We start from the raw sequence: 72,089 nt of genomic DNA, 5'->3' as shown, positions 1-72,089 counted from the left end.
CTTGTATCCTTTGAGAAGTCATCCACCCCTGCTAACTATCATACTGACAACTTACCCCTAAGAGTTAACCCAGTAGTGAAGGACTTGGTAACCCACATAGACAATAATCTAGCCTTTGACCATCATGTGTCTACAGTGGTGAGGAAATCATTCTATGCTATGCAACTTAGAAACAAAGTTATGGCATCTAAGTCCAAGGAAGTTATTGTTCCACTGTATTCAGCATGCATCAGACCTATCAATAAGTACAATGCCTCTTTTGGCATCTACCTAACCAGGCATATCCAACAACTGGAACATCCAGAGAGGTTCCTTACTCAAAGAATACAGGGTGCAAGTAACATGTCCTATGCAGACCTCCATAAAGATGTATCCCTGTATTCTCTCTCTCTCCTACAGGCTGTTGAGGGGAGATGTATGCCTGGCATTCAAGGCATTGTCAGACCCCACTCTGATGGTTTGCCTGCATATCCACAAAACTAGCATTTAAGAAAAATATCTAGGTAATTGATACATTGGATTTACTATGTATTCAAAAATTACACTACTATCATTCTGTTTTATGTTCACTTATGTGTTGGTTGTACTCTTGACTATTTTGTATGCGTGGTCAGTTTTTGACCTCAAGGTGAAACTGAAATTGGTCAGAAGTATTCTGTGCTCTACCCAAGTAAGTAAGTAAGAAAACCAACAGAGAAACAAATAAGCAAATAAATAAATAATCCTGCTAAGCAAACAAACAGAGAAACAAACAAACAAATAATCCTGCTAATTAATCTGAAATTCGCTCACAGTTTTTTGCTGCAGAGGAGAGTGAAATTCCTTAAAATTAGTCTATGTATATTACCACACTAATAGTTTAAAGTCAGTAACAATATTAGGAGAGTATATGATAGGAAATTTGCTCTTTGCTTGGATGCTCTGCATTACTGGTTCTACAATGTTTTTCATAATTAAGCCCTATTGAATATAAGGGCATTTTTGCAATTGCTCCTTTTTGCTCTAACAGAAGACAGATTACACTGGGAAAGCAAACTTTATCCTGTACAATGGCATATAGTTGTCTAACTGAATAACTTTTAGTGAATAATGATTAGGCAAGGCCAGTAAAATGATATCAGTGGCCTTCTGTAGGATTTATAATTTAACCAGAGATTTTGTAACCTCAGAATTAGTTATAACAAGTAAGAATCATGGAAGTAAAAGGAAAATATTAGCTTTCATTTGGAAACTCGAACCAAAGACCTTCAGCATAAAATGCTACACAACTGCTGCCAGGCCAACATGAGCCTCTAGACATGTAGGTGTTGAGTTTTCCCTTATCCTCACTTAGTGATTAATGTCAAATTGCAAAGACATGCACATGCAGACACACATACCAATACAGAATAAGTCACCTGATTAGGCAATGTTAGAATCATAAATGTGAAAGGAAAATATGAGCTCCTGTTTTAGGAAACCAAACTAAAACTGCAAGCAAACTATTGCTGGACATTGTTATTACTGGACCAACATGAGCCTCTAGACAGGTGTTGAGTTTTTCCCTTTCAGCCTGGAAACCTCTGGCATGGTAGTTAAGGTCAAATTACAAAAATCACACACACACACACACACACACACACACACACACACACACACACACACATGCGCACACGCGTACACACGCACGCGCACACACACGTGCACACACACACACACACACACACACACACACACACACACACACACTCACATAGACACACGCGCACATGCGCACACACGTACACACACATGTGCACACGCATGCACACATGCACACACACACACACACACACACACACACACACACACACACACACACATATACACACACACACACACACACACACACAGAAGTCCTCTGCCTAGGAAATGCTAGAATCATTGAGTTGCAATGAAACCATTAGCACTTATGTGGGAGTCTGTCCCAAGACCCTCATCATATTATGCTGGCATTGGTACTGCTTTACCAACAACAGCACCTGGACAGGCAGGTGCTGACTTTTCCCTTCAGAGCTTTTTGCTTTCATCTGGGAAGCCCCAAGAGTCTCTTGCCAGTCCAGTGGCACTGAGGCCAGAATGGAATGCTGAAGATCTTGAATTCAGATCCCAAATTAGAGCTAATATTTTACTTTAACTTCTGTTTTTGTATCGGTGCCTAAGCAGAGGGCTTCCCTGTATTAGTGAGAGAATGCAGGGGGAAAGGTACTCTGAAACAATATTAATTTTAAAGAAATCATCTGTGAGCATCAAACCATCACTGAGGCTCATATAATCATTGATTGTACTGATTTCTATTTTGTTCCCTTATGAAGGCCTGTGGTTAATTTTTGCCTTTGAATTTTCACTGAGATTTCAGGATTTTTTAGACGGCTTATTCACAGCAGTATTTTGTTGTCTGAATGAATATGTTACTGTTACCACTCTTCATGCTACATAAGTGCTCTGCTCATCTGTGAGGAAATATTAGGTACAGAACGCATACATAAATGTAATTAAGTATTGTGCAGTGCACCCACGTCTGTGGAATACACATTGATAGTATAGAAGGCAATGAGCTACAGAAATGAACTTTGTAATCTCTTTATCTATTGTTGGCGTAGCTTGAACACTGCTGGGTCCACAGCACACTCGACAAAATCTTCTGACATTTGTTACAACTGTGGTGTCACCTGAATGCAGATTATAATATTCCCAGTAGTCTTTTCTTGGCTTACTATTCATTGAGCCTAGAAAAGAAAGCTGTGAATAAGGCATGTTGATAATTCTTGAAATCTGAGTGGCAAATTTTGTCTAAAATCACTGAAAACAATCTAATAACAGAGATTGTAATTGGATAGCAGACAATCTAATACATCAAACCCATCTTAACGTTGTTGTCATCTATATAGCACCACCTTCCTCTATCAGATATCCTTAGTACCACCTTCCTCTATTAGATATCCTTAGTACCACCTTCCTCTATCGGATATCCTTAGTACCACCTTCCTCTATCGGATATCCTTAGTACCACCTTCCTCTATCAGATATCCTTAGTACCACCTTCCTCTATCAGATATCCTTAGTACCGCCTTCCTCTATCAGATATCCTTAGTACCACCTTCCTCTATCAAATATCCTTAGTACCACCTTCCTCTATCGGATATCCTTAGTGCCACCTTCCTCTATCGGATATCCTTAGTGCCACCTTCCTCTATCGGATATCCTTAGTACCACCTTCCTCTATCGGATATCCTTAGTACCACCTTCCTCTATCAGATATCCTTAGTACCACCTTCCTCTATCAGATATCCTTAGTAGCACCTTCCTCTATCAGATATCCTTAGTACCACCTTCCTCTATCAAATATCCTTAGTACCACCTTCCTCTATCGGATATCCTTAGTGCCACCTTCCTCTATCGGATATCCTTAGTGCCACCTTCCTCTATCGGATATCCTTAGTACCACCTTCCTCTATCGGATATCCTTAGTTCCACCTTCCTCTATCAGATATCCTTAGTACCACCTTCCTCTATCAGATATCCTTAGTAGCACCTTCCTCTATCAGATATCCTTAGTAGCACCTTCCTCTATCAGCACTAAAAATACACTCCAAAACAAATCTTCTCTAATGGCTGGCCTAACAATTCAATTATGGGTGACCTTAATTATAATTGCTTCAGCTCAAAAAGAACACAACTAAATAAATTATTGATACAATAAAACAGCTAGTAAGGGAACCTAGCACATTCAATGTTCATAAAGAAAATCACTCTGTATTAGGCCTCATCATTACAAAATTAGAAAACTGTTGTATCACTATTAACATATTACCCAATTGTCTTAGTAGTCACTGCACGGTAATAGTCTGCAGGCCCTTTAGGACAATAAAACTCCACCCCCCATATGATTACTGTTTGGACATTCCCAAAACAAAAATTAAGTATACTTGATCAAGATCTGAGCAATCCGGATTGGTCATCTATTAACTACATGCAAGACCCAATAAGCAGTGTATATATTTTTTTATAAAAATCCTTGGCACAATCTAGAATACTCAATTCCCTATTAAAAGTAAGAGACGCAGCAGACATAAATGCTTCTGGACTACAAACAAAGTCAGGACTCTGATTAAACAGAGGGACAGGGCCTTGGCAACTGGAAAGACAACATACCAAATGATGAACTGCACCAGACCTAGCAATAGTTAAATAAGGTTTTGTGGTTATCTTTCACCTGGGTGAACAGTCATATTTCATAGCTGGCTTTGGTTAATTTCATTCACTTTACCAAGAGTGTTTTGGCTTCTTGATGATTTTTGCATACAATGAGTTTTTTTGTTTGTTTTATTATGTAGCTTGTTTATATTAGAGTTCCACCATAGGGTTATGTTGTTGAATTTGTCATTGTATTTATTTCTGAGTGGGACAGATATGTTTATACAGGTATTTACACTTGCACAGAATTTTCAAGAAATAATTCTGCATAGCCAATGGGCTCATCAAGATGTTGGGGCTTTCGAATTTAGGCAGGTCATCACTCAGTTTTACTAAATTGGCCTTCACATAGACTCTGAATACAGAAGTATTAGAGGATGTTTAGGGCCACAGCATTACATTGACGAGACTTTCCACTGCAATTTATTATATCTGTTTACCTTAGAAGGGCAATGTTTGTACTGTGATTGGGTATGAAACCATGCTGTGAGGGAGAGATGAGGATATGAGACGTAATATATGTAGTAAGTTGTACTACGATTGGGTCTGAAGCCATGCTGTGAGGGAGAGATGAGGGTATGGGAAGTGATATATGTAGTAAGAACTGAATGAATGCATCTTTCCAAGATTTGTGATAAGGGTGAGAGGATGGTGATTGATCTATGGTATGTGGGCTAGGTTGATGAGCAGGCTTTATGGAGTTATATTATATAGGATTTTTTCCCCATAAGGTAGGGACATATTTTTCTCTGAGCAGTTTAATAGAATCAGTACAGGATATGCAATAATAGCTGCAGAGAATTTGAGGAATTCATATAGAATTGGTCGGAGCAGTGGTTGTTGTCTTAAGGGAGTGTAGGGGGGTTTCAATTATAGATGTTGACAATGGAATTAGTGTAAAGGTCTTTTGTAGCTTCATTGATTGGAGTGGGATGCCTGGATTTGTAATTGTTTTGTTTTATTTTGTTTTGTAGGCGGGAAGTTGCTCCATTTTTTAAATGTGAGTTGCACTAAGAAACTATGTTTTGTGGAATTATTGGTTGGGGATGGGCTGTATTGGGTTGATTTTTCCAGGATCTAGCAGTGTATTTATGAATTTCCAGAAGTTTTTTGGATTGTCAAATGATGAATTTTAGGTGTACCTATAGTAAGCTTTTTTTGCCTTGTTTTATGCAATTTTTGCTATGGTACCTTAACTGCCTATATTATTGCAGAGATATTTGATACTTGATTTATAGCCATGACTTCCAGATTTTATATCTTAATTGCATGAGTTGCTTTTTTTTTTAACTAAGGACTGATTTGTTTTTATTTCCTTTTCTTTTTAATGGTGCTTGCTCTGCTTGAGTATTTAGAAATGTTCATAGGTTCATAGGTAGGTACTAGGCTATAGGCCCAAGGGCCTAAGTAAGCCTAGCCAGCAAGGTTCCCTGGCTTACGCCACCCAAGAAAGTTAATTTCCTGTGCCCCTGTCAAGCAGAGCCACAAAAGTGATCCCCGGGGTGTATTTCCTATTTCCCATCCACTCATCAAGATTTTTCTTGTAGAGTGCTAATGAGGAACTTTGCTTGACCTAGATAGGTAGCTTGTTTCAGAGTATAAGAAGTCTCTGGGACAGGAATCTAACCCTCCAGCATGTCCTTTTTATTTTGGTGACAAGGTTTAGGTCCCTAGTGTGTGTATCTCAGAGGGATTGGGATTTCTTTAGGTGTAGCATGTCCAACAGATCTGGGTTTAACATAGCTTTATATGTTAGGCAGAGATCTCTTCAGAGTAGGTGATATGCTACAGAGTAAAGCTGGAGTTTTTGAGATGGTCAGTGTAGGGCATCTGTTTGAGGCCAGTAATCCTCTTTGTGAGGTACTTCTGTTGCCTTTCCAGCTGCTGCAGATGTCTTGTGAGGTACATTCCAAAAGGGGTGTTGTACTCTATAATGGGTCTAATGAGTGCCGAGTAGAGGGGAACAATGACGTCTTTTTTCCTGGATGAGAACCCTTTTGTGATGAGGTGTGCCACATAGAAGGATTTCCAGACTACTGTGGTGATGTGATTATCAAAGGAGAGACTACTGTCCACCTGGGCCCCAAGGTCTCTTATCACACATTCAGCATTAAGTAGACTGCTGTTTATGTGGAAGTTCATGGGTACAGAGTTTTTACCAAAGGGGATGGCAATGCACTTTTTGGCATTGAGCTTGAGGCCATGCCTCTGACATCAGGCATCTGTCTCAGTGAGGCCCTTCTGTAGGATGTCCACATCATTTGGGGACTCGACTATGGATCCTAGTTTGCAGTCATCTGCAAACTTTGTTAGCCAGAGGAATTCTGTATTAGCCTGTACTTCAGAGAAGTAGATACCAAACAGGAGAGGTCCCAGGACTGACACCTGTAGTTCTCCACTTGTAACTGGTTTAAAGTCAGATTTGGAGTCTGGAACTTTTACAGTGTGGGTTCTGTCAGTGAGCCAGTTGGTAACCCATCTTGTGATGTAGGGATTTATGCCTGGTTTAGTAAGTTTAGCTATAATTCCAGAATGGGGGATGGTGTCGAAAGCCTTGGTGAGGTCAAAATAGGTTGTGTGAACCACCTTACCCTCGTCTAAGGCTTTGGTGACTGACTCAATGAAGTCGATCAGGTTCAGAAGGCATGATCTGCCTTTCACAAACCCGAACTGGGTGGGGTCCAGAGTTTGGAGGTTACCAATGTCTTTGTTTATGAGTTCCATGATGATACATTCCATGGCCTTGGAGACCAGGCTCATCAGGCTAATAGGGCGATAGTTCCCAGGATCAGTGGTGGCTCCCCCTTTGTGGAGCGGGATAACTGGTACAGTGCACCATTCAGTGGGCAGAAAGCCTGATGTGAGACTATGATTGAACATGGTGCTTAGGTGGGGAGCCAGTTCGTTCTGAAGTTCATGTAAAATGCAGCCTGGGATGTTGTCCGGTCCCATGGATGCTGTGTTTTTGGTTTTTGAGAGTGCAGCTTTTACCTGCATAGATATGATTGCAGGGACTCTGCATTCTTCCTGTATAGATATGGGCACTTTAGGGGGTGAGAGGGGGGTAATGTTAGCACTGAATCTATCTGCCAGGATGTTGGCAATATCAGTTGGTTCTGTAATTTTCATGCCGTTGTGCTGTATCTCAGAGCAGATCTGGGTGTTGCCATTGAGATTCTTGACATAGCTATAGAATGCTTTGTGGTTGCCCTTAGAATCAGTGGTGATTTTGTTTTCATAGCTAGCTTTGGAGGATCTTATAAGGGATCTCAGCTTCTTACTGAGGCTGACCAGAGAGCTCCTCCACTCATGAGATTTTACTCTCTTTTGCAACAGTTTCTTCCTTCTGTTGCAGAGTTTGTTTATGGCAGGGAACCACAAGATTAGCTTCCTTTTTTTTGGAGGATAGCTTCTTGGCTCTGTTTGGGATAGCACGATCCATGCACTCGTGTAAGTGCTTATAGAGCACATTTGCGTAGGATTCAGCAGTCGTAACTGCGTTGTCCATTTTCATGGGTGTCGTGAAGTTCATCACTTCTGTCTTAAGAAGCATGAAGTTGGCTTTGGAGAATTCCTTCATGGTGGGTGAGGGTGGGATGCAGATATCTAGGGTGATTATTTTATGGTCGGGTCTGACCAACGAGGAGTTGACTTCAGGTGTGGAACATCAGTCACTCATGCTGGTACTGACTAGGTCTAGGATATTGTTGCCCCTGGTGGGGGTGTGGATAAGTTGATCCAGGGCATTGGAATTTATGAATTCCAGAAAACGTTGAGCAAAGTAGTTGGTAGATATGTAGCTTTCCCAGTTAATGGTGGGGTAGTTGAAATCTCCCATTATTTGGGTGTTTGGTTGAACCCTAATATTTTCCATTATATCAAGAAAAGAGGAGTGGGAATCCTGGGTCATGGTGGGGGGATCTGTAGCAAGCTACAATTTGGATTGAAGTTTTGCCCAGAGTTAGTTGCACTGGGATAACCTCAGCTGCATTATGCTGAGCAACTAGCTTGGAGGTGTGGATATCCTTAATGAATATGGACACACCTCCACCTTTGGTGTTCTGGTCCAGGTTAGATGGCTGAAAAGTGTGGTATGAGTAATAGCCTGGTAATGCAGGGGTGCTCTCTAGAGCCTTGAACCAGGTCTCAGTCACTGCACGGATATCGATGTTCTCCATTTTAAGGAGTGCCTTGAGTGAGTGCATTTTGAGATTCTATCATTGAGTAGCATTACCCTCAGTTTTTGCTTGCCTGTTCCTGTTACTGTGGTGAATTTGTCATTTGAACCTTGCCTAAAAAAGGCCATATATGGGTGGCAAGACCCTTAGCCAGTATTCAGAATCCCAGGGGGTGACAAGCGCAGGACACTAATGGGAAAGCATTGTGGTCTGTTGACCATGTCAATGTTATATTAAATGCATCTACTGCTTTGTCAAGGAGAAGAGTTTTAAATGGAGCCCTGCTGATCTAAAGCAGGCTGGATGTAAAAGTTTCTTTTATTGAAGTTACTGAGGTTTCTGGTCATGTTATAGTGATAAACCTTATAGGGCTATTGGGGTGTCTGATTATATAGCATAGTTGGTGATCACTTAGGCTATCAGTAGGGTGCCACTTGTGGCTACATTATTTGGGGTAGATGTTAGAATCCAGTCTAGGGTGGACTCTTTAGATGTGGCTTTGTTAATTCTAGTTGTAGTTTTTATCAACTGAGAGAAGTTATTTAGCTGAATTGAATTTGTTGGGGTTTCTAAGGCTATCTTTTGCCAGTCTATGTAAATGTCTTCTAGGAAGATGGTTTCCAGTCTTATGTTAGCTGAGATACAGGAGAAGATCTCTTCCAGGATGGTAATGTTGTTACCACTTGGTACTTATAGACCTGTGATGACTAGAGATTTGCGAATATTCCATTTGAAAAGTGAGATGAAAAGTAGAACATTGTTGAAAATAGGTAGAGAACAGAATGTAAAGAATGGAAGTTGAAGTGGGTAAAATATGGATATAAAGATTGCAGTGTCATGCTGATCATGAGGGGGTTGAGTGGCATGTTGACCATGTAGGGATAAAGTGACATGGTGATTATGAGCGATAGGTTGGTAGGTTATTGAGTAAAAGACATTTAACTTCCTACCCATCTTGTCCACTATCATATCAGTGTGGGTTTTACAGGGCTGGTTGAGGTCTAGGATAACAGATACTTCTACTGTGCTACTAAAGTGATGTGTATCTGGAGTTATTAAACTCAAACACTTACATTTCAGTTATTTTCAGCAGGTTCCAGATAACACCAAATCTGTTTTTTTTGTTGTTGTTATGTTTAAGGCAGTTAATTGTGGACCATCTGCAGGAGTGTGAGCTGTGGATGTACTGCTTTGTGAAGGACCATCTCATGGATGTAAAGAGTAATCAATGACGGATGTATGTCATACCTCTCAACCTGTAATCATAAAAAATCTGCACAAAGGCACATGAAAAATAGGTAAAAATCTGTATGCTGATTAACATAAAATGTGCATACATAATTATGTAACCCCACCCAGTTAGGTGGAATTATGGGATACCAACTTTTAAACGCAAATTGAAGAACAGACAAAATATTTCACACAAAACAAACAGAACAATAGTGTTTTATTTAAATTAATATTTGAACTTGTATCAAGCTTCGAACTTGTGCAAACTGCAAAACTAAAATACAATTTTATTTAATAACAATAAAATTAACTGCTTCTGCCTTTTACAGCTAGAAAATAAATGAGCTGGATTTAATCAGAGGAAATCAGCAGATCGGTAGATTTACAGACTAAGTGCTTTGTTTTGGCAAATGCAATCAGGTCTTTCAAAGCAGAGAAGTGTAGCAATTAATTGAATTCAAATAATTGCAATGATATATGGATTTATCTAACACTAGGAGTGCATTCAATATAATTTCTACAAAGATCATCATTATGAAACAATATTTTCTATGGAAAGTAATTAAGCAATCTATTGCAGAACTATCCATACAAAACATTACCTTTGAAACACTTATATTTAGGCTACTGTACTAACACTGCCTTTGGGTGTTTCTTTTTAAATTATCATCTACAAATAAAGTGCCTCTTGCCCTTGAAGAATACGTTGCCTATGTTACATTAAAAAATGATAAGCTAGTAATATTGCAACAGGGAATGGCTGGCAAACTGATAACAGGTTGATAGTTACTAGGTATCTTCACCAAAGATGACATTGTCAGGACTGCAGCATCTACCCCCTTTGAAAATATAACACAATACAATACCAGCAAACCATCTACATAATGTGGGAGTAGAACCCACAGCCTTCTGCATCAAAATCAAGTACGCTACCTGTTATGTTACTAACACCACAAACTGATCTGGTATAAGCAGCACTAAACTTCTCTCCCCCTGAAGAACTATTCAGCACAAGAACTCTGGAAAAGCCATTTTATTGTGTGGGGACAAAGGCCCAAAACCAGGGACACATTTTAAACATTGCTTGTATAATCTTAGAAAGTTGCTAGAATAAAATGTTTTGTGTTACCATGCATTTCCTGAAAGATAGGAAGACTGAAACTTAGATGGCTATCATTATTTAGTAAATTTAGTTCTCACCAGTTTGCCAGAAAACCACAAATTTTAAGAGGAACAGACCAAAAATATGAGCCAAACATTCCAGACATTCTATGAACATTTGGACAGTTGAGAACTATGGACATAACACCTTTAATCACAAGTGGTGGTTTGGGTAGAAAATTTAGGCTCTTGCTCCTTGTAATTAAAGTACAGGGTTTGAATCTGAGTAACCCTACCCACCAGTTATACCTAACTGGAGCATGTTACACATACCTCCTCTCAAGGAAGTAAATCAGCATCATTGCCTGCCTCTGCAGCGAGCAATAAAAATAACACATACTGGTACCAGGAATTAAGCAAAACACTGCCATAGTCTTTTCTTTTCGAGTGGTAAAAGTTAAAAATTAAGTAACAATGAATGGCTTGGCTTGGTCTGTCTGCCTCATGAAGCTGACATCATAGCATTCTGCACATGATGGCATCAGGAACACACACAGAAAAAAATATTAAAGGGGCCACTCAGGAATTCGTGGCACCACGATATTTTGCCTTCAGAACCAGTATTTACTGAGGAATTCGCTACGGTTGAGAGGTATGATATAAGTGGTTTGTGATGTCATTTAGAAGTGTGCTGTTTATGATGTCATTTATAAATACAGACAGCAGTATGGCTTCAATAACTTCAAAATAAAGATGCTCTTTTTTAGTTTGAATACCTCTTGCTTTAATCACAAGTGTCTTAAATGACAAGTAATTGCTGGACTGGCATAAAGTATTAGGCCTGAAGCCGGGATGATCAGTTTCTTAAGTAAAATAGAATAGTCCATTCCTGAAAAGCACATGTAAGTCAGCAAAAATGAATGGTGTGCATGATAAAAAAAAAGGAACTGGTATATTTTTTTAGGCATGTGATCCTTTTGAACATGTAGCCTTCTGCTCATGCATCAAGTGGGCTAGGATTAGACATGTTAAAGTCAGCCTGTGATTTTGTAGGGGGATTGTAAGCCCTCTTGCACCGTCAGTGTGGGGGAGCTGTGGCCACTACACCTCCACTAGGTATATATAGATATACATACAATAATTCTGAGGTCCTTGTAACTTAGGCATAGCATATACTCCCCCACATTTACCCTAATAATCTTTTAGATCTAAAGATTATGATAACTATCTTTGGAACTGCAATAAGATCTCATTGAAAAGCCCCTACATCTCTCTTTCTTAGAATAAGTTTTGAACTGGTTGTACAGTTAGACCTTTGCTTGTGAAACATACTATTTGCCTTTGAACCACTGCCTGATCTTCAGAACATTGTCCCTGCAGCTCACAGGTATCTTGGAATTGCGGTCACACTCAGAGAAAAGTGATAAAGTCAGTGTTTCACTGTTGCATTTTTTTTTACTTTCATTCACTGTGCACTCTCTGAGGTGGCATATTTATTTCTGAGGGTGCTGGGACTTACACACATATTATAGATTGTGTGGAGGGGCTTGAACAGTGTCAGCAATGATGTCATAAACCTCATATTCATAACACGCCCTGAGACACTGGCACACAGCCACAAAGTGAATGGCAGGAACCCCCACCCCAAAACAAGTGAGCAACACGGGATCACGCACTCAGCAGAATGAGGAAATTATATTACAGCAGGAAGAGGCAGAACACCACAGGGGTCAACAACAGTTTCTTGTAAACAGCCTGAACACATTGAATAGTAATCCTTCCTGTTGTGATACCATACCTACCATGGTCCGACTGGGCTCTTATGGCAACATAGATACAACCTATCACACCAAACTGCTCAGGAAAAAAAGTTGTCAGTAAAAAGTTGTTTTATTCAAGTAGTGGTCTACCATTTCTTCCTTTAGCTTACAGCAAAAAGAACCATATCTGTGATATTATAATGTGTTTTAACTAAATTCATAAAAAGAATATTCTCATTACAAAACATGGCATGACATGATCAGGTCGTGTAGATTTTTAACTGGCCATGTACCTAGTTGTTTCTTTTTCTAAATGGGACTATGAATGTTACCAAATGCATAACATGAGCAATAGATTAGAGACCTAACATCGATAATAACAAATGAAGTTCATAGGTTCATACTAGGCTATCTGCCCTGTGGCATATATAAGCCTAGCCCGATTGTGTTTGGCTTACGCCACCCCTTGATTTGAGTATACTGTGCCCTTTTTAAAGTTTAGTTTACTGTGCTTCTGTCTAATAGTGACACGGAAGTAATCCCCGGGACAAACCTAGGATCCCCCATCCACTCATCAAGATTCTTCTTGAAGAGAGTCAGTGAGGTGCTCTGCCTAACATGAATTGGAATTCTATTCCAGAGTGAAGGGAGCCTCTGGGTTATGAATCTGTCCCTCCAGCATGTTCTATTTATTTCTGTGCTGAGGTTCAAGTCCCTCGAGCGCGTGGCTCTAAGGGATTTAGATTTACTGAGGTGGAGCATGTCCATTAATTCTGGGTTGGACATAGCTTTATATGTCAGGCATAGATCGCCTCGAAGTAGGCGGTATGCAACTGAGTTGAGCTGGAGTTTTTTTAACCGAGCAGCATATGACATCTGTTTGAGTCCCTTGATCCTCCTGGTGGGGTACTTTTGGGGTCTTTCTAATTGCTGCAGGTGTCGGGTAAGGTACATCCCAAAGGGGGCATTGTATTCTATAATGGGCCTGATGAGGGATGAATAAAGGGGCACGATTACCTCTCTTGATCTAGATGTGAATCCTTTCATGATGAGGTGGGCTATGTAGAAGGTCTTTCTAACCACTTTGGCAATGTGGTTGTCAAAGGAGAGATTACTATCAACTTGGGTCCCCAGATCCCTAATTACTTTCTCTGTACTTAATGGGTTACCACCTATGTGGTAATTTGTGGGCACATTGTTTCTGCCAAAGGGTATGACTATACACTTTTTGGCATTTAGCTTTAGACCATGGCTCTGGCACCAGTTATCCATCTCTGCAAGACCTTTTTGAAGGATGTTTGTGTCAGCTGGAGAGTCGATTATGGCACCCTGTTTGCAGTCATCTGTGAACTTGGTGAGCCATAGTCCTCCCACGTTGGCCTGTACCTCAGAAAAGTAAATACCAAACAAGAGAGGTCCCAGGACAGAACCTTGTGGGACACCACTTGTGACCGATTTCGAGTCTGACATGGCTCCAGCAACTCTGACTCTGTGGGTTCTGTCTTTGAGCCAGTTTGCAACCCATCTTGTGACATAGGGGTTTATATTTAGGCTGGATAGCTTATCTATGATGCCTGAGTGGGGTATTGTGTCAAATGCCTTTGCGAGGTCCAGATAGGCTGTGTGGACTACCTTCCCTTCATCTATGGCCTTGGTGACTGTTTCGAAGAAGTCGACCAGGTTCAAAAGGCAGGATCTGCCCTTGATGAAGCCAAATTGGGTATGATCTAGTGTCTGTAGGTCCCCAGTGTCTTTGTTTATGAGTTCCATGATGATCCTCTCCATAACCTTGCAGACTAGGCTAGTCAGGCTTATGGGGCGATAATTTCCAGGGTCCGTAGAGGTACCAACTTTGTGGAGTGGGACAACTGTTGCTGTACTCCATTTTTGGGCACATATCCTGTAGTGAGGCTGAGATTGTACAGCAGTTTTACTTGAGGGATTAGTTCTTCTTGGAGTTCATGTAGGACGCAACCCGGGACACCATCTGGTCCCATGGAAGCAGTGTTTTTTGCTTTGGAGAGGGCAGCCTTCACCTGAGCATCAGAGATGCTTGGGAGGCTGCACTCTGCTGGGATAGATACTTGCTCTTTTGGGAGGGAAGGGGTGGAGAAGTTTGCACTGAACCTGTCTGCCAGGATATTGGCGATGTCTGTAGGTTCAGTGTATTTTTTGTTGTTTAGAATCAACTCAGAACAAGTCTGGGAGTTGCATCCCAGGTTCCTAACATAACTGAAAAAAGCCTTATGATTGTCTTTAGTGTCCTGTGCAATTTTTCTCTCGAAGCTGGCCTTGGAGGATTTTATGAGGGATCGTAATTTTTTGCTAGCACTGATCAGAGATGCCTTCCCTTTTAGGGATTTTGCTCTATCATGTAGTAGCTTTCTCCTTCTGTTGTACAGTTTATTTATGGCTGGGGTCCACCAGACTGGACGCCTGCCTTTGAATGACTGGGTCTTGATTTTGTTTGGGATAGTATGATCCATGCATTCTTGGAGATGTCCGTAGAATGCGTTTATATAGGATTCTGCAGTTTGGGCCATAGTTTCCACTGGCCCTAGGGCCTTGAAGGATTCCACTTTGGTTTTGAGAAGTGTGAAGTTCGCTTTTGAGAAGTTTTTCACTGTGGTTTTCTGGGCTGGGGGTGGGGTCGGGATGTGGATATCCAGTGAAATTAATTTATGGTCTGATCTTACCAATGAGGGATATACTTCTGGTATGGAGCATAGAGTCCCCATGTTGGTAATGATCAGGTCTAGTATGTTTTCCCCTCTTATGGGAGTGGTGACTAGTTGTTCCATAGCATTTGAGTTTATAAATTCCAGGAACCTTTGGGCTAAGGTGTTGGGGCTTGAGTAATGCTCCCAGTCTATGCTTGGGTAGTTGAAGTCACCCAATATAATGGTGTTCAGAGAGATCTTCATGTTCTCCAATGTTTTCAGGAAAGCCAAGTGGGATTCCTGACTTTGAGAGGGTGGTCTGTAGGATACTATAAACTGAAAAGCAGTCTTGCCCACTGTCAGTTGCACATGGATGGTCTCCGATACTTCATGCAATGCCACTAACCTGGAGGTGTGGATATCCTTGATAAATATTGAAACTCCCCCTCCTTTTGTGGTTCGGGTCAGGTTTTGGGGCCGAAAAGCATGATATGAGGTATAACCTGGTAGTGCTGGGGTGCTCTCTGGAGCCTTGAACCAGGTTTCTGTCATTGCACAGATATCAATGTTCTCCATACTGAGGAGAGCTTCAAGTGCGTGCATCTTGAGGTTAAAACGTCTGGCATTTAGCAGCATTACCCTTAGTTTCTTGTTCCTTGTACTGTCTATGGAGGTGGGTTTGACTTTTGAGCCTTGCCTAAAAAAGGCAGTATGGGGGTGGCAAGAGCCTTTGCCAATATCTGAAAGCCCAGGGGTGACAGGTGCAAGCCATCCCTAGCGAAGCAACGTGGCTTGTTGAGCATGTCATCCCAGGCTGACAGACACTGGAACCCCTTTGAATGACACCAAAATTTTAGCCAATTGTTAAAATCAATCATTTTGTCTTTATACTGTGGCATCATTCTAGGTGAGGGTAAGATGCTGCTCAAGGTCAGGGTCATATCGGCCTGGGCTACATGATCAGAGAGCTCCTCTATGTCTCTTTTCATGTAGTCGAGGGAGGTAAGTCTCAGGTCATTCACGCCAGCATGTACAATGACTGAGTCATATTTGTATTTGCTTTGGAGTGACCTGAGTGCTTGTGTTATGTGGTGGATCCTAGCACCCGACAGGCAGCTCACAGTGACCTTCTCTTTATTCAGCCTGGTGAGCGAGACGTCAGTGTGTCTGACAATAGAGTCACCTATTACAAGAGTATCAGGTGTGTTATTCAGCCTTAAGGGCTGTGACTGATTGGCACACTGACCTTGTGTGCTATGTGTTGTACGTGTTTTATTTTAGGGTAGCATTTGCTTGGATGTCTGCTTTGGAGGTCTCTGTTGCTTAGGTAGATTTTTATTTAGAGCCTCCGAGTATGTTTTTGTGTTTTTATGTGTTTGGTTCGCTGTTGTGGTGGGACTATGTGATATTGGAATTGTGTTGTGTGAGGTTACCTTCTCCTCCTGACTGGTTACACCAGTTTTGAGATGAAAGAACTCAGCCTCCAGTTTGGCTATATAGTTGCATCTCTCACATATATTTGAACCTGTTTGGAGGAGGAGAGGGTTGTCTGTGTACATGAGACAGTTGTAACATTGCCTCAAAATTCCCAGATTCACCAGCTGGACTGGAGAGGAAACCATTGACTGACCTTTGGACATGCTAGAGTAATATAGGGAACTGAATTAAAACAGACCAATAGGGGACAAGGTAATCGTAGAGAGTATAAGAGTAAGTAGTGCTTATGGTTTATTAGTGCTAACTTGTAAGATTACTTATTTGGACCAGTGAGGGGCCTTAGAATGAGAATATGGTGTTTAATTTGAGAGATAGAGCAGTTATAAGGGAAAAAGTGAAGAGCAGACTTTATGAAGCCAGGAATAGTTTAAACCCAATTAGGCGGTGCTGCCCAATGTTGCGCTATGCACAAAACTGCGCAAAACCATGCAAAACCACGCAAAAGAGGGTTTTAAAAAAGGGAGATCAAGGAGTTTGGAATTGACCCAAAATGGCCAATAAAACTACAGTTTCAAGGCAGTAACCACTCCCACAGGGGCAGGCAGGCTGCTCAGTGTTTATCACTGCCACTGATGAACACAGAGACTTCCCTTTAGCCCAAGCAAACAATGGCCTCCAAGAAACTTACAAACAGTTCAGAACAGCAAATCTGTAACTGAACTTTTTTAAATCTCAGAAAAGTGGGAAAAAAGCAAGATTTTTTTTGGGGTTTTTTTTTGTTTTTTTTTAAGGAAAGCAGAGGTTCACAAGTATCAATAAGTTAGAACAGTACAGTAAATGACCCCACACTTGAGTGCTAGGCCAGAGACAGATAAAATGCAAGTTTTAAGAAAAAAAACGATTTTAAAAATAAGTGCATGCAGGAAATTCAGTAATCAGCTCTAGGTTGTGTTCTAAATACAGTTACCAACACAGAAATCAAGTTTAACAAGCCAGAAAATGCTCAAAAGTAGGCGGCAATGCAGAAAAACTTAACAAATAATCTGAAGCAAAATACTTATAATCTCAAAACTGGCTCCTTTCTTCTCTCAGCGTTTTCTCCTCTTGGTGGGTGCTTCACCAACAGCCAACAAGTCCGCAAAGACGCCAAAACCACGAGGCAATCGGGTTTTAAGAGAGGGAGATCAAGGAGTTTGGAATTGACCCAAAATGGCCAATAAACCTACAGTTTCAAGGCAGTAACCACTCCCACAGGGGCAGGCAGGCTGCTCAATGTTTATCACTGCCACTGTTGAACACAGAGACTCCCCTTTAGCCCAAGCAAACAATGGCCTCCAAGAAACTTACAAACAGTTCAGAACAGCAAATCTGTAACTGAACTTTTTTAAATCTCACAAAAGTGGGAAAAAAGCAAGATTTTTTTGTTTTTTTGTTTTTTTAAGGAAAGCAGAGGTTCACAAGTATCAACAAGTTAGAACAGTGCAGTAAATGACCCCACACTTGAGTGCTAGGCCAGAGACAGATAAAATGCAAGTCCACAAGTATCCCAAATAAATACTTCACAGACAAAAAAAGTAAATGCTGTTCTTTAACATTTATTTCACATGGTGATAAAAGATTCAAGTACAATACACACTAATTGATCTGCTCATTTCTGAATCTAGAAAAGAAGTTAGCCTAAGTGTACTGATTCCCAACATAAAATACACCTTACCAGCTGCCACTCTGAACTTCTCCCCCAGCACATGCATAACTGCAAAGGGCTGTTAAAGTTTGTAAGTTTATCAGTCTATCAGAGTGCTATTCCACAATACTGTCTTGGAATACAAAAGGTGATCTGATTCCACACTATTGCTCATGCCATTGTCCTACTTTCTACACTAATCATTAAATGTAAACATCTTTCTCTTTGTTCTTTGCTGGTACATGTACTGGAAACAGCCACACCACCTGAAGATCACAGGGACAAAGGCCTGCTTTGGCCAGGTTATTGGACAAAACGCAGTCAGTAAGCTATCCCCGCAATGCACAGACAGACCTGTAGTACAAGTTCTTACATTACAACAGGCCTATGTACCACACTATGTTGACCTGTCTAACAAATGGACACTTACAGTTACTGGCATTTAGTTGCAACAGTGGTACATTACAGCAACTCTATGTACAGGTCTGGACTTGATGACTAGCTCTACCATTTCAACGCCCCCCCATACACCCTCAATTCTCTCCTCTGACCCCCCTCTGAGCTCCTCATACCATGCACATTACTTTTTCTTCCTTTTCTCACATTTTGCCTTACTCTCAGCTTTTTCAAGAAGCCATAACTTTCAATATGCCCTGAGGTGCATGTTAAAGTTTTTTTTCTTTTTACACAACCTTTTCATCCAATAATGGCTTGAACATAAATTATGATTAAGGAAAGAAATTCACTGTTGTGGTTCAGCTTTAGTTTTCCTTGCATCATTTCAACATACCTTTCCTGAACAAGACAGCACATTAATAATCGCTTAGGAAATAACTCAAGCCAGGGCCCAAGCAGCCATCGGTTTACAGATGGTCTGGGATGCATTTTAGAGCATTTTTTCAACATTGTACTCCAATGGTGGGCTAAACAAAAACCATGAAAAAGAAAAGAATTTCAGTCTTATTTTTTTTTTTCTTTCAGTGAAGACATAAGTTGTACCCAAGCTTAATGTTCAAAGCTGACAAAATAGTAGCTCACAGTAAACTAATAAGCCATTAGTTGTGGGAATACATAGGTCTTAACTGGGAATGCTGCCTGACTCCCTAACCCCCCACAAACGACAGTCACTGCCTATGTATCCCTTTGGTGTTAGACTGGGATGAAAGCAGGGGTTCAAATTGCCTTTGTCATATATTTCAGCTGACTGCTGATATACATAGACATAGCATGTTCTTCACCCCAACCCTCAAAGGCAGCCACATGTATATGTGCCTGATATGCGATTGTGAGAAAGATTTCAGTAATTTATTCTAATTTGTTGCTCCTAGACAGTACACGACTCCTGCACAAGCTATAGTAACCTTCTTTGTACACCTCTGTGAGAAACACTGCCCTCAGTTCAAACACAAGCTATAATGACTTTGTGTGAGCACCTCTAAGGTTTGACTGTGATGAAAATTAAAGTTGTAATAACCACACAATCCCCAACCCCTTATAACCTGTAGCATCTTTCTGTACACATGCATTTGAGCAGAGCTGGTTTTGGAATGGGTGTGGTTGAAAACCGAGGCTATTATCAGCTTTATCCTAAAAGGGTCATGTCTCAGCACTGTTCAGGTTAAACAGTGCATTCAGAAAAATTGATACATTTTTCTCCAGCCAGCAATAGCTTTTGTGGAGGGCCCACAGAGTCAAGGATGATTATGAGAATCCCCATTATACATTTAGAGAGTCTGGTGAGTGGGGTCCACCAGAATCCAAGAATATCTAAGCATGTTCTGTGATATATTTTGTCTTACCTTTGAAATAATTATTTGTTATGTACATTTTTTACTGATATACAGAAGAATAATGTCTGTGTCCTGGCATTATTGGGTGCACTACACACGCACACACACACACACCATAGCAGTACTACATTTGTACTTATTTCAGAAAACAGCAATACATTGGGCAACACTGGTACTGCTAAATGAGATCAGTGAATGCTGTTTAGCAGTCACCAAACAGCAACAGGGGTAAGTCACTTTTATTTACCTCATTGAGGAGTAACGCATACCTGTCGCTGTCCCTGATTTCAGAGATCGTCCATGATTTTGTTCATAGTTTTGCTTTGTCCATTGTAAAAAGTTTGATTTGCTGGTAAATCTTTCCGGATTATAAAACAGTCAATCAATGCAGACATCTGAGTTTTATACTTATTGTCCAAAAATGCATGTTGATGCAAAAGATGTTATTGGAGTAACATTTTAAGTGAAGTAGAGTGATATTAAATGTATTCCTGATTCTGAGCCTTTATTCTATTATTTTTGGGATTACACTGAATTCTTAAGCAAAGAAATTGAGAGTTATAATGTCTGGTGTTCTGGTATTATTTATAAAACTACCTGAAAGAGAAAACTATTCCTGATGATCGGAAGCATCAGCTCTTCATAAAATGCAAAGTTTGCACTGAGGTAAGTCACTCTGGGCTGCTGATCTCTCTAGTGCTTACCCTGTTCATGTTCATTATCAGCTTCATCCTAACAGGGTCATAACACAGCCCTGTTCAGGTTAAAGAGCATAATTAGGAAATTGATACATTTTCCCTCATTTTCCCCCAGTCAGCAGTAGCTTTTGTGGGGCCCCCACACAGTCAAGGATGATTAAGGGGTCCCCTGCAGCCACAGGTTTTGCAGGGACATGATTAAGGGGAACCCCTGCTGCCACGGGTTTGGCAGGGACCTAAAGCTGGCTATGTAGTTAGTTTTAGTGGAGAAAATGTCCAACAGCAGAGTTTAACTAAGCCACGGGCACTATGTCAATAGTAAGATATTTAATGGAATTCTGATGCCTGTTACTTGACAAAACACTGTTACTACAACCAAAAATATATTTGTATTTTAAGGGAGATATAAATAAGAGTTATTACCCTTGTGGTTTATTAAGTATACAAGACTGCTGTACTAGCTTTTGTTTGTTTTGCATACATGTTACAAAATATCAGGATAACATAACTTGTTGTGGTTGGGGGCCCCCATGGAATAGGGGGCCCACAGTGACCGCAGGGTTCGCTGGTGCCTAAAGCCGGCTATGATCAGGCCATTTTTCAAACTGCACACTTGTTGTCTAATATTTTTTTTATTTTATACAAACAAACCAGTTGCTAATATTCTCATTTGATTGTCTAAACATAAAATGAATATTTGTTTATAGTACTTTTAGCCTGATAGAAAAAATGAACACTGTGTGCAATGCTTGTGCCTTTTGCCCAGACTGTGGCTTGAAAGGCTTCTTGCACCAGCCCATCTCAACCTGCAAGTGAACACATAAAGAAATAAATATGTGGTAAGAGGAAAGAGCATAGTTTCAAAACTTTTTTTCTGTTGTTCTAGTCTTTCAATACTTCCTTCTTGCAGTTGCATAAGATGTAAACAAGAGTTCCTTCAGCTGAAAACACATGCAATTTTTCAATACACTCGATGTAAAGTGAAACCACAAAACAAAAACGGTCCTACATCTTCTTTCTTGTAATAACCAAAGAACTCTACATCATCAGGTCATCAAACCATACACTGTTGCTGCACTCTGTTCAAGTATTCAAAAATTTGTAAGAATAACCCGACACTGCTTTTCCTATAATACTATAATATCTTCCAGCCATTGTTATAAGCTGTGATTTATTAATTTGTTCCATGGTTTGCTGCAATATTCTTCAGTAAATAGCCCATCTGTTTTGCCCTTGCCTGCCTCAGTGGTGGTACGTACACTCATATGCTACACCACCAATAAGTTAAAACACTCATTTTTGTTTTGTAATCTTCTTTTCTTGCCGGTAATTTAACTTAGCATGTGATTTCAGCACTGTTTCACAAGTAGAACCATTATGTCTTAGCACTTGACGCTGCTAATAGTAACTTCACTCTTACCAGATGACATGCATCACAAAAAAGCATGTTTCATAACTGGAATACATCAGTAATCATCAGTTTCTAAACTTACATCATATTGCAAAACAATAAATAACAAAATGCAAGTTGTTGAAACAAACAAAAGCTGATAAACATACTGTTCGTACATTCTAATTATTCCCAAGTCGCTGTAACTTCTGAATGCATTTGAGTCCACTTTGACGTGTTTCTACTCAACTTGGCACCTTCTGCATGTTTCAAATGGACTGTAGATTTAATTATTCCCCCAGATTTACTAATCTTCCGTGTAAGACTAGATTAGTCTTACACGGAAGCGCCAGTCTAAGAGTATGATGGCAGCGTGCCATGCATATTAATGAGGGTGCGCTGCCTCAAATCTAAAGCTTACACGGAGCGAGGACAAGTGTAGGGGGAGTGTCGGACTGCCAAGCAGTCCAAAAATCCATGCCCCTGCAATGAAGAAATGCCGCAATTTCGAGTTACATAAGCAAGTCTGCTCACATGTGTACAATGTAACACTACACTCCCCCATATGTTAACTTACAAAATTAAAAACAAAAATAATTTTTTTTCTTCTGATATAGCTGCCTGTATTTGCGCGGGTTTGCGCAGGTTTGCCCACTACTTAGCTACAGTTAGCAGCTTAGACACCAGAAGAGGATAATAAGAAAAATATATGCAAATTAAGCAAAATAGGGATAGTGTAGTGGTTAGAGACATCACACAAAGTGGAGGCATTCCCGGTTCAAGTCCCACTACTGCACGTTCCATTTTCTGTCGGAAATCTGTATACAAAAATATTTCCTGACATTTTTTATGTATACATTTTGTAAAAAGCATTGAAATGTTAAATGTAGTAGTGAACGCATTATATATACATATGAAGGTGAAATGGTTATGCATTCTGAGGCATGAGTACCCTATTTTAAGCAATATAAAGCACTGCTAAGCACATTTTACCATTATTGAGCATATTTAAATACAATTGCGTGTAGCAGCGCACCGCACTAACCAGCGCAACATCGGGCAATGTTGAGCAACATTGAGTAACATTGAGCAACGTTGGGCAAAGTCGGGCAAAGTTGAGCAAAGTCGGTTAAACCCGTTCACACCTGCTTTACTGTACCTTAACTAGTCAGGTCTGCCCAGCAGGAAAATAAAAAGCAGTGACAGGGCTCAAACTCAGGATACTGTGCACTGTAGTCACAGTATTTGACCACTAAGCCATGACAGCATTTCACAAACATGCACTTTAAACAGACACATATTTATCAAAGGAATTTTAAACATTGCCAACACCAGCTAAGTAGGCATGCCTACAGCTGAGCTTTTCCAAAACTGGCCAATCACAAATAAGTGTGGGAAATGAGGCATATTTAAGCTCCACAGGCAGGAATACTTGCTATAACTGGTTGTAGCTTCCTTCTGCAGTCAGCATGGCTGGTGATGGTGAAGGCACTCGATTTAGAGCGCAACGCTGGGGTATCCGGGAGTCCAAAGTAATGGCTGGCTCCTTGTCCACAATCATGAGGAAAGACTCCTGTGGGGCCATTACCAGGGTACCCAATATAAACCAGAGGCCTGGAACAGTCTTGCTCATGATCTCAACAGTGCCACTGGTGTTCCTCAGACTGGTGAGCAGGTCAGGCACCATTATTCTGACCTGAAGTGACATAGGGAGGATCAACTGGACCAGTGGATCCAGGAATCCTGAATGATGCCTAATGCCCCAGTACTGAGTAAGTAGCCATTGTATTAAGTAGTTAAGAATTGCTATGCTTGTCTATACTAGGGATAAGTATGTCTCAATATCATTGCATTTACTTCACAGCTGCAGGAGTCCGGGCTATGAACCAGCAAGCCCATGAAGATAGGCTGCAAAGGCTGCATCATCAGGCAGGCTAGTAATTATTCTGTATGTACTGTTATTTAAAATAAATGAGAGAGTCTTCAAAAAGTCTTTTAACCCAATTAAGTAAAGGTGTTATAATCCTTTAATAAATATATGATTCATGGAGTGCGTCTGTGTTATTTTCTTTGATATGTTGTTGTACTGTTGCATTCTACAAATAGTAGTGTTGTATTAAGCAGTGTCAACCCACACTTTGGTATGCCCATATAACGTGGATGAAGGGAGTGCCAGTATCTTGTATGCATATGTACAGCCCTCAACTGTTGGTTCATGGCCAGCATGTACAGGTTAATCTGGCACATGAATAGCTTGGTATTGTGTTCCTCAGAAATGTCAGTGTGCTGCCAGAAATGTAGGGAGCTGTTAACATATAACTGATACTTTAACCTGAACATATATAGATAATTATATGAAAGTAGATCTGTCAGTGTACCATCTTAGCAGTAGTGTGTGCATGAGCAACTCTCAAAATATAGGTTCATAGGTTCATAGGTTCATACTAGGCTATCTGCCCTAGGGTATTTATAAGCCTAGCCAGAGTGTGTTTGGCTTTCGCCACCCATTTTAAATTAATTTTGCTATGCCCTTTTTCGAGGTTAGTATAATGTGTCTCTGTCTAACAGTGACACAGAAGTGATACCCAGGGTAAACCTATGATCTCCCATCCACTCATCAAGATTCCTCTTGAAGAGAGTCAATGAGGGACTCTGCCTAACCCGGACTGGGATTTTATTCCAGAGTGAAGGGAGCCTCTGGGTTATGAATCTGTCCCTCCAGCATGTCCTATTTATTTCAGTGCTGAGGTTCAAGTCTCTCGAGCGCATAGCTCGATGGGATTTAGATTTTCTGAGGTGCAGAATGTCCATTAATTCTGGGTTGGACATGGCTTTATACGTCAGGCACAGATCGCCTCTGAACAGACTTTATGCCACTGAGTAGAGCTGGAGTTTCTTTAACCGGGCAGCATATGGCATCTGTTTGAGCCCTTTGATCCTCTTGGTGAGGTACTTTTGGGGTCTTTCCAGTTGCTGCAGGTGTCTGGTAAGGTACATCCCAAAAGGGGCATTGTACTCAATTATGGGCCTGATGAGGGATGAGTAAAGAGGCACGATGACCTCCCCTGATCTAGATGTGAATCCCTTCATGATTAGGTGGGCTATATAAAATGTTTTTCTAACCACTTTGGCCACGTGGTTGTCAAATGAGAGATTGCTATCATCTTGGGTCCCCAGGTCCCTAATTACTTCTTCTGTACTTAATGGATTACCATCTATGTGGTAATTTGTGGGCACTTTGTTTTTGCCAAAGGGGATGACTATACACTTTTTGGCATTTAGCTTGAGGCCATGGCTCTGGCACCAGTTGTCAGTTTCTATGAGGCTCTTTTAGAGGATACTTGTGTCAGCTGGAGAGTCGATTATGGCATCCAGTTTGCAGTCATCTGCGAACTTGGTCAGCCACAGTCCTTCCGTGTTGGCCTGTACCTCCGAGAAATATATACCGAACAAGAGAGGTCCCAGGACTGAGAATTGTGGGACACCACTTGTAACTGGTTTGGAGTCTGACATGGCTCCAGCAATTCTAACCATGTGGGTTCTGTCCTTGAGCCAGTTTGCAACCCATCTAGTGACATAGGGGTTTATATTTAAGCTGGTGAGCTTATCTATAATGCCCGAGTGGGGTATTGTATCAAAGGCTTTTGTGAGGTCCATGTAGGCTGTGTGGACCACCTTCCCCTTGTCAATGGCCTTGGTGACTGTTTCAAAGAAATCAACCAGGTTTAAGAGGCAGGATCTGCCCTTAACAAAGCCGAACTGGGTAGGATCCAGTGTCTGTAGGTCCCCAATATCATTATTTATGAGGTCCATGATGATCCTTTCCACAGCTTTGCAGACCAAGCTAGTCAGGCTTATGGGGCGATAGTTTCCAGGATCCGTTGAGGCACCACCTTTGTGGAGAGGGACCACTGTTGCTGTACGCCACTCTTTGGGTACATATCCTGTAGTAAGGCTGAGATTGAACAGCAGTTTTATGTTTGGGTTTAGCTCTTCTTGGAGTTCATGTAGGACACAGCCCGGGACACCATCTGGTCCCATTGATGCTGTGTTTTTTGCTTTGGACAATGCAGCTCTTACCTGAGCATCTGAGATGTCAGGGGGGCAGCACTCTGCTGGGATAGATATTTGCCCTTTTGGTGGGGAGGGGGGGGTGAGTTTGTGCTGAACCTGTCAGCTAGGATATTGGCAATGTCTGTGGGTTTGGTGTATTTTTTGTCATTTTGGACTAATTCTGAGCATATCTGGGAATTCCCACCCAGGCTCCTAACATAAGTAAAGAAAGCCTTGTGATTATCCTTAATGTCCTGTGCAATTTTTCTTTCGAAGCTGGCCTTAGACGATTTTATGAGTGCCCGTAGTTTTTTGCTAATACTGATCAGAGATGCCTTCTCTTTTTGGGATTTTGCTCTATCATGTAGTAGCTTCCTCCTTCTATTGTATAGTTTGTTTATGGCTGGGGTCCACCAGACAGGACGTCTTCTTTTGGAGGATGGGGTCTTGGTTTTATTTGGGATTGCATGATCCATGCATTCCTGAAGGTGTTCATAGAATGCGTTTATAAAGGATTCTGCGGTCTGGGCCGTATTTTCCACAGGCCCGGGGGCTTTGAAGGATTCCACCTTGGTTTTGAGGAGTGTGAAATTTGCTTTAGAGAAGTTTTTCACTTTGGTTTTCAGGGCGGGGGGGGGGGAGTCGGGATGTGAATATCCAGTGAGATTAGTTTATGGTCTGATCTTACCAGTGAGGGATACACTTCTGGTCTGGAGCATAAAGTCCCTATGTTGGTGATGATCAGGTCCAGTATGTTTTCCCCTCTTGTGCGAGTGGTAACAAGTTGTTCCATAGCATTTGAGTTTATAAATTCTAGGAACCTTTGGGCTAGGGTGTTGGAGCTAGAGTAATGCTCCCTGTCTATGTTTGGGTAGTTGAAGTCGCCCAATATAATTGTGTTTGGAGAGACCTTCATATTTTCCAGTGTTCTCAGGAAGGCCGAGTGGGTTCCTGGGTTTGGGAGGGTAGTCTGTAGCAGGCTATAAACTGGAAGGCAGTTTTACCCACTGTTAGTTGCACATGGATAGTGTCTGATGCTTCGTGCTGCGCCACCAACCTGGAGATGTGGGTATCTTTGACGAATATTGATACTCCCCCTCCTTTTGTAGTTCGGTCCAAGTTTTGGGGCCGAAAAGCATGGTATGAGATATAACCTGGTAGTGCTGGGGTGCTCTCAGGAGCCTTGAACCAGGTTTCTGTTACTGCACAGATATCGATGTTCTCCATGCTAAGGAGAGTTTCAAGTGCGTGCATCTTGAAGTTTAGACTTCTGGCGTTGAGTAGCATTACTCTTAGTTTCTTATCCCTTGTGATACCTATGGATGTGGGTTTGTCTTTTGAGCCTTGCCTAAAAAAGGCACTATGGGGGTAGCAAGAGCCTTTGCCAATATCCAAAAGCCCAGGGGTGACAGGTGCAAGCCGTCCCTAGCGAAGCATCGTGGCTTGTCGAGCATGTCATCCCAGGCTGACAGGCATTGGATCCCCTTTGAATGACACCAATACTTAAGCCAATTGTTTAAATTGATCATCTTGTCTTCATATTGTGGCATCATTCTTGGTGAGGGTAAGATGCTACTCAAGGTCAGGGTCATACCGGCCTGGGCTACATGCTCAGAGAGCTCCTCTATGTCTCTTTTCATGTAGTCTAGGGAGGTACATCTCAGGTCATTCACACCAGCATGGACAATGACTGAGTCTTATTTGTACTTGCCTTGGAGTGACCTGAGTGCTTGTATTATGTGGCAGATCCTAGCACTAGACAGGCAGCTCACCGTGTCCTTCTTCTTGTTCAGCGTGGTGAGCGGGACGTCAGTGTGCCTGATGATAGAGTCACCTATTACAAGTGTATCAGGTGTGTTGTTTAGCCTTAAGGGCTGTGACTGTTTGGCACACTGGCTTTGTGAGATATGTGTTGCACGTGTTTTGTTTTGGGGTAGCGGTTGCTTGGGTGTCTGCTTTGGAGGTCTCTGCTGCTTAGGCAGATTTTTATTTAGAGCCTCCAAGTATGTTTTTGTGTGTTTATGTGTTTGGTTTGCTGTCATGGTAGGTCTATGTGAGACTGGAATTGTAGTCAGTGTGGTAGTTTCCTTCTCCTCCTCACTGGTTTCACCAGTACTGAGTTGAGAGAGCTTAGCCTCCAGTATGACTACATGGTTGCATCTCTCATGTGTTGGAATTTGTTGGGAGGAGGAGAGGGTTGTCTGTGTACATGAGGCAGTTGTAACATTGCCTCAAGATTCCCAGATTCACCAGCTGGACCGGAGAGGAGATTGACAACTGACCTTTGGACATGCTAGAATAGTATTGGGAATTACTTTATAATTGAAAAAAAGGGCCAATGGGGAATGAGGTACTCAAGGGGAGTTTGTGAGGGTATAGTGCTTTTAATATTTTAGTGCTGACTTATATAATTGCTTTAGTGAGCAAGTGCCAGGTAACTTAAATGCAATTTGTTACAGGTAACTTAAATGCAAAAATGACAAACTGTAACTTTCTTTCAAGTGAAACAAGGAAATAAGTACAGTAAGAAATGCAGATATCACTAGGGATCCACAGAAGCACTGAAAAGCCACGTTTAGGTGGAATTAGCATTTCAGGGAAATAACAAGCAAACAAACAACAAGCATACAAATAAAGCTAATCTGCATCTTGGACAGTTTGTATGTAAGATACAGCTCATGTATATAATGATCTAGCAAAATCCCAATTGCACAATGTAAGGACATTGGGTAGTGTAATAATATATGTAAGGGACATATAACTGCAGTTAATAGGAATGTAGTGAAAACTAGAAGGATATATAAGTTTTTAATTCAGCTATCTTTTCCCACCCTACTGTATGTGCATAAAAAATGCAATTCCACACCTCAATCGGTATGTCTAATCTCAAAACATTTGTTGGGACATATGTCCTATTGGTTCATAAATATTTGCATTTATTTCTATGCATGTGCCCTGTTAAAATACCACAATATCTGTGGCCTGTTGCCATCAATTCATCCTGCATGCTGGTGTAATGTCCACTATTGTTCTATATATGCATGTGTTATGCTTGCTTTTCAACTGTTGAAAATCTGGTGTGTTGGTTTAATGGGAATACTTCTGCATGCTGTTATAACTAATGGGGAATGCTGTTGACTGTTACTAACCCATATCTTTATTAAACTCTCCAAAACATAGTTCGCATGGGAAGGCTGGTCCCAGCAGACCCACTTGTCCCACCTCAGCTGGCCATGGCACCTGGCACCAGCAGATCTGGTGCCTAGCCTGGGACCTCCTCCTCCATTGGCCCTGTGCCACCTTTGGGTGGAAGTGCTGCAGGTGATGGGGCTCGGCCCCCCATGCAAGCTTGGGCGGAGGGGCACTTATCACCCTTCGAATGGTCCGGGCTGTGGTGTGTAGAGAGTTTGAATGTTCTGTTGCAGAACTCTACGCCAGCTTGAGGCCCGAGTGGCACAACTCCCATGTCAGCCTGCCCCTCCTACACAGCCCCCAGCACAGCCACCCTCTGGGCCGTGAAGGTGCAGTGGTGACTGACCATGGATGGGGACCTCAGTCCCACTGTTTCCATCTGTGGGCTCATGGGCTTGCGATTTCCAAACATCCCTCCCCGTCAAAGGTGTTCACCCACCACATGTGTCATATACCACCCCTGTATGCATCTTGTTTGTCTTGTCTGTTTACCGCCCCAACCTACCTCCCCAAATATACCTACTTCCCCTACCCCACATTCCGTTCTCACCTGAAAAAAAAAAAAGGACAATCTGCACCCAAAAAAAAAAAAAAATTACGCCTCATACATAGCTGCCCATTTTGCACACATGTCCACTGGACACATGAAATGTTGTTTAATTGGCATTACAACATACTTTGTTGTCCTCACCCCTCTCTCAGGGGTTGAAGGGTTCATATCTACCTACAAATTTATTGCATATGCACAGCTGTTGCTGTTGAAGAAATGGGCAGCTATGGACTTTCTCTACACCTGTCCTGCACATCCCAAGCTATTTTCCATACTGTCTTTCCCTCTTTGTGCCCCTTTTTCACCACTTTCCTATCTCCCCATTTTTCTTTTCTTTCAAAGAAATTAGTGAGGGAGTGAGTGGGAGTAAGCACTATTAAGCAGTAGTGAGCGGGTTTGCATGGGTTTGCACTTCTTTGTGCATGGCTAAGCATGGCTAAGCATTGTGCAAACCCATGCAAACCTGCTTACAACTGCTAAAAAGTGCCTTAGTCACTCTGTATGTGAGGGCCCTTGTTCTGCTCGGGAACAAAATAAAACACCTCTGGAAGTCTCAAACCCCGGACCTTGCACACACTACGCAACATGAAGTACCACTAAGCCATGACAGATATATATCAAGTTGGTACTTAAATAACTATATCATGCATCAGAATGAGTGAATGTAAAGGAAAATTCGGAATACCATACCACACAACTTGTTCTGTGGATGTTGACCGACAGTTGTTGTGGGATTACATGACATGACTGTGATAAGAGAAGCAGCCATTCTAGCAGGAAATAATGTTACACCATCACTTTACAACCCCACACAGTATCACAGCAGGACAAACACTGGCATATCTGTTTAGGGCAGAGGCCATACCTCCCAATTGTCCCAAATTTTTAGGGATGTCCCTAATTCTGACACAAATTTTAGCTCTGTCCCTCTGAATCCCTCCTAAAACTACTGACTTTGGGCCAAAAAGTGGTGAATTACACTTAATGAATAATGACAATAGTTAGACACTTCTTTTACTTCAGAAAATGCGTATTAATTCATATGCTCTGATTCTCTCAATGTTTCAACTTAATGGCACTAATATTTTAAAGGTGTCCCTGATTGTCCCTGACTTTTTCTTGACTTTTCCCTGAGTCTGTTCAAATATGTACCTGATTGGTTGAGAGATCTGGCAGAGGCAAAAACACAGAGGCATATTAGCCTTTCTGCTGTTACACACTGTGCAAATAGCTTTGGAAGGAGTTTTGGAAGCATACCCTTATGTAGGAATACAACACTGAAATACAAATGGATGTAGCCATGTACTGGTAGCAACCAACTGTAAGAATGCCATTAATCTATTGTGGAAAATATCTGTGTGGTGCACAAACAAAAAATAACAAGTTATTCTCTGGCTATCATGTGGATAGGTCCACAGTTGGGAGTTACGCAGACTACTTGCCTTGATAAACTAACATGTACACAGCAACCCTGTAAATCCAGCAAGAGAAAATCCACACAATACTACTTACACTCTCTATACTTCTGCAACCCTACCCAAATGTAGAATATACCTGTGTGTGCAGGGTCTACCAAGGATGTAGGTAAGTATACTCACAGTACTGAAATGTGTCCAGTTTTTCTGAGCAGCTCATGCTAATGTCAACACTAAAAAAGCACAAACTGTTTAGAACTGAGTAAATGAATATTCACAGTATAGCAGTTCACAAACAATTCTTGTGCCAAAGGAATACATCTCTATAACTAGCTTTGTATGGCAGTTAATTGTAACAGTTGAAAAAAAAGTACATCTTTCCATGTATCTTGGGGTAGCATTTTGAGGGGTGAGTACATTTCTACACTGACAAGTGGGTACTGGAAGCAGCAACACTAGGTCTGAATACAAAATGTAAATATCTGGCTACACCCCTGGCTTCTGAAATAAGAACTATACCAACCTTCTGTCTTAAACAATGATGTCCACACCAAACAAGGATGATTTCCATCTTGGAAAGCTGAAAGAGCCACACCTACATGAGTCAGCAATTTATAGTACTGGGTTGCTATGACAGTGATTACTGCAATTACTACACAGCAGGCTGCATGCAATTAGCAAATGGTGGCCACTAATTGGTGCATAGGACATCACATGCCCATGTGCAAATTCCTACAAAAGCAGGCTGCAATCTCTGCCAACAAACTCAAATCACTCCATTGCATAGACTGACAGAGAGAGAGAGAGAGACAGAGAGAGAAAGAGAGACAGAGAAAAGGAAAAATAAATATTAACAAATTATACAAAGGAAATGTATGTGACACACATGTATTTACTGGCATGTAGTAGATGTTATTGAAGAATAATCTACATAATGTGAAACATTCATATGTGGCAGCAGTACTTCTTTATGCACAGATGTTCTGCTTAACTACTGCTGTGGACAATACAGTGTGTACCTGTGGGCAGTGGTACATACCTGTGAAATGTGTAGCTCAGCATTAAATGTCAAAGATCTGATCCATGTTATCTGTGTTCTGTACAGTAGTGTGGCCAATGGCTGTTGTGGGGATTAGCGCTGACATTATATAAACATGGGTGTGACAGAACAACACATGCATGATAGTCATATTAAAGTGTAGCTTAGCATTGGCAACTGCTGTAGCAGTCCAGTATACTTATCTAGTATCTGTTGCCATATATACCCCCCCAATGTTAGTCTGTGTTCATATGTTACACCTGTTTGTGTTGTAGCAAGGCCCAACAGTTCAGCTGTGAGGTCCAGGGACTTACAACAGTGTGGACCATGTGTGTGTATGCCACACACATACGGAGAAATATATATGTGTCATATACATTCACATCTGTATATGTGCATAGAGCAGGGGACATATTGCAACTGTTTGCGAAGGGGGAGATATATATGTTGGTGAAGGGTAGTATACACATATTTGTATGTAGGTTTTAGTGTGTGACAAAAAAGACAGCATACAGTGCTGGTATATGACATGTGGTGGTTAAACACTGTGGGTGGTTTATTCAGTTTGCAATGTTGAAGCCAGTAAGGCCTGCTAAAGCTACCTGGGCTCTGAACACCTTCAATGCATTTATCCCAAGATTGTGCAATTTTATTACATTACTGTACACCTTACATCCTTTGTATAATTGCTACATATATCATCATCTTCTTTTGGCTGTTCCCATTAGGGGTCGCCACAGCAGATCATCTGTTTCCATTTCTTCCTGTCCTCTACATCATGCTCTTTCACACCAACTGCCTGCATATCCTCTCTCACCACATCCATAAACCTTATCTTAGGCCTTCCTCTTTTCCTCTTACCTGGCAGCTCCATCCTTAGCATCCTTTTCCCCAATATACCCAGCATCCCTCCTCAGCACATGTCCAAACCAACGCAATCTCGCCTCCCTTGCTTTGTCTCCAAACTGTCCAACCTGAGCTGACCCTCTAATATACTGATTCCTAATAATGCCCATCCTAGTCACACCCAGTGCAAATCTTGACATCTTTAACTCTGCCACATCCAGCTCTGACTCCTGCCTTTTCGACAATGCTACCGTCTCCAACCCAGATAACATAGCTGGTCTCACTACCCTCTTGTAGACTTTCCCTTTCACTCTTACTGGTACCCGTATTTCACAAATCACTCCTGACACTCTTCTCCATCCACTCCACCCTGCCTGTACTCTCTTCTTCACCTCTCTTCCACACTCACCATTACTCTGAACTGTTGATCCCAATTACTTAAACTCATCCATCTTTACCAACTCTACTTCCTGCATCCTCACCATCCCTCTACCCTTTCTCTCATTTACACACATATATTCTGTTTTAGCCCTGCGGACCTTCATTCCTCTACTCTCTAAAGCATATCTCCACCTCTCCAGGGTCTCCTCAACCTGGTCCCTACTCTCACTACATATCACAATGTCATCTACAAACATCATAGTCCACGGGGCCTCCTGTCTAATCTCATCTGTCAACCTGTCCATCACCACTGCAAATAAGAAAGGGCTCAGAGCTGATCCTTGATGTAATCCCACCTCCACCTTAAATGTATCTGTCACTCCCACCGCAGTCCTCACCAATGTCACACTACCCTTGTACATATCCTGTACCACTCTTACATACTTCTCTGTCACTCCCGATTTCTTCATACAATACCACCACTCCTCTCTAGGCACCCTGTCATATGCTTTCTCTAAGTCCACAAAGACACAATGCAACTCCTTCTGACCTTCTCTGTATTTCTCCAGCAACACTCTCAGAGCAAATATTGCATCTGTAGTGCTCTTTCCTGGCATGAAACCATACTGCTGATCACTAATCATCACCTTCCTTCTTAACCTAGCTTCCACTACTCTTTCCCATAACTTCAAGCTGTGACTGATCAATTTTATCCCTCTGTAGTTACTACAGCTCTGCACATCACCCTTATTCTTAAAGATAGGTACCAAAACACTTTTTCTCCACTCCTCAGGCATCCTCTGACTTTCCAAAATTTCATTAAACAATCTGGTTAAAAATCCCACTGCTATTTCTCCTAAGCACCTCCATGCTTCCATTGGTATGTCATCTGGGCCAACAGCCTTTCCATTCTTCATCCTCTTCATAGCTATCCTTACTTCCTCCTTGCTAATCTGCTTCACTTCCTGATTCACTATCCCCACATCATCCAACCTTCTTTCTCTCTCATTCTCTTCATTCATCAGCCCTTCAAAGTACTCTTTCCATCTACTCAACACACTCTCCTCACTTGTGAGTACGTTTCTCTCACTGTCTTTTATCACCCTTACCTGCTGCACATCTTTCCCAGCTCTGTCCCTCTGTCTAGCCTATCAGTACAGGTCCTTTTCTCCCTCTTTAGTGTCCAATCTCTCATACTACTCTCTATATGCCTTATCCTTAGCCTTCGCCACCTCTCTCTTTGCCATGCGCCTCATCTCCTTATACTCATGTCTACTTTCTTCATCTCTTTGACAATCCCACTTCTTCTTCATCAGCCTCTTCCTCTGTATACTCTCCTGTACTTCCTCATTCCACCACCATGTCTCCTTGCCCTTCCTCTGTCCAGATGTCACACCAAGCATCTTCCTAGCAGGTCTCCCTTACTAGCTCTGCTGTAGTTACCCAGCTATTCAGTAACTCTTCATTGCCTCCCTTGTTGCAATAGATTCTCTGTACTGTTGACTGACTGTGATGGTCAATATGTTTGTGAATACATCAAAGATATGTATCTGTGGGATAGCTTAGTGGGAAACTGCTTATGTTATGGTATTATGGGTCCTTGCTTTGATCCTAGCAAAAGCTGTGTATTCTGTTGCTAGGTAGAAAAAGTGCTATTGCATACAGTGTGATTAAGTCCCTTGGTTTTAAGTAGGGTGTGTCATTGGAGGCTAAAGCACTACATCTATGATTATTGATGGGTACCGATGTTGAATGCAAATCCTGTGTGTACTGTAGTACTAATTGAAGCTCTGGGCCTGTACAGCAAAGTATAGTGTATGTCCACATTGCTTGCATCCACTGTTTTGTGTGATCTCTGTATTCATCACAGATTACATTTCTCAAGATTAAGGTTGTGTAAGTACTGACACACTGAAATCTTACGTGGGTTGTCATACCTTTCTGTCCTGTAATTATGTCTGATGTGTGTGTGGGTATGTCTGTAACATGTCCTTTGACATATGTGTGCTAATACATATAACTGCGTATCTAGCAAAATTCATAGTGTACTACAGCAGTATGTGACCTATATTCCCAATTGTGCCCATATTTTGGCAATGTGTTTGGCATTAACAAGTTGTGTGGTATAATAGTAATACATTTACTGGACCTTATACTGATTGTGATGGATGATATATTTCTTTACACATCAGCTTGATGTACATCTGCTGTGGCTAGGTGGTGCATCGCGTTGCATACAGTGTGCCAGGTACTCTTGTATAGTCTTATATAGTATTTTTATTTTGTTGCTGTGAAGAACATGGTTTATTAGATAGAGAGTGAGCAAGGCACTTTCAAGCAGTTGTGGGGTGAGCAGTGATAAGTGGCAGTTGCAGTGTTTCACTCTCGGTTAGCTTATAGGTTGCTATATATGGCAGTTCAGTGATATCTGTACTGTAATGTTAAATGTGCCATATGACTTGCTCAGACATATTTTTGTATTTATGTCTTCCAGGGATCATGACCCACCACAGGAACCCGAGTTACAGTAGTGCTGAAGATGATATCATTACTTGCAGTATGATTTAGCACTACTGTCTCATGTTCTCACGAACCAGCCAGTACCAGCAGGAGCGTACTGCAATGTGGCAAGATGTTGTCAGCAGGGTCAATGAGGTAGGCCTGCATAACCGGACATATGAGCAGGTACGCCACCATTGCAGTGATCTTCTCAGACATGTCCATCAGCGTGCTGCTGATGTGCATAGACAACAGCTTGCAACAGGGGGTGGTGCTAATATCCATCCCCCCCACCAGATTGGAGGAGCTGCTTATGAGCCTGGTGGCACCTGCCCAACAACAACAGCAGCAGACATACACCATGATGGAGGTTGGAGCCACCCAGCAAGCACACATGGAGCATGCAGGTAACATGGCATATCTGTAGACTACTGTTATCTGTATTGGTAGATCATGCATATGTGAGATGTGGAGGGTGTCGTACAAATGTGGAGCCTGTTGTTGTGCAATACTGATCATTTGGAATATAATCTGTAGCCCTGTAAATGTAAACTGTTGTTGTACTGTAAGATTGCAAACACACAGTAGCAATGCCACAGTTGTGGCCACTGACAAACTGTCTCATCTCTATGTAGGTACCTCTGGGATGACATCAAGGCAGAGGACAGATGCTGGTGAGTGTGTTCTACATTTATTATTGGCAATAAAAAGTGCATGTCATATTTAAGGTGTAGGCCATGTACACATGTAACACACCTACCCATAATGCATGCTGTACATGTTTGGTGTAAGAGCATGCACATCTCACTAATGTGATTAGCTGCCTCAAACACATGCAATCCCCAGGCCATCTCAAACAAATGTGGCTAGACTGTAGTGGCCATTGGATAGGCACAGCTGATACTCAACATGCACAAAACATACACAGCTATGTCATACACAGAGCATTTTAACATGCTACACATAAAGGATTCCCAAACCCTCTGTAAAAACACACTCCAGTATCCAAAATCTCATCCACACATTACACGTAATATACCTGAGGGGTAGAGACCTATCCTGGGGCATTTAAACACTCTGCAACACATTACACATTCATGTCAGGGAATGCTCTTTATTGGCCTCCTTACAAACTCACATAACAACTGGTTGTGAAATGGTGAATTTAACCAAGGTAGTACAGTTCCAGCACAGCATGATTAGTGCTGGTTTGTGAAACATTTGTAGGCTTGAGTGACCACCTGATGCTTCACGATGATGGCCTATGGTACTATACCCCATCCAGTTATTGTAACCACAGTGCTACACATAGCTGGCAAACCATAATGATGAGTGTGTGCACACATATGCACCTCTAAACAGTATGCATACCAATCACCATCTGCACAACTGACACATATATGTCTTGTGATGCTGTTGACTGGCTAGGTCATATGACACATATTGGGTATGTGTAGTGTTTAAATATGCAGTTATGTTTTAGCATGCCATGTCAAGGATGAGACTGGCATGTCCACAATATGATCTACACTCACCATAAGTACCGTAGATTGGGTATTTGGCCAAATGGTATTCCATCAATTATCCATGCACCACTGATGTGTGAATACTCATCATGCATGTGCTAAACATGTGTCCACAATTATTTGCTAAAGACACAGAGGCTGTAATCAGCAGTAGATACCTATCTGACACACAGATACACATCCAGCAATGGTATGTGCACCTGTGAGTTATGGTGCACAGTACATCACAGAGTTATGAATACCTGCACAGCTATGTTGTGTCCATGTATGCATTGTGTTCCAGGGGGAGGGCCATGACCTAATAACAAAACACATGCATCAAAGCCATGTATACTGTTAGTAACAAAGACTGACTACACTTGCACTACATGCTGTTGAGCAACACATGTCCTGCATGCTGATATGTGTGATATGACTGTGTTGCTTGTGATATTTACCCCACCATCACCTGCTATTGTTTATTTTCTGTGATTTCTGGTGTTGTGTGTGTCTGCTTTTGGGAGTAGTGTAGTTTTGTGTGTGTGCATGTGTGCATGTGCGCATGTGTGCATGTGGTCTGAAGTCATGTTCAGATCTTAAAGTATGTTTCCTGTTTTCCTATCACAGGTGGTGAGGTGGGGCTGGTTCAGTACAGCAGGGAACTTGATGTCACTGAGACAGACAGTGATCATGAGGATAGGTGTGTTGAGGCACATGTAGGTCTGTCAGGGTCTGTTGTTGAGCCACCAATTGACAGTACACAAGTCTCCACCCCATCCATGTGCACAGTCATACTGCCTGTACATCCATCATCACCATTGCCCTTAGCTGAGGGACAGTATATGGTTGGCACTGGCCAGGACAGTGTGGTATCTATGGCACATGTATCAGGACACAGCAGCCATAGCCAGATGTCTGAAATGGTACCACATAGGCAGATGCCCAGGGATTCTCATCAGAGCACTGCTGGTCATCATGCCCCTGGCAGACGTGCCACACCACTTTCTACCCCATGCATGTTCTAGGCTGTCATGGAGGCACAGGCATGAATGGAGCGGTACACCAGACAGGGGCTAAGGGCACAGAGGGCTCATTACACCTCTATAAATGACAATATCCATGACCTAGCAGGTGCCATACGTAACTACACTGAAGTCATTGATAAACGTTGGGGTGAGACATTGGATGTCCTCCACAATGTCATGTCCATGTGTCATGACAGTGCGGGACTGTTGAGATGTGGACGTATGCCAGCAACATCACCAGCTGGAGGTCACCTTGGACGTCCAGCAAGTCACAGCCACTCCCATAGTGCCAGTACCATCCTCAGCAATGTTGGGGGGGCTGTCCATAGACCGTCCTAGAAGACCACGTGCACGTGGCTCTAGTCAGTCCCAGCAGGGACCTGGATCCAGTGGACATTCATTTGTCAACTTCTTTGGATAGTACCCAATCTGGATTAGTACCTGATACTGTCTGTAGCACCCCTGCCAGGCACAGGTTCCATATCCATGGCCAGAGATGGTCATTTATAAAGCCTGCCAGGTACAGTCTGTAGCTGTCTCACAACTCCCCGTATATGGCAGCCACATGGTGGTACTGTGTGCATGCAGACACACACATAAACCAGAAACCTAGGGCAAACACATTACCTGCACACATGACATCAACATTGGCCCATAACAGTACTCATGGCCCTCACACACACACACACTCACACACACATGTCGATTGTATGGCTCAGTGTAGGCCTCTGGCAAACCAACAACACACCCTGTGCATATGATGAAACCTGTGCCACCTCCTGTCATCTGTAGCACTGATGCAGGAACAGGCTAATATGGTGCTGATGCACAGGGTGACTTTAATAAAGTATAGCAATGGTTGGACGTGTAGCATGTTGTTAGCAGTAAAGTGTAATGATAGCCTTGAAGGTGTAGCTGAGCAGGCATGATGCATTAAAGCTGTAATTAGCAATGTTGCATAGTTTTCACCTTTGTGTTTATTCTAGTTGTGTTTTGTTTGCCCATGTGCCACTTGGCTGATATGTGTAGTTGTGTCAGCATGCATTATACAGTGGATAGTAAGTGTGGGTTGTGTGCAACACAGGTTTGCAGGTGTCCATTTGTGGGCATGGTGGAGGTGCACTGTCTGCATATACATGCATATTGGACACATGGGCAGGGTGACATGCCCTGTATTGGCCAGTGTTAACACTGCAAAGTTTCTATTGGTGGCCAGTATGCATTGTACTACACACATTTTGGAACTTGAGTACGCATGTGTGTGTATGACATGGGTTGACATTGTGCTGTGGGTGATGCTGTTGTTGCTATCTGTCATTGGTTTGCATTACTAAGGTTAACACTGTCCCAGCTGCATAATCCTTTAGTAATGCACACTGTTCACCTACAGGGTTGCATGGACCGTGCTATCACAAACACAAGAAATTCTCACTTATACAGTAAAAGTGCATTAGTCTCATGGACCCCTGCCATAAACTAAATATATAATAGAAGGTGTGAAGTTGTACCAAAAAAAAGTTACATACCACGACGGGATAACCTCTCTGGTCATTATCATTGGGAAAATACAAGCCCTCATTAAACATACCAGGCAAGCTTCAAAATACAAAATGGCAAGGTTTCCAAAGACAACACTAAAGCTTTCTTTACTGTTGTTTATAATCTACAGGGGAAATCTCAGATCGGGTCACAGTTAATGTAAATGGTCACAAAGTACACTTATCTGAATGACATTACCAATTTCTTGTCAGACAGTTTGAATGCGGATTTCACCACCCTGTCGTTACACAAGGGCCACATTTCCAGACCTGAAGAATGTAAAACCTGATGATTCACAGACACTCTAGTTAAAACATCTCTTTACCAAAGTCCAAACCACAGTGGCAATGGTACTGGACAGTGTCCCTGGCTGTGTCATACACAAGCTGACATATGAAGTCACCACTCACGTAAACACTCTGTCCAGATGCAGCCTCTATACAGGTTACATACTTGTGGAATGATGCACGGTAATGGTGTTCACAGTCCACAAGGGTTGAGCTACGTCTTCTTCTTCTTCTTCCCCTTTCGGATGCTCCCATTAGGGGTTGCCACAGTAGATCATCTGTTTCCATTTCTTCCTGCCCTCTGCATCTTGCGCTGTCACACCATCCACCTGCATGTCCTCTCTCACCACAGCCATAAACCTCATCTTAGGCATTCCTCTTTTCCTGTTACCTGGCGGCTTCATCCTTAGCATCTATTTCACAATATACACTGCATCCCTCCTACTAGCCTACTAACCTTCAAACCTGGGCTGACCCTCTAATATACTTATTCCTAATCCTGTCCACCCTTGTCCCACCCAGTGCAAATGTTAACATAAATTGATTAAGGGTAGAACTACAACAGATCCTGGAATCTATCACCCTATAAGCCAGACAAATGTTATCTGGAAGGCTATGGAGCACAGCATTATGGAACTCATTAGAGACATTATGAACCTGCAAACACTGCACCATACCCACTTAGGTTCTCTAAAGGCCAGATCATGGCTTCTACACCTAGTAGACTTCAAGCCAGTTAACAAGGCTATAGGTGAGGGAGGGGAAGTCCACACAATCAATGTATAGCTCACCAGCAATTCATACCCATCCCACATTCTGGTATTATACATAACTTCAACAAACTGACCATAAACGATTGTTAAATGATGGATTGACAACTGACGCAAAGATGTAGGACACACAGTAACATTTGCAGCCTCTATGTACAATTCTATGCCAGTAACAAGTGATATTCACCTGCATTCAGTCTTGGGACCACTCCTATTTGGCATATAGCTTTCTTAGGTACAAGCAAACACAGTAGGGATATGTCTGCCCACGTTTGATGAAAATGCATACTGTGGGCTATACTTTATTCTCCAGATGACACACACATCCTCCAAAATGGTATCATACCTGGTGTCAAACTCATGCTGTAAAGCTATAAGCCAAAGAAAGCATAGTTATCCACATTTAGAAAACAAAGTATCCCCAGAGTACCACATAGGTAGTAGCTCCCAAAATGTGGAACAGGTACTAATGTATACATAGAGCCATGTGTTTAGTCATCTACCCTTTGATAATCACATTACCAAAGGGTTTTGGAAATCCATCTGTGGAGCACATAAGCAATAAAGGGTTTGTATGCAGATCCACAAAGGTTGTTGCACACCTATAATAATTAGTCATCTTTGCCAGACTTTGCTTGCTTTGGAACAGGATTCAAATATACCTCAAGCATAAACCCTCACTCTTCAATAGAAACCATGATGAGTGGATATGAAACAGAAGACATAGCCCAGGGATCACTGCAGTGGCTAAGCTTGTCAAAAGCATACAGAAGTGACCTAAAGCCAGCACGCTCTGGCAAACATAACAGATGCTTTCATGGAGAAAGCAGAGTACCCACCTATGAAATAATTGAGGTATGTATATGGCTTTGTCCCACAGCTACCTTACATGTGTAATGCACATACAGTTGTCATTGTGATATGTAATACACTAGAAAAATCAAAACCCACTCCCCAATGGTGTCACACACAGTCAGCAAGTGCAAGATTCAAACTCCTTCCTAACTACATCACGATAATGCAGCAGCATGCATTTGCACGACACGCTATACACATTACTGGGATTTCGTCTTACCACAGGTATATTTGTAGGATGGTGACATCATCAGACTTGACAAAGATGAGTATACCACTTTTAAGGGGTGTGAGTAGTCTCCAAAAATGGTGATCCTCCCCAGGGAGACACACACAGTTGGCAAGTGCAGAAATCAAACCCCTACCTAATTACATTATGACACTACAGCAGTACACATTTACATGATGTGCCATGCACATTACTGGGATTTCACCTTTCCACAGGTATATTTGTAGGATGGTGACATCATCAGACTTGACAAAGATGAGTATACCACTTTTAAGGGATGTGAGTAGTCTCCAAAAAGGTTGTTCTTTCCCAGGGAGACACACACAGTTGGCAAGTGCAGGAATCAAACCCCTACCTAACTACATTACGACATTACAGCAGTATGCATTTACACGATGCACTATACACCTTACTGGGATTTCATCTTTCCACAGGTATATTTGTAGGATGGTGACATCATCACACTTGACAAAGATGAGCATACCACTTTTAAGGGGTGTGAGTAGTCTCCAAAAAGGTTGCTCATTCCCAGAGAGACATACACATTTGGCAAGTGCAGGAATCAAACCCCTACCTAACTACATTATGATACCACAGCAGTATGTGTTTACATGACGTGCTATACACATTACTGGGGTTTCATTTTTCCACAGGTATATTTGTAGGATGGTGACATCATCAGACTTGACAAAGATGAGTATACCACTTTTAAGGGGTGTGAGTAGTCTCCAAAAAGGTTGCTCTATCCCCAGGGAGAGACAGACAAACACACACACACACACACACACACACACACACACACACACACACACACACACACACACACACACACACACACACACACACAGTTGGCAAGTGACAAAGTACCCACAAACTACCACATAGGTGTTACCCCCTAAAAACTGACAAGGTAATAAGGGATCTGGGGACACAAGTAGATAGTCATCTTTCCTTTGATAACCATGTTGCCAAAGTGATTAGGAAATCCTATGTAATCCACCTAATCAACAAAGGGTTTGCATCAGGATCAAATGAGGTAGTGGTGGCCCTCTACTCTTAAGTCATCAGACCCATCATTGAGTACAATGCACCATTTTGGATGTACTCGACTAAGCATATCCAGTAGCTGGAGAGACCACAGAGGTACCTCACCAAGAGGGTTACTGGCCTCAAACAGTTGTGTTATGCAACACAACTGGTAAAACTAAATCTGTTCTCCATTGTGTACCGCCTACATGTGTCCATAGATCCTTATTATTACCTCCATATTTAGGACGTTGGCACCTATGTGGTATTTGTATGACTGTAGCTCAAGGCCATAATTGTGACACCACATTTGTCTGACTGAGACCCTTTTTAAGGATGTCTCTGTTATCCCAAACATTGATTATGACAACCTTTTTGCAGTCATCCACAAACTTTGCTAACCATAGCCCTCGCGTGTTTGACTGTATTTCTGAAAAGTATATACCAGACAGGTGGGGTCCCAGGACTGAGCCGTGGGGGACAGCAGTTGTTACCAGCTTACAGTCCAACAGGGAGACCACAATTCTTACCTTGTGGGGTCTATCTGTGCCCCAATTAGCAATCCATCAGATGACATACATGTTTATGTACAGGTTGTTGATTTTGTGGATACAACATGTGTGTGGGATGTTGGAAAAGGGCTTTTCAAGGTCTATGTAGGCTGTGTGGAGCTCATTTCATTGATGTATGTCCTGGGTAACTGCCTTGCAAACTATCTAGCAGGTTTAGGGACCATGATCTGCCCCTGACCAAACCAAAATGGGTAGGGTTTGGTATTTGTAGGCTCCCAATAGCTTTGTTTATGAGTTCCATAATGATGGACTCCATGGTCTTGCAGATCAGGCTTATTAGGCTTATAAGACAATAGTTCTCATGGTCTGTTGTGCACCAATACTTGTGGAGTGTGCCAAATGTTGCTGTAACCCATTCAACAGTTTCATATCCTGTACAGTCTCAACAGACTGTTCAGGCGCAGGGTCTGTTTGTTTTGGAGTTCACATATGACACAGCCAGGGACACCAAATCATCCCATAGACGCCGTGTTATTAGGTTTGGATAGAGTTGTTTAACCATTGTATATGTGATTTCTGGGTTTTCACAATCTCCAGGTATGGTAATGGGCCCTTTTGTTAGTGAGAGGGGGGTAAAGATGTATGAACCTGTCTGACAAGATGTTGGCAATGTCAGTCGTGTACATGTATTCTTTACACTTTGCACTAACTCAGAACATATATGAGTTTACATTGATATTTATGACATAGCTAAAGAAAGCTTCCTGGTTCTCTATGGAATCTTTGGCAATATTTTTGGCAGAGCTTGGCTTGGATAATGTTAGGAGTGCTCATTGTTTCTTGATTATACTGATTGGAGATTTATTGATCTTTGTATTTTAACTTTCCTTGAACAACTTAAGTACTTGTATTACATAGTTTGATTATGACAGGGGTGCAATATATTATATGGGTATGTTTTCATATCACTGTGTGCGCAAGGCAGAATTGGTGAATAGTGACATGTGTCTGGAGTAAGAATTGCAACTGCCAGATATGTGTGGCCCACTGCTGTACACAGACATGGCCTAAGTGTGTGAGCATGCTCAGTATGACCTTTCAGTATGTTGTTGACTGACATTTGCTAAATTTGTTTGTGTGTGAGCATGCCCACTATGGGTGTATATATATATATATATATATATATATATATATATATATATATATATATATATATATGTATATATATATGTATATATATATATATATATATATATATATGTATATGTATGTATATATATATATATATATATATATATATATATATATATATATATATATATATATATATATATATATATATACTATATATGTGTGTGAAAATTCAAGTTGGTTTTTACTTCAGGGCTCACCATTGTGTTAAACATCGCCAGGAAGCACGTTGTGCCTGCAGAGCTTCCATGAGTCAATTTGCATAGACTTATCAACATTTCTACATACAGGGGAGACAGCTATTATTTGTACATTTCTACCTGGGGGGGGTCACACCTGATTGTTACTGTGGGTGTACATAGGATGAGGGGTACATCTGACACTTATACATATTTGCTAGGCTTGCACTGCTATGTCAGATACTCCATTTCAGTCTGTACTGTTGCCTATCATACTGGCTTGAGGCATACCACTGTACTACAGACATTAGCTTCCAATTACATGCATATTAGTTTGTGACTTCATAGCCTACCGAACTTATCACACTGCCTGGCCTGCTGTTATCTGTCTGCATAGGCCTGGGGGGAGGTTACCATTATGCCTCTTCAGAGGGCATGATACAGCATTTGTTTGTGTTTGTCTATAATTGTCCTGCTGGCTGTGACTGTTAGGTATGTGACCCCGCCAACTGGTATGTGTGAGTGACTTAAGTTGTGTCTGTGCCAGCGAAATTCTGTCATGGCTTAGTGGTTCAGTACTGTGACTATAGTGTACAGAATCCTGAGTTCGAGTCCTGTCACTGCTTTTTATTTTCCTGCTGGGCAGACCTGACTGGCTAAGGAACAGTAAAGCAGGTGTGAGCGTGTTTACTTGACTTTGCTCGACTTTGTCCGGCTTTGCCCAACATTGCTCAATGTTGTTCAACATTGTGCTGGTTAGCACAGTGAGCAGCTACATGGAATTGTATTTAAATATGCTAAATACTGGTAAAATGTGCTTAGCAGTGCTTTATATTGCTTAAAATAGGGTACTCATGCCTCAGGTGGTGCTGCAGGGCTGCCTATGTCAGATGCACATAGTACACTCCTTATACATGTTTGAAAACAGGTAGTGTCAAGTTAGGCATCCCTTTTACTGTATGTGTGAGTCAGAGAGAGGTGTCATTTCCAGGATTCCTACCGAGTCAGTGTATGTGCTATGCTTTGCCTCTTTGCCAAGGCCAGGGCATACTGGGCATGCCTCCTTCTGCCTACTGAGGCAGGCTCAGTTTGTTCCTCCTCTGAGCCACGCTGTGCCTGTGCAGGCCTTGGCAATGGTGGGGGGCTGTTTGGCCCTGCCCCATGCTGTTTCTGCTGCAGCTGTTTCCCCAGGATCATATTGTGTAGCATGGCATGTACCATAACAATTTGGGTACATGTAGTTGGTGAGTTCTGCAAGGCTCCACCAGATGTGTCCAGGCACCGGAACCGTGACTTGAGCATCCCAAACACACGCTCAATTATGTTTCTTGTTTGTGCGTGTGCCTCATTATGGAGTTCTTGTTCAGGCATGTGTGCATTTCTGATGGGTGTCATCAGCCACGACTCCAGTGTGTATCCAGTATTCCCAACTAGGTGACCATCAGGGATGTCCCCATTGTCAAATCTCTGGTACAGCTGAGTCAGATGCCAGATGTGGGAATCGTGATAGCTTCCAGGGCAGCCAGCACACACATTCATTATTATGCCCGGGGCATCGCACACGACCTGGCAGTTGATGGAGGGGAAGCCCTTGCGGTTGATGTAGACCCTATCCTGCTCACCAGGTGGTGCTTTGATGCATATGTGCATGCAGTCTATTGCACCCACTACATCAGGGTATTCTGCTTTTTGGTGGAAAAGATACATATTGCTGGCCAATGCCTCACGGGAATTGTGGAAATATACGTGGTCACCGACATGTGCTGACATGGCATCCAGGAACTGGTGGAGTACCCTGGATGCTGATGCCTGTGTAATCCCCATCATATCACCAGTTGGTCTTTGGAAGGTACCTGTAGCTAGTATTCTTAGGCTAACACATACCTCGGTATCCACTGGGATGGGTTCCCCTCTGTTGGTTCTGTGTGTGAGGCATGGCCAGCACAGCTGAACAATTTGCTGTAGGAGGTCTCTGTCCACCCTATAGTGCTCCACTATCTCCAGCTCATGTAGCCCCTGGTAGGTTACCCTGGGTCTGTACACTCTTCTCCTTCTCCTCACTGTGGGTTGCTCAGCAGCATTCACAACATCACCACCCTCAGCACCTTGCACATGTTGGTTTATGATAGCAAGAGCAGTCCCTAACATTTTGTCTGACTTAAGCTTTTTAAGCTTTCCCTCTTTGTATACTGCAGTGTTGCAGAGTTCTTGAGAAAAAATAGGGGGTAATGGTGTTTGCAGAGTTTAAAGTGCTGGCTGGGCTTGTCTGCTGCCTTTGTAATTGGCTGATTCCGATATATTCACCTGGCAGCTCTGCTAGTTTTCCTTGGTTAACTTCCTACTACTTCTTTTCCTTCCTTTTGCCTTTCTGTTTCCGCCCAGGGCAGCACCGCGCAAACGAGCGCACACGTGCACACTCGCTGTGTGCATGTTTGTAAGGAGTTTCCTATCTTTTAGCAGTGTGCATCTTGGGTTTGAGGTTTTCAAATAGGATAACTGTAGACAAGTCTCATGCAATTCTGAGCCACTCAGGGCAAACATAAGCCACTGTGCTCCAATTAGTTTACAGCCTGTCTGACACACCCCCTCATGATGTCACCTGTATTCTACTCTACTACTCACCTACTCCTACTCTTACACTCTTGGGACATGCCTCGCATGCTGGGGAAAATTGGAATTCACTCTCCTTATCCTCATTTGCATATGATTGCCTACTAATGCATGGTTACATCTCTCACACTGAGCTTCCCCCCTTAGCAACCAGTAGTCAGTAGCCATGTTGTCTTCAGCCTGCCATTCACCTGCATGGTAGAATAAGCTTTTTAGTGAAAATGCCTATTTTTGGCTTTTTTTAAAATTATTTTCTTGTTTTTATAAGCGCCACACGTTTGCGCGGTGCTGCACTATGCTTAAACATCGGAGATTGGGGGGACAAAAAGTAAAATTTTTATATTTTTAAACATTTTAAAATGCCGTTGGCCTTATATTTGGCCATTGGTATGCTTCCTCAACCATATGCATCCTTTATTTAGAGCTGTCATAGCTCCGTTTAGCTATTTGCAGAACTGTATTCCGTTACTAACGGAGTACATTTCTGCAGCTAACAGTAACCTTCCACGGACAGGTTCATGTTTCCTGGATCACAAATTTACCTCATTTGCATGGATTTCACCAGCAAATGAGGTAATTTGCATACCATGGTGCTGTCCGTCCAAGACTAGCTTTAGCAGCTGTCGTGCATGCCCCTGCCAGCTGTTCCTGGATCGCACGGCAGACATATTGCCTGTTTGACGTCATACTCTACTCTACAACTCCATGCAAGCTTTTGGGAATCCGGGGAATTGTCTATCTAAATGGCTTTCAAAATTATTTTTCAGCGCAAAATATCTATCTATAAGATTCAACTCATACTGTATCATTTTTATGCCTTTTTTAGGAATCATTTTGTATAACTCTGTTCATTTTTTGTTTGTTTGTTTGTTTCATGTTAATTTTGTAGGACTATGTGTTCATTTTAAAAATGTTCATGCTGTCAGTTTTGTATCATAGTAGATCTAAGAAATAATGTATTTTTTGCATTATAGACATCAATTGAAACTAATGAATAACAGAATAAAACAGGTACATACTAGATATATATTGCCAACTGTACCTAGGGGTTGTGGTGATAGCCTATGGTACCTAGGAGTTGTAGTGATAGCCTACTGTACTTAGAGGTTGTGGTGATAGCCTACAGTACCTAGGGGTTGTTCATAGGTTCATAGGTTAGTACTAAGCTAATTGCCCTTTCGAGTCATTTTAAGATTAGCCAATTATTCCTTGTGAGATTCAAACCCTGCACCTTGTGTTTGTAAGGCAAACACCTTAACCATTAGGCCACCCTTCCAACCCTATGGTACCTAGGGGTTGTGGTGATAGCCTACTGTACTTAGGGGTTGTGGTGTTAGCCTACAGTACCTAGGGGTTGTGGTGATAACCTATTGTACCTAGGGGTTGCGGTGATAGCCTACTGTACTTAGGGGTTGTGGTGATAGCCTACAGTACCTAGGGGTTGTGGTGATAGCCTACAGTACCTAAGGGTTGTGGTGATAGCCTACAGTAACTAGGGGTTTTGATAGCCTACAGTACCTAGGGGTTGTGGTGATAGCCTACAGTCCCTAGGGGTTTTGGTGATAGCCTACTGTACCTAGGGGTTGTGGTGATAGCCTACTGTACTTAGGGGCTGTGGTGATAGCCTACTGTACCTAGGGGTTGCAGTGATAGCCTACTGTACCTAGGGGTTGTGGTGATAGCCTATGGCACCTAGGGGTTGTGGTGATAGCCTGTGGTACCTAGAGATTGTGGTGATAGCCTATGGTACCTAGAGATTGTGGTGATAGCCTATTGTACCTAGGAGTTGTGGTGATAGCCTACTGTACTTAGGGGTTGTGGTGATAGCCTACTGTACTTAGGGGTTGTGGTGATAGCCTACTGTACCTAGGGGTTGCAGTGATAGCCTACTCTACCTAGGGGTTGTGGTGATAGCCTATGGTACCTAGGGGTTGTGGTGATAGCCTGTGGTACCTAGTGATTGTGGTGATAGCCTATGGTACCTAGAGATTGTGGTGATAGTCTATTGTACCTAGGGTTTGCAGTGATAGCCTACTGTACTTAGGGGTTGCCGTGATAGCCTACTGTACCTAGGGATTGTGGTGATAGCCTATTGGACCTAGGGGTTGTAGTGATAGCCTATTGGACCTAGGGGTTGCTGTGATAGCCTACTGTACCTAGGGGCTGTGGTGATGGCCTACTGTGCCTAAGGGTTGTTGTGATAGCTTGCTGTACATAGGGGTTGAGGTGATAGCCTCTGCTGCCTCTTAACAGGTTATGCACTGTAGAGTGTGAACTCAGTGAAAATGAGATCTAGTAGGCAGGAGTAGTGTGTTAACAGAAGGCGTGTTTGCCAGTGGGCAAGTGGTTGCTATTGTTTCCAATTTTCTGTAACATCATAGTTGATATATTAACAGAGAGATGTGTGAGGTGAAGACCAACACATGGAGAAATAATGAGGCAAATCCATTTGAAGAAAAAAAACTTGTTAATAATTTAAAGCCCTTGCTTTGATGATAAACTGCAGAGTTAATTTCAAGGAAAGTAGAATTCAGATTTAGCCATTTGTCAATATTTCATAGTGACTCAGTCACCTCACAGTCTCTGATATACTGTATGGCCATAAAACTATATGCCATTATAATTCCTAAAAGGCAAAAAAATTGTCTATCCTAAAGGGTCATGCAGATGCCTATGTTGAATTCAGACATTCAGACTTCTTATGCAGTGTCATTATTCCTTTTTACTTTGAAATGGCATTCATTTCACAGATTTAGGATTCTGTTATAGGGGCCCACATTACATTTCTCCTCATGTCACACTAGAAACTATGGAGAATCACTTTTTCATTTTTATCCATATCCATAGCCAGTCCACCTTTGTAGACATTTCAGCTACTAATTTCCTGCAGCAAACCAGTGTTGGGCAGGGTCTTGCTAACTTATTCTGACCGGTAGGCCTGTAACAATAACAGAATATTTGGACATTAGCTTATCTGTCTTATTGAATGACTTTAAGATACATTTAGTAAAACAGTGCTATCGGGTATGCAGAGGAAATAGTTGTAACAATTGTAAAAGATTTACAGTGTTTTTAGGCAGATGAAAGGATAATTCCCAGGATTCATGAAGCTTGCGCCAGGCACAGGCGTAGCATAGGCGGTATAATGCCAAATATGGCTGCCGAGCAATTCAGGTACGATCCAATTCCACGTGCACTACCAGCGTATGCCAGATCTGCGCAGCCCTCGGCTCAGGTATGCTAATCACCCCATGTGCAGTACTGCACCATGCAAATGAAGGTACATAGCGATTCATTAAGTGGTGCAGGCGTAGCGTAAGCCCACAGAAATGTAAACCAAAAAAAAGGTTTACATTTTGCCAAACAGAACATCGGAGCTACGAAAGTGGACCAGACTCATGTATTACAAAGTTAACATATGCCAATGGATAAATATACAGCCAATGGCATAAGAAAAGATGCACAACACCTAAAAAACATTTAGTGTCATGTCCACAGTAATGCAAAGTACAACCGCAGGGCATGTGTGCACAAACGGGAACACAAGGAAAATATATACAAATGTCATAAAATCGCAATGTAATATAAATCATGATTTCCCCATAATACTCAATGGTATGCATGGTACACCACAACCAAGCTGCAAGGGTTGCTAAGGGTCTGTGACAGTGTTCGGCATGGTAACTATGAATTAGTAGTCAATGCTATGCAAATGAAGCTAGTAATAGTGAATCACAAATGTCCCGCCAAACTAAGGATGTACCATACGGTGCAGCGCTACAACACCGAGGAGTGGTTTGGAGGTATACATGAATCAGCAGTGGGGTGTGCCACCGTAGCTGTAAGCACATTGGAGCAATGCAAATCCAGGCTGCCCATTGCTAAGCAAAGCCGCAGGATAGAGGTGGGGATGTAGGTATAGCATCATTTAGTTGAGAGCACATATGGTGCCTGAAAGCGCATGTGTATGTGGATGAAAACGTGCCCAAAACCCGGTAAGTGGACGCTCATGCCGCGCACCATAGCTCAAACAGGAAGGTTAGGGGTAGAAAATAAGGAAATGCTGCAGTAAGGTAATTGGAGTAGAACTGAAAAATTAACACCTATTAACTCACAGTGGGCAATCGACAGCAGCTAACAAGTCTGCTCACAGCAACCTGCAGAACAGGATAGGGGAGGTGTCGGATTGCAAAGAAAAGAGAACTGTCACCGCAGAGCAAAGCAAACCTGCAGTAGATCGGCCATAGAACACATTTCGCAAGATAAGCCAAGTTTTGGAAAGTACAATAGAAAGCAGGCTGCTGGATGCATGCCAGAAAATGGGAGGGGAAACGTTAAGAAATGTTAAGGGAAAGGCAAGAGTTAATCCACGGCAGCTAAATGTAATTCAACACCAAAGGCACCACAATAGCAGTACCTGTGGTAAAACACATAAGATACCCTGTAGCTCCGATTGTACATACACACCCTATGACATCATCAGTGTTCAAAGCACAATAGTATAAAGTGTGAAGGCACTTCACACGCACCTGTGTATTCCCAAACTCTGCACCATCAATGTAAACAGACGGGGAACTTTTACAATGTACATGTTGGGAGCTGCCATAGCTGTGATTCATCACCATGTGTTAGAGACTGAAGGTGTTGTGGAGGATGATGCTGACAACCACCGCAGGCCCCGGAGGAGGAGAAGAGTGTTCAGACCAAGGGTAACCTACCAGGGGCTACATGATCTGGAGATAGTAGAGCATTACAGGGTGGACAGGGACATCTTACAGCAAATAGTTGAGCTGTGCCAGCCACGCCTGAGCTCCAGAAACAACAGAGGGGAACCCATCCCAGTGGACACGAAGGTATGTGTAAGCTTGAGAATACTAGCCACAGGTACCTTTCAAAGGCCAACTGGAGATATAATGGGGATCTCACAGGCATGAGCATCAAGGGTACTACACCAGTTCCTGGATGCCATGTTACCACATGCCAATGAGCATATATACTTCCCCCGAACTCAGGAGGAGTTGACCAGCAATATACGTCCCTTCCACCATGTGCCACACTACCCGGAGGTACTGGGTGCGATAGACTGCACACACATACATATCAAGTCACCACCCGGTGAGCCTTGTAGGCGCTACATAAACCACAAGGGATACCACTCCATCAACTGCCAGGTTGTGTGCAATGCCCACGTCATTATCATGGATGTGTGTGCTGGCAGCCCTGAAAGCTACCATGACTCCCACATCTGGCATGCCTCACAGCTGTATCAGGTATTTGTCAGGGGGGACATCCCACATGGCCACCTTGTGGGGGATGCTGGCTATGCACTGGAGCCGTGGATGATGACTCCCATCAGAAATGCACACACACCCATGCAAGAACGCCATAATGAGGCACACACACAAACCAGAATCATCATAGAGCATGTGTTTGGGATGCTGAAATAATGGTTCCGTTGCTTGGACATATCTGGTGGAACCTTGCAGTACTCTCCAGACACATGTGCCCACATCTTCATAGTATATGCCATGCTACATAATATGATCCTGTGGAAACAGCTGCAGCAGGGGCATAATGGTGAAGGCCCTCACAGCCCACTGCAATTGCTAAGGCCATCACAGGCACAGAGGGATTCAGACCACAAACACCCTGTGCCAGCCCCAGTAGGCAGATGGAGGCATGCCCAATATGCCCGCACCTTGGCAAAGAGGGAACGTATAGCACATACACTGACAGTGTAGGCCCCTACGGACTGACACACCTCTCCACCTGCACACACAGTAAACTGGATGGCACACACACACGACCACCTGTAAATTGTAATGTAAAGGTGGCCTACTGTGTGAATCCTACATAGCCAGCCCTCAACCATTGCACACACAGCAGCTATTGGAACAAGGAATGTCAACACCTGAACAGTACATGCAACTAACAACATATGTTGATACTGTATGTATAGGTTCCTAGGTACATGCCCGATTGTCAGAGGCCATTCATCAACCGAGGCAAACAGTGTCTGCTGTCACCACCACATCGATTAACCAACTGTCCCTCAGTGGAGCAGAGCCAATTGCGGGATCCATGCGTGTAATCACTGTTCCCCACACACTCTGCATGGATTCCATGATGTGTTAATGAGGGGCTCCATATAATGTAATCAGGGATGTAGTGGCAAAGCATGGGGAGTACCCATGACAGGTATATGTCACCCCAGCATGCTCCACCTATGGTTGTGTGAAGGTGTAGCACATTATAGTGTGTGGCTCACTGTGACATACATTCCCAATGCTGGAGCACATCCATTAAACATCACTTGGACATACCATTAATAGGTCTCATCCATATGCAAACTAACTGAGTTACACATTTGATTTCAGTATGGAGTAACAGCCATAGTACAGTCCACATACAAAACACCATAACAGGTGTACAAATCCCAGATGCCCAAGTGGTAAATGCACTGACTGTCATGCATATTCCTGGTTCCACGTCCTGCAAGGGCCGTTACATAATCCCGAAGGTACGAATAATGGATATCGGATGCAGGTCATCAGATCAGGTTTAGCACGTTAGCAGGTTTATGCATTGGCAAGTGCTGGTAAGCATCGTTTAAACATGACTATATGGATATGTGCGAAACAGAGCTAAGCTTTGCTGAATATCGCGCAGATCACAGTCAGCGATGTCCAGAACAGGTGAAACTAGCATTATTCACCCCTGTACTAATAGTGCCTGCTCTGAAGGGTAAAGCAACCACTGCCAGGAGTATAACACGCAATCATGTACCCAATCACCTAACACTAAGCTACCCGAGATGTATCAATGGCAGTTGTGTATTGTGACAGATTAAAACACAAATGTGCGGAGTCCAGGAAACAGTATACACCGCCATGTACACAACAAAAGGTGTGTTCTCCCTTTCACACTCTCTCTCTATATATATGTATATATATATATATATATATATATATATATATATATATATATATATATATATATATATATATATATATATATATATATATATATATATGTGTGTGTGTAATAGAGATAGAAAGGGTGATAGAGAGATATATGTCGATATATATGGATTCACCTATATCTGCAAATATATAGATAGGTCAACAACATGTACACAACCATGGAGGTACAAATAAATAGGATACTGCCAACTACCAAATGTTTCACATACCGACACGTGTAATCACGAGGCTTAAAGACCGAAAGACCACAGTACCGGAACACTAGAACCGAGAGTAATATTATCACGATGTTAAGGGACATTTAGTTATCGCTGCCGGTGCTGCGGTCCAGGTAGATACTGTGCTCAACTGTGTTTGTGATTGCTGTAGTCTGTGTAAGTGTGTATTGAGGGTGCCGTGTGCATTTCCGTGGGACTGTAATGTGTGTGTGTGTGTGTTTGCATCGTGTGTCTGTTAGTGCTAACTCGGAGGTAGATCATTACGGTAGGTGTGGTCATAGCTGGCCGTAGGCATACGGTTACCACCTGTCCCACTTTAAGAGGCAGTTGTGTCCTGACAACAAATATTAAAAAGGGCAAATGTCCGAGATTGTAGGACATAATTATGTCCCATATATTATGTAATAGTTGCATTAAATAGTTATTCCTGTATCTAAAATTCGTAAATGTTACATGAAACATGATAAGTAGCTAAATTGCTACAAGAATAAGTATGTATTTAGGATAAAAGTACGTTCTATCCTGGGTACTGACCGTGGGTATGTGTCGGCCGGTAAACACCGATGTGTGTCCTGCAAATGTCCCACTATGGCCATTTGAAAAGGTGGCAACCCATGCCAAAGAGGTTCAGTCACCAACACAACTGCAATTAGTGCAAATATCTGTGACAGAAATACATGACAGCTGTCATTTAGTAACATTCCCTTACATATCAATGTATTTCCGGAGGTATTGAAGTATCAACCTCACCTGCATGCTATATAGGAACCAATTAACAATGGCATGTATAAGCCCGCAACAACCATAGTTTTAGTCTACTAAATGATAGGTCTTCAATTAGGGAAGGAGCCCACACACATATATGGAATATGTAGAAATGGAGTCCCCACAAACCTGTATATGCTATGTACACCCACCTACATCTCCCCACACCCGAAACAATTGCAATACAGATTGTAATAACATCACAAACATCCACTCACTCAATTACATCTGCAGAAGCGTTAACATACCTTGTGAGAGACACATTTGTAATGGCGCCATGTGAAATTGTAGCTGTTGTATAATGGAACAGACGGCGATGTTACAGGTTTTGTTTGCAATAGTCTCTTATCAGACGGTTGAGATGACAGGTACGCTCACATGTAGAACCACATACTCTAGCCGTCACACACAATCCACAGGGGACATGAATTCAAATTATCTGTGTCTCTCCAAATAGCAGTTGCAATTCCTCACAACAAAACACATACAGGCCATCTCCCTGAAGGTAGGGCAAAAGGGCAACGCCCAAGTGGAGAATTCAGTTATACCCCACTGTTGCCATGTAATTGGTGAATGGAGTAGCTGCTCAGCTGATGTGCATGTAATAATTTACTCAGGAACACCAATTGGCGGCAGGATACCACATGTTACAGGTATCTACGTATATAAGGATGCCTTACCATACATTCAAACCATATGCTCATACCATAGAACCGTTTAAACAGTAAAGGTGTAAGAGAGATATTTACGAAGACTCGGAACGCTAACAAGGTATGTAGAACTCTCAGTATGTTAGTGTATGTAGAGCCTGTTTTGTATTAATTAAAGTGTATGCAATGCATAAAGTGGGAAAAGGTATTATGTAGTGATGTCTTGTTGAGCATAGTAACGCTTGTAGAAATTGTGTGTCCTGCTGTGAGCCACAAGGTAAACATCTCATACACCACAAGGGATGCTACATGAGGGCTTTAAACACAACAATTCCACACCACCCGCCATCAGTGGTAGGGTTTGTCCAACAAGTACGTGCCATAGCAGGGGATAGTATATGTTGATATACTGTCACAGTAGGCATGTGTATGGGCATATAATGAGAATAACATGCCTAAGGTGGTCCTGCTGTGCAAGCATGCTTTGCATTATGGGATAATGTTTAAAATATGTGTAATGTACAGTACTGTAGGTAGATATGACAGATATTTTACACAGCATAACTGTTATATCATGCAAACAAAAGGTATGTCTATTGGCATGTACAATACACAATAACAGGATACATATGGCTTGTAGTCACAGGACACTGTTACAGCATGATAGCTAATTGAAATGGAAGAGCTACTCAATTATCCATGCACAAAGGACATGTAATAGCTTTACAGGTTCATAGTTAGGTACTATGCTGTCTGGCCAAGTCCATTTGTAAGCCCAACTACAGTGTTTTCACTGGCAGCACCTCCCTAGGGTAGTGTCCTGTGTCGGTGAACAACAGAGCCATTTGTTACCTGCACCTGTGTACAGTACAGCCAATGCAGTGATCCCTGGTGTACATGTGTGTCTCCCATTCACCCATTGAGGTATCTCATGAAGAGTGCTACTGATTGTCCCTGCTTGATGTACATAGGAATCATGTTCCAAAGCATGGTGAGTTTCTGGTTCAGGAATGTATTCCTCAAGCACGTCCCACTCATTGTTGCATTTGTGTACATATCCATGAGCATGTTGCTCTCAGTCGCTTTTGCTTATGTTGCTTATGTGGAGTATATCCATCAATATTGTTGTGGACATGGGCCCTGTATGTTCAGCAGAGGTCACCCCTGAGTATGCAGTATGCAAATGTGTACAGTTGTGGTGTCTGTAGTTGTGCTGCATACGTCATCCTTCGGAGGTCAATAATCCTCATGGTGTGTTAATGTTGTGGTATGTAAAGCCGTTGCTGTTCTGTAAGGTACACCCCAAAAGGGGTGTTGTAACCTTGAATGTGTATCATACGTCAGGAGTATAGAGGTACAATGGGTGCCTTTGTTCCAGCTACAAACCCATTACAGATAAGGGTGGCCATGTAGAAGGATATCCACGCCACATTGGCAATATGATTATCAAATGAGTGGGTGCTATATACGTGTGTACTAAGATCCCATATAATGTGACATGTATGTAGGCGACTACCACCTATGTGATAGTCAGTGGGTGATTGGTGTAATCCAAAGGGGATGTCTATGCACCTTGTGTCATGCAGCTTGAGGCCATGTTATCGACACCAGGTATCCGTCACAGTAACACCCTTATGGAGGGTGTCTGTATCAGCTGGTGGATCATTCATGGCTCCTTGTTTGAAGTCGTCTGGAAACCTATTCAGGGAAAGTCCCTCTGTGCTAGTCTGTACCTCAGGGAAGCATATACCGAACATGAGGGGCCCTATGACCGAGGACTGTGGTGTGCCAAGTGTAACTGAATTACAGTAGGTACTACAGTATGCTACCCTCACTGTGTGGGTCCTGTTCATGAGCCACTTTGCATAACATCTCGATGTGCAGGTGGATGTGTATGTTGTCAATACCAGAATGGAGAACGGTGCTGAAAGCCAATGAGAGGATAATGTAGGCTATGTGGACCCCCTTACCATCATCAACTACCCTGGTAACTGTATCAAAGGAGTCCACCAGGAGTAGGAGGCATGGTCTGGCCCTAACAAATCCAACCTGGGTGGCATCAAAGGTCTGGAGCCCACCAATGTCTCTGTGAATGACTTCCATGATGATGTTCCCCATAGTCTTGCAGAACAGTCCAGTAAGGCATATAGGGCAATAGTCCCTCTGGTTCATTGTGGCGCCACCTGTGTGGAGTGTGCTAACTGTTGCTGTGTGCCATTCAGGGGCCACAATGTCTGATACAAGGCTATTAGTGAATCTGGTGGCCAAGTGGGAAGCCATGTCGTTCTGAGGTTTGTGTAAATCGCAGCCTGGGATGTTGGACGGTCACATGGAGTCTGTGTTCCAGGCCTTAGAGAGTGCAGGTTGGAACTGCGTAGTTGTGGTCGCAGGGACTCTGCATTGTTCCTGTATAGATTTTGGCCCTGTAGGGAGTGAGAGGGTGTAAAGTTAGCATTGAACCTATCTGCCAGGATGTTGCCAATATCAGTCAGTTCTGTAATGTTCCTGCTTAACCGTCGTATGTCAGAGCAGATGTGATTATTGCCATCGAGTATTGACATACCTCCATAATGCTTTGTGGTAGTCCTTGGAATGTGTCGCAGTAATGTTTACGTAGCTAGCTTTGAAGGATGTGATAAGGGATCCCGGATTCCTACTGAGGCTGACCAGTGAGGTTCCTCACCCATGGGATTGTACTCCACTTTGCAACAGTCTCCACCTTTTATTGTACATTATGTCCATGGAACTGGACCCCCAGAGTGGCGTCCATTATCTGGTGGGTACCATTGAGATAGCATGATCCATGCAGTCGTGTAAGTGCTAATGAAGTGCACTGGTGTATGTTTGAGTGTGTGTAAGTACATTGTCCATCTGCACGGGTGTCATGACGTTTACTACCACTGTCATAAGACCTCTGAAGTAGGCCTTGTAGAAATCTTGTACTGTGTATTCCGTGAAGGGTGTGGTGCCGGGATGTGGGTGATTAGCATACGTTCGGAAACTACCAACGAGGGGTTAACCCCAGGTGTGGAACACCAGTCACATGTTGGTAATCTCCATGTCTAGGATATTGTTGGCCTTGGTGGTGGTGGTGTGTATGGGTTGATCCAGCCGAGTGGAGGTTATGAATCCCAGAAAGCATTGGCCTAATATGTCGGTACATGAGTAGGTATCCCAGTTAAGTGTGGGGTAGTGTCAGTCTCACATCAGTAGTTTCTGTCTGAACCTTACTGTCCAGTACACCAATAAATGAGGGCCGGTAACCATGGGGTATGGTGTGGAATCCGTAGCAAGTTACAATGTGTATAGCAGTTCTGGCCACAGTTAGTTGCACGTGGATTACCTCTGATGCATTGTGCTAAGTAACCAGCCTGGAGGTGTGTACATCCTTGTGAAATATGGACACACCTCCGCCGTGGGTGTTCCAGTCCTGGTTATATGACTGAAAGGTGTGGTCTGCGTATAACCTGTCAGTGAAGATGTGCTCTCTGGAGGCTAGAGGCAGGTCCCAGTCACTGCAGAGATATCAAAGTGGTCCATTATAAGGAGTGCCTCGCCTGAGTGCGTTAGAGATGAAGATGTCAAGCACTGAGTAACATTACCCCAGGTTTTGCTTGCCTGTTCTTGTTCTGGTGGTGAATATGTTATTGGAAACTGTCCAAGACAGGCAGTATAGGAGCAGCAAGAGCCTTACATGTTATCTGTAATCCCAGGGCCGACAGGTGCAGGTCATCTGTGCCAAAGCATCATGTTTTGTTGACCATGTCATTCAAAGCAGACAGATACTGGATGTCTGTGGAATGACAGCAAAAGCATAGGCAACTGTTGAAGTGAAACATTCAGTCGTTGTACAGTGGTATCAGTCTGGATGAATGCAGAATGCTTCTCAGGGCTTGGCTGATACCTTCCGGACTACAAGACCGGAGAGCTATTGCATGTCCCTGTACATGTAGTCCAGGAAGTTACATCTCAGGGCAGTCACACTAACATGGAGAATGACAGTCAAATTGTACCTGGTGAGGTGTGGCATGGGTGCATAGGTTATGTTGTGGATCCTGTTACCCGACAGCCAGATGTAAGCGACTATCACCTTGTGTAGCCTGCTGAGTGGGACATCAGTGTGACCGCCTACAGAGTCACCTATGACTGGAGTGTTGGGTATGTTATAACACCCTATTGGCTGTAGTTGATGGGCACACAAGTCTGTAGGCTATAAGTAATTGGTGTTGTGTTTGGTGATGGGGGCTGCCTCTGTTGCCTGCACAGAGAGTATGGAGAGGTTCTGCAAATGTTGTAGTCATACTATGTGTAGCCTGTGGTGGTGGAGATCTAGTGAGCCTATGTGATGAGTGGGGTGTGTTGCAAATGTTTAACATCCCCACATGAATGTCAGGTTCAGTCTGGGTTGGAGAGAGCATTATCCCCAGCATGGCTACATATGTGCATCTCCCACAGGCTGTAGTGTGGTATGTTGGGAGGTGAGCATTGACTGTGTACATGAGACAATTGCTCTATTGCCTCATGGTTGCCATATTCATCATATAGACAGGCAATAACACTGGTAAGTGACACTTGGGCATGCCTGTATATTCAACCATGTCTCACAAGATATGTGAGGTACGTGTGTACAACAGCTGTTGTACTGTAAGCAAGCTGGAAATGTAAGGACAAACAGTGTACTTGTAGGAAATGAGTTGGAATGGGTGCTATAGCAATTAGTACAATGAAGTACTTACACAAGTGCTGAGCATGAATATGCAATACAGATAGGGTGTTGGATAATATAAACCCACTGCAACCCACAAGTGGAGACGCCAGTCATAATTGTAGGCACTGCATTATTACCCTGCTGAGTATGGTCTGCAACTCAATGAACCTTTATCAACATAGATGTTAGCAGTACAGATGTAGATGATGGTACGGATGATTTCACACTGCATAGCATACCTGTGACAGGTCATAGGACATCATCACCCATACTGTGTTCCAGCTACACTGAGTATACTAGATGTACCTTTGTCTGTCACAGGAGTGTTCTACCAGTGGCCTGTTGACAGAAGCAACACTACAAAAGGTGTCTGAGTGACATGTGTATATCACACCAGTGGCAGCTACAGTAAAACAGGGTTAATGTTTGGTACTCCCCCCTCATTGTAGCCCATACCACACAGACAAATGGGAGGCATCTGCGCATGTAAGGATGTGAATGGCCATGACCTAGGAGCAATAGCTGTCTCAGTGTTGTGGACAACATACAGAATGGGCTTTGTGGGTGAGGTGCGTGACATATGTGCACAATCTGACAGCTGCTAATAGCATTGTCACCACTAGGTGAATAACCCTGTACCCATTAACTACCACCTAGGCAGCGGTCAACATTATGGACACTGAGTGTAAGGGATGGTGCTGTGCAGTTCACCTCCCTGAGCTGGTGACATCTCCAGGCCTATTAGGTAGTCATACAGGGCACCCATATCATGACAGGATGCCATCCATGAGCATGGTGATCATTGGACAGGCATGCTCAGCACTCGGGTGACCAATATCGGATCACATATCACCTTTAAGGGGTATTGGCCATGCGTGGATGGGCGAAACCAGCCTTCACAATCCTCACCTCCACTATGCAGCATGCTGGCTACCTTGCATAAAGACATGTGCAACACTGTGATGTTGGACATGCTACATGTACATATCCTGATCTGAAAGACATACATCATGGACAGCCACCTTCCTACTACAAGGATCACCACATGCTGGACAGATCCCTGTGCCATGCATGTTAGATACTCCTGCCATACCATTTAACCCTGTCCATCAAAGCTGCACATGTCATCTCTGTCATACATGGTGCGATGACCGCATGGTAGATGTATCATTAACTGTCTGGATCAGTAATGTGGCACTGATGCACCTGGCGGTGGCAAAATGGCTGTCGGATACAGCTAAAAAACCTCACATCCTATGCCCATACATGGCCCAGGACATACACACTACTGCATGACCTTGCCCGTACATGCCATAGTTGATAACCATCCCTGCGAATAACGTCCGGCTAGCCATTGTCCCATGTGTATCACATGTGCAACACAGGCGATACGTGGCAGGATGTTGAACTGCTGTACAGTGCCGTGTAGATGTATATCGCAAAACACATGCATATAAAGGTTTCCGTGTGCATGTCTGCATTGTCACTGCTCATGTCCATTAAGGCAGTGTATGTGTTGATATGTGACATATACACAGCATCAAGGTCAACAACATTACTGTGGACACATCCAGGCATGTGCTGATAGGTAAGAACACCAGTACAGGCAAACAGACATGCCCACATCAAGACAGCATTCACATGGAGTATGAGCAATGTAATGAGGTGACACACATATATGGTGATGATATCCAATGCACAACGGGTGTTACATGTGTGTGACACAAACATGTCAGTCATGTCAGTGTCATGATGATTTGCAAAGATAACTGTTCATATGTACTAGATTTAATGCAAATGTATGTGAATTGTATCTCTGTACATCTCTGTGATACTGTGACCTGTCTCCATCATTATGTCTTCCAGATAATGCCTCGTTCATGCCTGCCAGCATATAGCTGCCTGGAGGATGATGCCCTCATACCGTACCTCCATGATAACTATGAGGTGTTGTTCAGCCATGTGCCACAGCATGCCCAGCAGCGTGACGACCTGTGGCAGGAACTTCGCAGGAGGGTTAATGATGTGGGTGGCCATAACCGCTTCTACCAGCAGGTGTGCAGACACTGCACGGACCTGATACGACATGCGAAACAGCATGCCAATGCAATCACCAGGGAACAAGGTAGAACAGGTGGTGGGCTACCAATCCAGCCCCCACTCACACTTACCGAGGAGCTACTGGCCAGCCTGGGGACACCCTCAGAATGGCATCCACAAACACTAGCTGCCATCGTGGAGGTGGGTGTCTCCCAACCACCGAGCCTGGAGTTGCCTGGTAAGTCACTACTGCACATATAGCTATTATATCCCATTTAGTTGCATGTGTCACTGTACAATATGTAATGTAACATCATATGCAAGGTATGTTTACACACATGCTGCATACTATAGTATGCTACCCTGTGTATGCACACATGTGCATACTATATGCTATTGTACAGGCGAATATGTTAACATGCACAGTGCACCCTGTAGCTGTCATACAGTCATGGATAATGTTCAAACTGCTGTGTCACCCCTATACAGGTACCTCTGGCATGCCGCACAGACATCAGTCCGTTGCAGGTGAGACAGTTATCAGTATCAGGCATGTTAATGCATAGATCTATTCGCCATGTGGCCAGTTAACACATGTACACATAATGTATGGTCCAGTCATGATATACAGGTCACATCTGTCATCAGTCTCACTGGCTACCCATGTGCAATATATACAAACTAAATGAAACACCGACATGAAACCACAGTATCGGTCATTGCTAGATGTGTGGACAGCTGTGCATGTAGGAATATGTACTATACATTGGAACAACACATGTGTGGTACACAAACAGTACCACACAGTGAGCTGGGAAATGGGCAGCCCACAGGATTCATGATTGTGGAATATGCCCCTGCAATGGGTGCACAAATTGTGATGTGCCATCTGACATGTCCCAGACATGTAGTGTTCCAGCTGCAATATTGTCTCACTATCCTATAATACATACCCCACATACCAAACATACAACCCTTTGTCTGCATAACCCTGTGGACAGTGACGTATCTGACATCTATGGGTGTATGTCATATGGGGCAACACAGACATGTGAGATAGACGGCCATCACAAACATTTGGCCAACATATGTTCACACATGGCCATGGAGGATGGCCAGAGACATGGAGCAACACACAGTAGATGTGATGTGTATACACCCTGTTGCACATTGTCCACACATGGTCCAGCTATAGCCTTTGTTGAATGGTTATATAGTTGATGTGGAACACTGGACATCCTAAAAGCCTGTGCACAGCTTGTGGAGGTGTCACTTAATTCGACCATATAAGATGTGTTGAACATCATGACTGTGTCACAGCATGACAGTAGTCACCTGTACAGCTTCCACAGACAAAGACACCATATCAGGCCACAGATACCATGCATTTCCCTTGCTGCTGTTGGACATCACTGTCAGCCGTGCACCTCGTGTGTGTGGTACATAAATGTCATGTGGGACATGGTGTATTGACAAGTCTGCCATGTGTGGGCATGGTTGCCAGGCAGCTAAGACATTTTAGTAGTTGTGCAGGGGTGTCATCCGTAGGTCTTCCAGTGACTTGTCACATGACACAGCATGGTTTAGTGTGTATACACCTCAGCGACGTGGGTCACAATCCACAGTAGTTATGTAATGTGTATGCATGCAGTCATGGCTATGCACTCTGTGTGTATTCCACACTGTATAGCAATATAGATGCCTCATGATGCCATGCAGTGGCACAGTGTCTGTACTTCACACTGTATAGCAATGTAGACGCCTCATACTACCCTTCAATGCTCATGCACATCTGCTAAAAGTGCATTCTATCTGTAGGGCATGCAGACAATACTGCAATGTGATACCCATTACACCACTGTACATGTGTCAGGACACCATTGTGTCAGACATGTATGCATGTCAATGCACACGTCAGCAGATTACGTCATACTACATGTTAATGTCAAGGTCACATCAGCCATGTGTACTGTTAACCTGTGCTGGTCCACATGGTGTATCACAGGGATGCATGCTTACTACCATGATTGTGTGAACTGCATGGCTTCTGATATGACACCTGCTTGCTGTTGTGTGCAACCCAGGGATGTATGCTAACTACCACTATTAATGTCTGAGCTGCTTACCGTCTGCTGTATCACATGAATGCTGCATGCCATCTGTCAAATCACATGCATGGTCTGTCTCTGTGTCTGTGTGTCTGTGTCTGTCTCTGTTTGTCTGTGTGTCTGTCTCTGTGTGTCTGTGTGTCTGTCTCTGTCTGTGTCTGTCTGTCTGTGTGTGTGTCTGTCTGTGTGTGTGTGTGTGTCTGTGTGTGTCTGTCTGTGTCTCTATTGTAATGTAGAGTCTTTCTTTGCATTCACATGTGATGTAGGTGTGTTACCCTCCTGCAGTCCATCTGATGTTAGTGTCCCCACAGACTCTAGAAGTGATGAACATATGCATGAGGTACAGGCAGGGTTGCCAGGGGCTGAATCTGTGCCAATGGTTGCCATCCCAGCTATATCCCCCTCTTCCCCACACACAGTTCTCATGCCAACACATACCCCATCACCAGTGGCCATAGCGGAAGGACAGTCAGTGTGTGTTAGCTTGGAACAGGAATATGTGGTGGCTACAGAAGGTGTGCCTTCACACCATGGCGTCAGTGTAATGACTGCAGATGTGCCACACAGGCATGTGGCTAGTGCTGCTCATAGGAGGACCTCTGCAGACATGCACCTGCAGGACAGAGCGCAGCAGCTGGTGTCACCAGATGCATGTTTCGGACTGTAATGGTGACACAGGCATGTGCTGAATGGCAGAACAGAGAAGGGCAGAGGCTTCAGAGGGCTGCTATCCGTTCTTTAAACGACAACATCCAGGCATTGGCAAATGCTCAACAGCAGATTGCTGATGTTCTGGACAGGCGATTGGGTGACATGGTTGGAATCCTTGACCATGGCATGGCAATCCGCAAGCGTGAGCTGTCTGTGCTGGAACATCTGGTAGGAGTGAGGCATAGGCCATGTGGATGTAGGCTATCTACACCACCTGGTGCAAGTCAATGTGAATGAGCTACCTCACATGCCTGCTCCCACAGTACCGGTAGCAGTAGCAGTGCAGCTGGTGCTGCGCTGTCCACACCAGGACACAGCAGGCCACGTGGATGTGGCCCTGGATGTTCCCAGTGGGGACACGGTTCCAGTGGACATGTGTCATCGGACAGTAGCCAATCTGTACCTCTGCCTGGTAGTGCCCATGCAACCCCTGGCAGGCACAGGTCACATGGCCGGACACAGTGAGTTATACATCCTGGTCTGTACAATCTGGAGCTGTCAATAATACCCCTGTGTAGGCCGGACACATGGCAGAACTGTGTGCACACATACACGCACACAGCAGAAACATCTGTAGGGCACCGTAACACCCACATGCATAACAACCACATATGTCCAATCAGATCACCGGCCCTAACCCACACACATGATGTCATCCACTGGTGCAGCATATGCCCCTGGCAAACATTATCACCCTGTGCATATGATGATGCCTGTGCCACATCCCTGTCATCCACACCATCAGTGCAGGGACATGCTCATATGGTCTGATGCACAGGGTGAACAGAATAGTGAGATAAGTGTATATTACATTTGTTGTGTACTGTTGACACGCACCAGACATGCCATGTAGTACAGGTTTAGAATGCATTGTTATATGTTCACAGTATGTGTATTGGTAACAACAGTAACCGCATGTTGGTAATTATGCCCTGCTTCCCTCCTTAAGGTCTAATTGCATGTGCCATTATGTTACAGTGTTTGCAGTTAGAGCACATTGTTGTATGTTCACAGTATGTGTCTTGGCAACAGCAGTAACAGCATGTTGGTAATGATGCCCTGCTTCCCTCCTTAAGGTCTAATTGCATGTGCCTATAAGTAGCAGTGTTTGCAGTTTCCTATGTGTAAATGTGGAGTACTCACAGGCATGTATGGCAATACCAGCATGCTATACGTAGCCTCAACCTCACTGTTAGAAAGGCTACCATTCCACAGATGTCCACACATCTACTGAACCAGAAGCATGTGAGCTGTTTAATAGGCTACAGTGGCTAGAGACGTGACATCCATATTGGGTCACATCACAGGTACAGTGACATGGTGCAGGGGTTTACACAGTGGTCTGGCTGATGTCAAGGGTAGAGGCCAGTTGATAGCATGAGGCCTCACTGTGTTGCAGTAATACACTGTCACATTACAGGATGAGAACACGCACAGACATACACAGAAACACACAGTAACATGCCCACGCTCACGGGGTCAACAACACTATAACGCGCACTTGATAGTGTTGAGGTGAGGACCCGTGCCTATGTGGTAATCACCCTCGCAGTACTGTGTGCCCACACAACGCTACACAGAGAATGAACATGTACAGGTAGCCAGTAAGGCTGAGACCGATGGCATCAACAGGGTAGTAGACTGCATCACCATGAGGGTTAGGGATCCTGTCTGTTCTGTATGGTAGCATACACCCTCACTCCATGCACCAGACAGCCCAGCCATACATACATGCATACATACATACACACACACACACACACACACACACACACACACACACACACACTTTGGTGTCCACAAATGTCATTCACATACAGATAGCTGACATGTGTGTGATACACACACCACCCTTGCCTGTGTCTTGCTTTCTACACTGCAGTATGTACAGATCTCTCCAACAGTGTACAGGGGTGTGTAACAATTGGGATGTATTCCCCACCATACATGGCATATATGGTCACACAACCAAACACACATGGCAGTACTGTGAATCATACACCTGCTATATGATGATATGTCTGACAGACATGCAGCAGTATTGGCCGCATTATGTATACCGACGCTACCTTTGGCAATTGTGCTGCTTAATGCACACGGGAGAACGTAAGTGTTACAGGTGTCAAGTGATTTACAGTCAGTAACACCCTGACCGCTGTGTAGGTTGTATGTTTTCACCTTCAAGTAACAGTAACATAGCATACTGTTTGCACATGTCATGGTAGGACGGCTTGTGACACACCTGTGAGCTGTCTTCAGCAAACATCCATCTGCAAATGTGGACCACCACTTTATGTACACACATCCATCCATACCTGATGTACATCCTACCGTACTGTCAGTATTTCACCATATACAGGTGTCAATGCTGGGGCTGCATTGCAACTGCATGTTGCAGTTAGACACAGATGAACTGCATACATCAGCTACTGTGCATGCATGGTAACTGAATGCACACCACTACATGTACATGTGTGTTGGTCCTACATTCCTGTCATGTAGCCATGTTTGTATGCATTGCAATTGGTGGACATGTGTGATGACATACATGACACATGGACTGTTGTATGATATGATGGTTGGCATGGGTAACTATTACAGAGGGAATGTTACCTCAGTCAACATTGCTACCTTATGTACTGTTAACATTCAGCCATGGACCTACCTTCCATGTGCATGCGTGTGATTGCTGTAGCCACTTGTCTACCTGGAGGACAGCAAAAGCTATGCTATGTACATATGTGTTGTGTGTGTGTGTGTGTGTGTGTGTGTGTGTGTGTGTGTGTGTGTGTGTGTGTGTGTGTGGGCCATGTACATATCCATGGCAATTGCATGCATGTCATATCCAAACATGAGTGTTTTTTGGTGTACAGCAACAGTCATCTGTTACAGCTGTATAAGACCCAGGGCCCCTGTTATGTGTAGAGCTGACCTGGTTATTAACAGTGGTATCATTGCATTGCATAACACATGATGGAACCCTGTCAGTACATGTGTAGTCTGCACAGTTGCTGTAGACCTATGTACAGTCCACTGGTCATGAGTAACATGGTGTTGTAGTAATGTATGGATGTGTGTTGCTGGTCCAAGAACATGGTGATGTCTGAGGGCTACATAGTAGAATGTGGCGTTTACCACTGTGATCTGCACCTGAGACATCTGTGATGGCTCTTGAGTGTGTACTGGTCAGTACATGTGAGTGGCCTTCATGTACATGGGGACACTAACACCTGGAGTGGTCTGTCACAGTCTTATGGCCCACATGTCTGTATCTGAGGTATACGGTGGTAGTGCTATTGTGCACAACTGTGCCATATGCCAGGTGTTCCTCACTGCAGAGATATCCGTATTCCCCATTGTTGGATCTGGATTGTCAGCTGTGATTATGAATGCTACACATCTAGCACTGACAACCGGTGTCAGATATATGTAGTGCATTGTTCATGCTAACAATGTTCACTATCGACACACTGTGCCCTTCCATGTTTAGAATCCGACACATCTAGCACTGACGACCAGTGTCAGATATATGTAGTGCAGCGTTCATGCTAACAATGTTCACTATCAATACACTGTGCCCTTCCGTGTTCAGAATCTGTGTGCATACAAGACAGCCCTTCGCTACTACCAAGTGTGTGAGCATGCCCAGTACGCCGTTGTGTAGATGGACACACAGTACATTCCAAACGGACGTGTGCTACTAAGTGTCTGAGCATGCCCAGTGACACCTTGTGTCGGTTATGTGCCTCTATGTATGGGCATGACCATTGAAATCCTGTATAGCGAAAGTGGTCATCCAGGCAACAGATGCCCATACCCCACATCAGGATGGATTCCTACATTGATCACACTGGTTGACTGTCTTGAAAGGTGTACTGTCTGTGGCACGTCTCATATCTATGTTGTGTTGTAATAGTGCTCCGTAGATAGGCAGTTGTCCCGCTCACACCACTGCCATATGTTTGTCTCCGTCTACCTTGGGACAGTAATATGCTTTTAGACTGCTCACTCTCCATACATTCCCTATTGGCGTCTTTGCCTTTGCTGATGATGTCATCCACCTAGAAGTATGCATCTGGGAGTGCTGTGTTATAGTAATCTTGGTAGCGCGTTCTATAACTGCGTAATGCTGTAGTGTGATAAGGTAGTTAGGTGTATGTTTGACTCCCAGACCTGCCAAGTGTGTGTGTCTGTGTGTTTCCAGCTGCCTGGGGACAGACTAATGCTTTTAGACTGCTCACTCTCCATACATTCCCTAACGGTGTCTTTGCCTTTGCTGATGATGTCATCCACCTAGAAGTATGCCTCTGGGAGTACTGTGTTCCAGTAATCTCGGTAGCGCATTCTGTAACTGTGTAATGCTGTAGTGTGATAAGGTAGTTAGGTGTATGTTTGACTCCTAGCCCTGCCAAGTGTGTGTGTCTGTGTGTTTCCAGCTGCCGGGGGACAGAGTAATGCTTTTAGACTGCTCACTCTCCATACATTCCCTAATGGCATCTTTGCCTTTGCTGATGATGTCATCCACCTAGAAGTATGCCTCTGAGAGTGCTGTGTTCCAGTAATCTCGGTAGCGCATTCTGTAACTGCGTAATACTGTAGTGTAATAAGGTAGTTAGGTGTATGTTCGACTTCCAGCCCTGCCAAGTGTGTGTGTGTCCCCAGCTGCCAGGGGACAGAGTAATGCTCTTAAACTGCGCACTCTCCATACATACCCTATCGGCGTCTTTGCCTCTGCTGATGATGTCATCCACCTAGAAGTATGTCTCTGGGAGTGCTGTGTTCCAGTAATCTTGGTAGCGCATTCTGTAACTGCATAATGCTGTAGTGTGATAAGGTAGTTAGTTCTATGTTCTAATCGCAGCCCCTGTGTAATGCTATAGTGTGAAAAGGTAGTAGGTGGGTGTTGAAATCCCAGCCCTGCCAAGTGTGTGTGTGTGTTTTTTCAGCTGCCTGGGGACAGAGTAATGCTTTTAGACTGCTCACTCTCCATACATTCCCTATTTGCATCTTTGCCTTTGCTGACGATGTCGCCTACCTAGAAGTATGTCTCTGGGAGTGCTGTGTTCCAGTAAACTTAATAGCGCGTTCTGTAACTGCATAATGCTGTAGTGTGATAAGGTAGTAAGTTCTATGTTCTAATCGCAGCCCTGCCGTGTGTGTGTTTCCAGCTGCCTGGAGACAGAATAATGTTTTTAGACAGCTCACTCTCCGTACACTCCCTATCGGCGTCTTTGCCTTTGCTGATGATGTCACCCACCCAGAAGTATGCCTCTGGGAGTGTTCATAGGTTCATAGGTTCATACTAGGCTATCTGCCCTAGGGCATTTATAGGCCTAGCCAGAATGTGTTTGGCTTTCGCCACCCATTTTAAATTTATTTTGCTATGCCCTTTTACGAGGTTAGTATACTGTGCCTCTATCTAACAGTGACACAGAAGTGATACCCGGGGTAAACCTACGATCTCCCATCCACTCATCAAGATTCCTCTTGAAGAGAGTCAATGAGGGACTCTGCCTAACCTGGACTGGGATTTTATTCCAGAGTGAAGGGAGCCTCTGGGTTATGAATCTGTCCCTCCAGCATGTCCTATTTATTTCAGTGCTGAGGTTCAAGTCTCTCGAGCATGTAGCTCGATGGGATTTGGATTTTCTGAGATGCAGCATGTCCACTAATTCCAGGTTGGACATGGCTTTATACGTCAGGCACAGATCGCCTCTGAACAGGCGGTATGCCACTGAGTAGAGCTGGAGTTTCTTTAACCGGGCAGCATATGGTATCTGTTTGAGCCCTTTGATCCTCTTGGTGAGGTACTTTTGGGGTATTTCCAGTTGCTGCAGGTGTCTGGTAAGGTACATCCCAAAAGGGGCATTGTACTCAATTATGGGCCTGATGAGGGATGCGTAAAGAGGCACGATGACCTCCCCTGATCTAGATGTGAATCCCTTCATGATTAGGTGGGCTATATAAAATGTTTTTCTAACCACTTTGGCCACGTGGTTGTCAAATGAGAGATTGCTATCAACTTGGGTCCCCAGGTCCCTAATTACTTCTTCTGTACTT

This window comes from Protopterus annectens, chromosome 4.part0 (assembly GCF_019279795.1).
Source record: "Protopterus annectens isolate FY-2018-M chromosome 4.part0, PAN1.0, whole genome shotgun sequence".
Lineage (NCBI taxonomy): Eukaryota > Metazoa > Chordata > Ceratodontiformes > Protopteridae > Protopterus > Protopterus annectens.
This window is presented reverse-complemented; position numbering follows the sequence as displayed.